The sequence below is a fragment of the Hypoxylon fragiforme genome, assembly GCF_022984875.1.
Source record: "Hypoxylon fragiforme strain CBS 206.31 chromosome Unknown GGS25scaffold_7, whole genome shotgun sequence".
Taxonomy (NCBI): domain Eukaryota; kingdom Fungi; phylum Ascomycota; class Sordariomycetes; order Xylariales; family Hypoxylaceae; genus Hypoxylon; species Hypoxylon fragiforme.
In genome coordinates, this window is record NW_026054762.1 from 329,716 (window position 1) to 398,257 (window position 68,542).

At 37.6% G+C, this 68,542-nt stretch overlaps 13 protein-coding genes across 13 annotated transcripts; 6 read left to right on the forward strand and 7 right to left on the reverse strand.

Moving 5' to 3' along the window:
- Positions 1–330: 330 nt before the first annotated feature.
- Positions 331–5,343, reverse strand: GGS25DRAFT_497822 (linoleate diol synthase). Its single transcript, XM_049261649.1, has 6 exons — positions 4,290–5,343; positions 3,268–4,234; positions 2,683–3,199; positions 2,364–2,592; positions 1,511–2,298; positions 331–1,427 (listed from the first exon to the last, which is right to left on the reverse strand). Exons 1-6 carry the CDS (start codon positions 4,597–4,599, stop codon positions 987–989), a joined length of 3,252 nt encoding a protein of 1,083 aa, XP_049114399.1. The 5' UTR covers positions 4,600–5,343; the 3' UTR covers positions 331–986.
- Positions 5,344–5,911: 568 nt separating this feature from the next.
- GGS25DRAFT_497828 (uncharacterized protein) lies at positions 5,912–9,031 on the forward strand. Its single transcript, XM_049261650.1, has 5 exons — positions 5,912–6,509; positions 6,597–7,123; positions 7,197–7,576; positions 7,655–8,094; positions 8,161–9,031. The coding sequence occupies exons 1-5, from the start codon at positions 6,245–6,247 to the stop codon at positions 8,466–8,468; spliced, it is 1,920 nt and encodes a 639-aa protein (XP_049114400.1). The 5' UTR covers positions 5,912–6,244; the 3' UTR covers positions 8,469–9,031.
- A 476-nt stretch (positions 9,032–9,507) lies between these two features.
- Positions 9,508–12,456, reverse strand: GGS25DRAFT_354208 (uncharacterized protein). The gene is made up of 5 exons (XM_049258074.1): positions 11,843–12,456; positions 11,624–11,787; positions 10,213–11,563; positions 9,910–10,158; positions 9,508–9,835 (listed from the first exon to the last, which is right to left on the reverse strand). Exons 1-5 carry the CDS (start codon positions 12,314–12,316, stop codon positions 9,671–9,673), a joined length of 2,403 nt encoding a protein of 800 aa, XP_049114401.1. The 5' UTR covers positions 12,317–12,456; the 3' UTR covers positions 9,508–9,670.
- A 1,121-nt stretch (positions 12,457–13,577) lies between these two features.
- GGS25DRAFT_354477 (uncharacterized protein) lies at positions 13,578–14,425 on the reverse strand. The gene is made up of 3 exons (XM_049258075.1): positions 14,292–14,425; positions 13,699–14,183; positions 13,578–13,641 (listed from the first exon to the last, which is right to left on the reverse strand). The coding sequence occupies exon 2, from the start codon at positions 14,127–14,129 to the stop codon at positions 13,737–13,739; it is 393 nt and encodes a 130-aa protein (XP_049114402.1). The 5' UTR covers positions 14,130–14,183; positions 14,292–14,425; the 3' UTR covers positions 13,578–13,641; positions 13,699–13,736.
- A 2,778-nt stretch (positions 14,426–17,203) lies between these two features.
- GGS25DRAFT_523410 (BET3 family protein) lies at positions 17,204–17,949 on the reverse strand (the record flags this gene model as incomplete). The annotated part of the gene is made up of 4 exons (XM_049264415.1): positions 17,204–17,515; positions 17,580–17,802; positions 17,856–17,864; positions 17,915–17,949. The coding sequence occupies 4 exons, from the start codon at positions 17,947–17,949 to the stop codon at positions 17,204–17,206; spliced, it is 579 nt and encodes a 192-aa protein (XP_049114403.1).
- A 446-nt stretch (positions 17,950–18,395) lies between these two features.
- Positions 18,396–20,459, forward strand: GGS25DRAFT_497881 (WD40 repeat-like protein). The gene is made up of 4 exons (XM_049261651.1): positions 18,396–18,780; positions 18,845–18,971; positions 19,026–19,781; positions 19,847–20,459. Exons 1-4 carry the CDS (start codon positions 18,646–18,648, stop codon positions 19,894–19,896), a joined length of 1,068 nt encoding a protein of 355 aa, XP_049114404.1. The 5' UTR covers positions 18,396–18,645; the 3' UTR covers positions 19,897–20,459.
- Positions 20,460–21,605: 1,146 nt separating this feature from the next.
- Positions 21,606–23,577, forward strand: GGS25DRAFT_354890 (uncharacterized protein). Its single transcript, XM_049258076.1, has 3 exons — positions 21,606–22,666; positions 22,724–23,028; positions 23,089–23,577. The coding sequence occupies exons 1-3, from the start codon at positions 22,018–22,020 to the stop codon at positions 23,416–23,418; spliced, it is 1,284 nt and encodes a 427-aa protein (XP_049114405.1). The 5' UTR covers positions 21,606–22,017; the 3' UTR covers positions 23,419–23,577.
- A 6,889-nt stretch (positions 23,578–30,466) lies between these two features.
- GGS25DRAFT_497903 (uncharacterized protein) lies at positions 30,467–32,311 on the reverse strand. The gene is made up of 2 exons (XM_049261652.1): positions 31,612–32,311; positions 30,467–31,522 (listed from the first exon to the last, which is right to left on the reverse strand). Exons 1-2 carry the CDS (start codon positions 31,931–31,933, stop codon positions 30,525–30,527), a joined length of 1,320 nt encoding a protein of 439 aa, XP_049114406.1. The 5' UTR covers positions 31,934–32,311; the 3' UTR covers positions 30,467–30,524.
- A 171-nt stretch (positions 32,312–32,482) lies between these two features.
- On the forward strand, positions 32,483–32,875 carry GGS25DRAFT_523415 (uncharacterized protein; the record flags this gene model as incomplete). Its single annotated transcript, XM_049264416.1, has 3 exons — positions 32,483–32,596; positions 32,660–32,709; positions 32,791–32,875. 3 exons carry the CDS (start codon positions 32,483–32,485, stop codon positions 32,873–32,875), a joined length of 249 nt encoding a protein of 82 aa, XP_049114407.1.
- A 1,909-nt stretch (positions 32,876–34,784) lies between these two features.
- On the forward strand, positions 34,785–36,631 carry GGS25DRAFT_355095 (3-alpha--hydroxysteroid dehydrogenase). The gene is made up of 3 exons (XM_049258078.1): positions 34,785–35,688; positions 35,829–36,108; positions 36,235–36,631. Exons 1-3 carry the CDS (start codon positions 35,400–35,402, stop codon positions 36,434–36,436), a joined length of 771 nt encoding a protein of 256 aa, XP_049114408.1. The 5' UTR covers positions 34,785–35,399; the 3' UTR covers positions 36,437–36,631.
- A 37-nt stretch (positions 36,632–36,668) lies between these two features.
- On the reverse strand, positions 36,669–39,357 carry GGS25DRAFT_497912 (major facilitator superfamily domain-containing protein). Its single transcript, XM_049261653.1, has 6 exons — positions 38,655–39,357; positions 38,120–38,577; positions 37,795–38,063; positions 37,316–37,727; positions 37,049–37,260; positions 36,669–36,990 (listed from the first exon to the last, which is right to left on the reverse strand). Exons 1-6 carry the CDS (start codon positions 38,825–38,827, stop codon positions 36,880–36,882), a joined length of 1,635 nt encoding a protein of 544 aa, XP_049114409.1. The 5' UTR covers positions 38,828–39,357; the 3' UTR covers positions 36,669–36,879.
- Positions 39,358–39,377: 20 nt separating this feature from the next.
- GGS25DRAFT_497916 (MFS general substrate transporter) lies at positions 39,378–41,928 on the forward strand. Its single transcript, XM_049261654.1, has 4 exons — positions 39,378–40,275; positions 40,346–40,558; positions 40,630–40,697; positions 40,810–41,928. The coding sequence occupies exons 1-4, from the start codon at positions 39,985–39,987 to the stop codon at positions 41,828–41,830; spliced, it is 1,593 nt and encodes a 530-aa protein (XP_049114410.1). The 5' UTR covers positions 39,378–39,984; the 3' UTR covers positions 41,831–41,928.
- Positions 41,929–44,912, reverse strand: GGS25DRAFT_497930 (alpha/beta-hydrolase). The gene is made up of 6 exons (XM_049261655.1): positions 44,269–44,912; positions 43,988–44,111; positions 43,798–43,929; positions 43,641–43,738; positions 43,225–43,585; positions 41,929–43,157 (listed from the first exon to the last, which is right to left on the reverse strand). The coding sequence occupies exons 1-6, from the start codon at positions 44,294–44,296 to the stop codon at positions 42,086–42,088; spliced, it is 1,815 nt and encodes a 604-aa protein (XP_049114411.1). The 5' UTR covers positions 44,297–44,912; the 3' UTR covers positions 41,929–42,085.
- Between the last annotated feature and the right edge of the window lie 23,630 nt (positions 44,913–68,542).

The window sequence follows — 68,542 nt, forward strand, 5'->3', positions numbered from 1 at the left end:
CCTTTAAGTCTTGAGGTGTGGCTGTATGTGTGGCTCCATACGTGGCTTGAGGATCTTGGCAAATCTTCCTCTTTTGCAAAGCCTAAAATTCCTCCCCTAGAGACCCACAAGCTTACGTGAGCAACCATTTGAAGTCTTGGCAAACCTTCCTCTTTTGCAAAGTCCAAAATTCCTCCCCTAGAGACCCACAAGCTTACGTGAACAACATCCCCACCTTCCTAAAGTGGAAAAAGTTTCCCATTTGAGCCTAGCGCGTCTGCTTAGTAATCCAAATCCCCTTGAGAAAAAAACCGTACAGTAACCCTCGAAAACTCGGGCATGGTCATGGTTAGGGCTTCATGTCAAATTGTCTCAGACTCTAAGCTGAGCTGAAGGCTAAATAATAAATAACTCAAGCTAATAACTACTACTAGAAGAGAGAGAAAAACAAGAGAAAACCAGAATTATAAAGAGCTAATGTAGTTTACTACTAACTAGTCAAAAGAGCAGCTTTTGTCTTGTTCCAACATTGGGCAATTTCGATGAATGCATGCTATAATCACGAAGCTCTCATGCTCTCCCCTTATCACTTAGCAATTGATTCACATAAAGGCCACAACAATTTGGATAAAACGAAACCACTTATTATAATGTGATCGGGACTTTTATTGAAGTCTGAACTCAACGGGGGTATGAGAGTTGGAAAATTAGGAAAATACTCACTCATAGCTTCACTTGTCAAAGGGATTACCTGGGTTACCTGGGTTATACCTCTCTCCAGCTACTACTAGCACGGCACTTCCTCCCACACTAGTCATCATAGCAGATCTTCATCGTGCAAGGGAACGGGAAGTATGCTCCCCTGTCCTCCCTCATATACTCGTAGAATCCTCCCGGAGTTTTAACCTTCTTGAGCTCCCCCTGAGGACCCGCGGCCTTTCGCACGTTCTTCAACTTGAAAACGGAGCGGAACATCTCAGTCAACCCAGCCTGGCATGCGTCACGACCTAGGCACGCATAAGGTCCCAGCCCAAAATGTTCGTAGGATTCCAGGGGACGACGTGGGTTGACCTTCTCAGGGTCCGGGAAGCGTGCAACGTCTTTAGCTGCGCCAGTCTTTTACACAGATCGATTAGTTGTTTGGAGCATAACATGCAATATGTCTGGTACATGTAAATGCATAGAAGGTAAGAAGCACTTACATAGTTGACAAAAACACGTTCCCCGGTTCGAACAGGCACCTCGTGACCATCATCTTCCGTGACCGTATCGTCGGCCACCGCCTGGCGGAAAGAGCAAAATGACCCAGCCAATCTAACACCCTCCAAACCATACCCAAGCATCAACGCATCAGTTTCTTCCGACGACGGAAGGTTCGCGATGCGGTGCAGGTCCGGGACATGCTTGGATCCCTCCGGCGACAGGAAGAAATCTACGGCGATAGCGAACTACGCAGCGAGTCAGTCAGTACCATCTATCCAAGCTAACCACTCCAACAAGACGAAAAAAAAAACAGTTATATTCCACATACCACTTCTGCCAGATTCGGCACAGATGCACCCGCCGTAGGCAGGATCTGGTTCCACGCAATATCATGATTACTCAGGCCCGCCTTCGACAACCCCTTAATCAAGCCATTACCATACGCCGCCACGGGATCATTCTTGTGCGCTCTCGAGCCAAACAACCCACCAATCCCAAAGCCCGTCACGCACTTCACATGCGCCTCGGCCAGCCTCCCGAGCTGCGAACCCACTGCCCTCGCCGCCTGCCTTAGCGGGAACGACTTCGCGGGCTCGGCATCGACGCAGGTGGACGCGAAGATGGTCGCGAGCACCATGTATAGCTCCTGCTCGCTGTAAACCCCTTTGCCGCTCTCCGTCGTGCGCAGTGGGAGATTGAACAGCCGCGAGACGAAGTGCACGGGCGCGAGGTTCCCGACGTCGCGGATGATGTCGACGAAGTTCTGGCCCGCGAGCCGGTAGCTCTTCTCCGCGATCAGGCGGTCCGTGTGCTGGGCGTAGAAGGCCTTGACGTGGGGGTACCACCCTTCGTTGTAGAGCTGGTCCTTGATCCGCTCGGTCTGGCTGTCGCGGGAGGAGGAGTCGCCCCGGATTGAAAAGCGGGTTTCGCCAGTGCCGAGAAGGGAGGAAAAGCCTTCGGACCACATGGGCTTGTAGTGTTCCTGGTTCTCGAGTACGCGCTCAGCTCCTCCATGTGTAGCGATGTTGACACACGGGGGGTTGAAGGAAGGACGCTCGTAGTTGAAATGGTGTGCGCGGCCAAGATTGGTCAAGATCATCTTGGTCTCGCTCGGGACTATGTGGACACGTTTAGCTCTCTCAACATACTTCAAAGGCTAGCTAGCGCTGAGCAACACGTACCAACCATGGGATAGTGGGCATAGACTGAGTCTCCCTTGAAATGGTTGGGGAAGGCTCGCATGAACAGCTTGTAAAAGACGCATCCCTGGTTCATGTTCAGATCATAGGCCACTTCGTTATAACCCCAAGATGTGAGGCCACGCGGGTGATAATCGGTGGTGTAGAAACGGTCACCCCGAGTTAAGCAGACGGCGTCGGACAAGATCACACGAGAAATGGTGTAGGTAGGCTATCATAAGTTCATGGTCAGCAATTTCCACTCCTATTTCCTCAAGCTTAGGTAATTAATACTGGGTAGGTAGTAAAGGGGGTGGCTTACCGCGATTCCAACACCAGGTATCATTGGCTCCTTAGCCTCCTCGGCAACAAGACCCGGGTAAAGCTCGACGAAATCAGGGTGCTCGTAGAGGTTTCGAAGCGAACCAGCAATCTCCGGGTCAGAGTTGATGTCCTCAAACTTCTCATACGGTTTCAGCCCGAAGTGCTTGCGGAACTCGTTCAAGCCCGCAACATTCCACTTTCTTCCCTGGATGATACCCAGGATCTCTACGGGCTTCATGCACTCCGGCACATTGCGGCCTCCGAAAGCTCCGGCGCAGTCTTCTATCGCGTCGCTGATGCAGTTGACCAGGTCATCGTCGTTGAACTTGCCATCTGCGTTGCGCTTGAATCCGCCGAAGACTCTTTCGGCAGGATCTTCCGGGATGCGACGTTCGAACTTGCCAAAGCCCATTATCATGTCTTGCATACTCAATTCCAATGGATTCTTACCGAATATCTCGTGGTAAAAGTCTTGGACCCACTGGTCGTCCTTGGCCGAGATACACGAGTGCCATCTAGAAAGAATTAGACAAATATACCAAGATACCTACAATGTGTGGTATGCTTGTTAAGCTCTACTTACCTGTAGCAGAGGTTGAATTCAGCAGAAACCATACTGCCCGTACCACGCTCAGATCCCGCGTTGGTGCCCACGTCACGGCCCATCTCCGCTCGAGGGTCTAAGGTCCACGTGGTGTTGCTCCGGTTGAGATTGACAATGTTTCGCACGTAGTCCACCAGAGTGATATTGATGTATAACCCAGATGTGACCAGTCGAGCTGTCTGGAAAAGATCGTTATCATACTTCTTCCACGCGGCAGCCGCCTTCTCTTCGCTCAGGCCCGGGGGCGGTGGTGTGAACCTACCCCCTTCATTGATAGCGGCAAGGTTCGTGGCGATGTGGTTGTGGAAGCGATTGAACATGATCAGGATCACGCTGACTCCCGGTGGTGAGCCAAGAAGCCTCTTGTCGGCGTAGGTGTCCGGCTTCATCAGCCCATCCTTGAAAGTGCGAATGGAGTCTTGCATATCTTGGTTGCTACCGTAGAGAGGCGAGAGATCCAAGAACGAAGACGTCCTGGTCTTGGTCATGTCAGTTTGATCTGTCCAGAAGAGGTCGTGGATGATGATGGTTGCCCAATACCAAAGCACAGATGAGACGTTGTTCGGATGCTTGCGGTATTGAGTTCTCTTCATGACTGATTCGAATATCAGTTCCGGGTCAGGCATGGCTCCCAAAGGTATGACCCCCGGACGACATGTTCGGGCATATGTCGAGCCCGCTGCTCCCAATTGAGGGTTCATCGGGTTATTCCACGACCCATCTGCCATCCGGTACTGATGCTTCTCGCCAAGGTAGAGTAAGGGTGGGTGGTCCAATGTATCCCAAAGCTCGTTCAAGAACGTGTTAGTCAGTTCCTCCCGGAGTCGTGACTTGTCAGGTAGTTCGGCGACAAGCTGAATCACGCGTTCCATGATCATCGTCTTGTCATCTGCTACCTGTTCGCCCTTTAACTTGCTCCGGGCAAGATCTAGCACTGTCTTCACATCTTTGCTGTGTCAGTAAACGTCGTAACCCAATGGAGACTTGTATAATAAACATACCTTTCATATGAAGGTATTTGAAGTCCTTTTTCAACCCCGTTCTTTGAAGTGCTGTGCTGAAAGTGCCCTCGCTAGTCTGAGTGGCGATGGGCAGTCTCGCAACGTGAAGCAGTTGGCTAAACTGCGAGAACACCGCGGCAACGCCATCACGATCTGCTTTAGGGGCATTTTCTGGCTTCTCCTTAGGAGGAGTCCTATCGTAAGACGCCGAGGGTTTTCCCATTGTGGTAGTCATACTGTTGGAGTCGTTGAGATGGAGTCTATCTCCATTCCTTTCGTAGTGTCCGTTGTTTTGTTTCGTGCTCGCCATCTTGATTGACTTGCGTGGGGAAAGCCGGGAGTTTACTGACTGTCCGTCACCAGACCAAGATGGAGAGATTGGTGGGTGTGGCAAAGCTCAGTGTCACAATTTAAATCTGGTCAAACCTCTTGGATTCACTTGGTCGGTCAGGGGGAGTCCTACCAGCAGCTTTCCGTGAACCTATGACGGGATACGACGGGATACAGAATGTGTACCCACTCGATATCTACCTACATATACGGCTACGTAGATGGCTACGTAGGGAGTCTCAGAACCGACACAAGCCTTACAGGAGATTTCCATCTCCAATCTAGTCAATAGATTGTCATTCGAGGCTTGCTAGATATGCATAGGGAGAGCGGGGAAATCGAAGATAGGAATAGGTAACCTTGGAAGTATATAGTATACAGCTGGAAGATATACGGTACTACAGTAAGTAAATGTGAGCAGGTATGTAGGTTGGTATGTGGGTATGTATAGAATAGTCACATACAACCATTACTAGTTTCACCGCTTGCCACGCCGTTGACTCTCTATTATCAATATCAAAATCAAAAGCAAAATCAAAATCAAAATATCCCAACGTCGTCGCCGTTGAGCCCACCGAAAGTAGCCAGGGGATTGAACAATTCATTGTCTTAGATCTGATAAATCAGTTATAACCCTTACCACAAGTTACCAGAGTCCAGCCACCCAGCTATTTTAGAATTCTCAACTCATTCATTCATCTATCTATTTATTCGACTATCATTTTCTTCATTTCAAAAGCAAATGAATAAAAAAATAAAATAAAAATGAAAGAATATAAGCATGTAACTCAATCATTTGCATTAATTAAGCTGAACATCCTAGAACAGTAACGGATCGACGCTTTTTTTGATTTGTGCTATGAGAATCGTTTGACTTGGTTCTACTTATCACCAATAAATATTGCCTCTATTGAAGCCTCATACGTTCGCAGGCATGAACAGCCAACAGCCAACGGCCAACGACCCCTCTTGGTTCTCAGCTACCTTACTAGTTATGTAGGTATTTACGTACCTATCCTAGTAGTTGCCCGTCCGTCCTCCAAGCCTCCCGGGCTGTCTCATTGACGATACCCGATGTCTGCATATCTAGGTCTTACACCTACAGCGCCGCTCAAGCCTCATGTATGTATCTCAAACCGTAGGGATGCATCGGGTATGACTTGCTTTGATTGGCTTAAGGTCCTACGCTGCATTTTCTTTCTCATTTGTTATTGGTCGTGCATCGTGAATGTCACTGATGACCACAAGGGAGCAAATAGTCTTACCTGTATCCCTATCGTGGTCGCCAATGTGTAAAAAAGTGATGATGTATTTCTTTTGCTTCGATAAATTAGTCGAATAAGATCACCATTCTTCTCGCGCAGGCGCATGATATGGTAAGACACACATGTAACTTCCCGACCTTCCAATAAGTGATCACTTAGACCCTGTCGCCATCTTGGGGTGAACTCCCTGCCTCGATTTTCTACAAATCTCCTTCGTGCCTAGGTTGTGCAAAGCCACTATCACAAGACTTATGTGACTACCCTGACTACCTCTAGCTCGACGTATCTGCCTATTAGCTGTAGTGTACTGTTGTGCTTGTGTTCTGTAGTACAGCCGTCCATACCCTCTACTCTCCGCCAATGGACCATTATCATTTATCCCCCGAGGCCAACTCTGGGCGAGATCGCGAGCACTCTGGAAGACATGCGGCAAGACCACTGAGTATCTCCTCTTTGGAATATGCTCCTATATCGTCTACTATGAATCCAATAAAGGAGAATCGTAATACCCCACATAAGCTTGTGCTGTGTTTTGATGGCACTGGGAATAAGTTCCGTGGAGACGACAGCGATAGCAACATCTTGAAGATTTTCAGATGTCTAGATCGGGAGGCGGGCGATCAGTGTATGTTTTTAGGAGTCCCGTTGGTTTGAGTCCCATTGGAGTATACGTCCCTACTACTTGCAAAGCTCTTATTAACTATCAACTTAGACCATTACTACCAGCCAGGAATAGGGACATATGTTGTGTCTAACTCACTATCACATACCAGCCTCGGAGCTAGAATCCGATCTTGGTATCTGAAAGCCAAGGACTCTGCCATTGGGTCTAGCTTCGATCACCATGTAGTTGGTGGCTATCGGTTTCTTATGCGCTTCTATAGCCCAGGCGATGAGATCTATTTCTTCGGTTTCTCTAGGGGCGCCTACGTAGCACGTTTCTTAGCTGAAATGCTTGACTATGTCGGCCTGCTTTCTCACGGAAACGAAGAGCTGATCACATTTGCCTGGAAGGCATTTTCACACTGGCAGAGTCGTCAATCAGACCAGAGCGAAGAGAACCAAGCTAAGAGGAAGGAGATGTATCGTTTCATGAAAGGATTTCGCGATACTTTCAGTCGCCCAGTTAAACGTATCAGGTTTCTGGGACTTTTTGACACGGTGAATTCGGTGCCACGATTTGAGGCGGCTTGGATGCAAAGATCGAAATTCCCATACACTGCAAGTAGCAGCGCAAAGGCATGTAATAACACAGAATACTGTAGGCCACCAATGTAAGAGCCAACTCAGCTTACCCAAAATCGTATATCAGGTCATCCGTCATTGCGTATCTATAGACGAGCGTCGCGCAAAATTCAGGCAAGATCTTATCTACCAAGGAGTCAACAAATCTAAACCAGACCATCATCCACACAAGCATGTTCGCGAGAAGATTCACGAGAAGTACCGAGCAAGACGAGGAACGAATTCGGGATCGGTATCGGCAGACAACAAACAAGTGAGAGGCCGTCGCGAGACTCTAGCACCTCTCGATGAGAGCGCTTTCCGTCCCCATTCCCGATCAAAGTCTCGCACGACCAGAGGCTCCTTTGATCAAGGAAGCCAAGCTGGAGGCAACAACCCAGACAATAATCAAACCTTTGACGATGCTGATGAATCAGATGATGATGAACAGGACATAGATGAAATCTGGTTAGTGAAGGAACTCTACCTAACCTGGGTAGATTATGTCGACTCCCTATATAGTAAGACTGCTAACTCATCAGTTAGGTTCGCGGGCGGTCATGCTGACATAGGAGGTGGATGGGAGATTCCTACGGAGAGCAAATCCGCAAGCCATGTGCCTCTTGTATACATGATTCGAGAAGCCCAAAAAGCCGGTCTTAACTTTGATCCCGAGAAGCTGATTGAGATGGGAGTGATGGAGGCCCTCGAGGAACCTCTCATGGACGGTGACAATGCTGATCACCACGATAGCGGGGTCCCTGACATTCGCATTGACAAGTCAAGCCCGACGAATGAAGCCAGGCCAGAAGTTATGAATTGGGGCCATATCAACTACACGGGTGAACAGGAGAAGAAGAAAGAAGAAACAGAAAGTCCTAGTTCTTTTCATCAAATGCTCCATAAAGCACATCTAGCCCATATTCATGATTCATTAGAATTCTCATCTGGCTTGGGAGTAGGTCAAGTTCTGAGCTGGAAAATAAGTACGTTATATATATCTATATCTCACCATCATTACCAATTTTACTCACTAATTTCACCCGTCGCAGTGGAGTACATGCCCTTCAGGCGAATGGATCTACAACCCGACGGGTCGTGGAAACCAATTCGCTGGCCGCTTCCCTGCGGTGAAGTACGCGATATTCCTCACGCTGCCAGGGTTCACGGCTCAGTAATTAGGCGACTGAAGGAAGATCAAGCGTATCGGCCCGGCAATCTAATTATCGGTGGTGGAGGGCGCGGTATGCGTCGGGCTCCCGAGGAATACGGCATTGGAGAATGGAAATGCGTTCAAAATCACGGTGATCCTATAGGGGAAGTTTGGGTTAAGAACGTTGTAGAAACCAATGGCTCCTAGAAGGAAGGACATGATGCATGTTGCGCAATATCTACTAGGTAGGTATGTAGTATTGATAATTCAGTGTGCTGTGTCTTCCTCTTTGATATATATAGCCTAACCTTAGGTCCTTCTAGTTACTACCTGGGAAGGTAGGTAGGTTGGTTATGTATGGCATCAAAATCACATCATCCTCACAGACAAATAAAAAAAGCCATACATCATATCACTACTACCACTACCATGATAGAAATGTTTGAAAAGAGATGAATGGACAGATAGATACGCGCGTGACATCAATCTGCTCTATTGAATACACAAGACAATTCGAGACTCGAGATAGAAGTGAGTATCCGCACTACACCGATTGATTCCCAAAATACAACCTTCGCCACCCAGCACACCCTTTTTTGGTTTAAAAATAGACATTCTCTTCTGTCTCGGAATTCACATGTGAAGTGGGTTGGGAATTGCAAATACGAAGAAAACAACTCCACCAACTCGATCACGCAGTACCATCTCCCCGTCTTGTTCCTCCCCAAACAGTCGAGATCTCTAGAAACACGAGTCGAGGAAACAGGCAGGAAATCATAGAAAACGCCCCAGAGTGTTAAGATGGTTATCCACCAAAAAGGGGAAAAAAAACGACTGAGATGTACGTATTAAAAGGCACTTTTGCCTTAATCTTGCTCGTCATCCAGAACGGAGGCTATTAGCTTCTCCGTTGCAGATCCGTAACCTGAGATTGGTAAGAATCGGGTGATCGATCATGTTGATCCACCGATACCTGGGCAGAGCCAACCCACGCGCAAAAACAATATAGAAGAAATAAGCCGAGTAACGGAAACATAATGCGTGTCCTTCAAGAATACAATAGAGCCAACCTTTACAAGGCATACGGCAGTCCCAATCAGTGTTGGGAACGAACTAGGTAACAAGACCAAGCCAGGGGGGATATGTGAAGCGGAGGTGATATGATGAAATAGCTAGAAAACAAACATGTGGTATGTGGTCAGCTCTAAGAATAATCCGAAAACCACTTTTTGTTTTCTTTTTAGTGGTCGTGTTTCGTGTCTCTGCCGAGTGTGATAGCCATCACGGACCATAACCGTAGTCCAGATGCGAGTTTAAACAACCGACAAACGCCATGACATGCCCAAGGTAACCCAACGCGCAGATGCTAAAAGAGTATTGTGTTAGGGAGGCCGAACAGGCGAGGAAAACTACTCTGCCCCAATTTCTCCAGCTCCCTCCATTCCAAATGCCGCAGCGTTGAAGTCAAAGGAGCCAGGGTCTGCGTCATTATCGTGGAGGAACGAATCAAAATCGAAGTCATTTAGTACATCGCTTGTCTGCATCGGGTCCGCAAAGCCCATGGAAGTAAAGTCCTATCCCTATGTTAGTACGGGGCACCTTTTTTTTTTTTTTAATGACAGGAAAGAAGAAGAAAAAGCCTACTCACCATTGGACCGCCATTGTTAATATCGAATGAACCCATTTCTGGATGGGCTTGTGGAGCAGCAACCGGTGCCTGGGTAGGCTGTGGGGCTGACACGGGGGCATTAGCTGCGGGTTGTACGCCGCCCACATTCTGACCATTCTTAAAATTGGCTGTATTGACGGGAGTGACAGGCGCAGGCTCCGCTTCTTGAGTATTCTCCGCGGCGGGAGTTGCGCCTGTATTCTGAGTTGCCTTCTTTTGAGCCGCACCCTAGACAACCTGATTAGCTAATTATCATCACAGCGCTGTATTTTGAACACGTACCTTAGTCTTCGTATTTTTGGTTTCTTTCTTTTTAGGGGCAGCCTTGTTGGACTGCTGGGGCGTGGGAGGGGCTGCGGTGTTTTGCTGTGGCGACGTTGGCTGGGCACGACCAGCGGCTGCGTTGTTGGCCGGCGCCGGAGCTGATGGAGGTGGCATAGACCTTTGTTGTGGTGTGCCCTGTACTTGGCCTTGAGGACCCTGGGGCCCTTGAGGCGCCATCCCGTTCCCATTTGGCCCCTGCCATTGCATTGGAGGACCACCCTGGACGCCCTGTTGCTGTCTCATCAACTGAGGGTTCACCTGGCCATTAAAGGGTGGGTTCGGGTGAGAACTTGGAGGACGCATTCCATTCATCTGGGCGGCGACCATGTTGTTGTCCATTCCGTTGATGCCTTTGAAAAAGTGCGGCTGCATGCTAGGATCCATGTTATTTGGCATGCCGAAATTCATAGGGTTCGGTGAGCCCCTAGATTGAGCCCCTTCTGGCAATGGCGACGGCATATTGGCTGGGTTCATTTGGGGCGTACCGCGCTTGATCTGTTCAGCAGGGTTGGGAGAAGTCCCTGCCCGCGGTCCCTGAGGTGACTCTTGGAAGGGCTGGCCATTCGGGCCTGGCCCTCCTGGACCACCGGGGCCGCCGCCATCTCCACGAGGCATGCCACCACCACCCATGCTGTCCTGTTCCTGCCTGGCCATCATCAGCCGCTTTTTGTTCTGTTGTTCGAGCAGCATCAACTGCATCTGGTAGTCCTGCAAAGCGTGGTTGCTACCGCCTGCCCCTTGTGCGCCGCCTGGTCCGGTCCTCATCCCTCCAGGACCCATCGCTCCGGAACCGGTCATGTCCGGATTGTAATAAGCGCCCAACGTGGGGCCATCAGGACCTTGTTGCATCATCGGTGAAGCCTGGCCTTGCGGACCGGCAGGATTAGGCATTTGCTTGTTCGGCATTTGCTGGCCGTGATGTTGCTGTAGATTCTGGGAATAGGTCTGGATCGATTTGGCCTGGGTTTGCGGAGGCTGGGTTTGGAAATTTTGGAACTGCTGAGGGGACAGATTAGCTGGGTCGATGCCGTTTGTTGAAAGCATATGCTGAGCCATGGCAGCACTTCTGGGTCCGTTGCCTACTTGTTGTCCTGGCATTCCCTGCTGCGGCCGTTGTCCATTGGGCATCATGCCTCCTTGTTGAGGATTAAAGGGACCCGAGCCATCTAGACGTTGTCTTTTGCTAGGCGAGGGCGCGTTCTCGCCAGCACCGGGAGAACCTGGTCGATTCTGATTACCATCCATATTCGAGCCGTCACGCTGCATCTGGTTTTGCTTTGCCTGCTGCAGCATATGCATAGCTTGTGGACTGTTACACAAACAAGGTCAGTAATAGATAAGGGTTTTTTTTAATCCCCGGTGAACATACTTATTCTGGTTATTGGCCATGGCGGTTCTGGCCAAAGTATTGGGCTGTTTGGCGTTGACAGGAAGTCCATTTCCCATTGACATCATCCGGTTTTGAGTAAATACGTCTTGTCGCATCCCCCGTAATATGGCTTGTTGTTCATTCTGTCTCTGTCGGTTTTGTTGCTAAACTTGTTAGGCATGTTGATATGTAGTAGTAGTGGGAGTACGGGGTACCTACTTGAGTATGATTGACATATTGACTTACTTGTGGGCTAATGCCAGGCTTATTGCGCTGAGCCATTAACATGTCCCAGAATAGGCAGAACCATTCATAAAGGAAACAATTGTCAGCACCCGTTGGAACATTGGGCGGGAACAGATCAGGTGGTCTTTTCGAATCAATGTCATCTTTACTGTCGGTGTCCATTGCATCATCGCCGACACCATTACCCATAATATTGCCGTTCTCGTCGCGACGGCGTCCTGGGCTGTCTTTGATAACGTTCAAGGTTTGCTCGCTGTTAAGCATCGCGCGCGCACAATCGTACATGCCTTCTCGCAAGAAGTAGTCATAGATATATGTGTTGAGAACTGTCCGATTGTTTCCTTGGCTCTGGACTTGTTGTGCGGCGAGCGTGTTATTCATCATGGGCGTTGGACCGCCGACAGGGCCGCCGGCCATGGGCATGTTAGCCATATTCACGTTATTCATGTTGAGAGGTTGTGGAGTGACAAGTATCTGTCAAGAGTCGGGTCGTTTAATCACGTCGAGGTTCTGCTGCTTCGACGAATGCGCATGCGTGTCGTTGCGACTAGGAAAATTTCGTCACTGTCGGATTCGAGTATGGCCGTTGCAGATCGTGATGTGCTGACCAACGCTCCAGAGCGCGCTCTTGCTAATCAGTCACAGGCGAAAAACCACTCGTCTAACAGTAACTAAAAGCCTCCGGGTTTTTAGGTGATGGAAGCGTGTACGTATATTGGCCAAGTCGATGCCGTATGGTATAAGATTAAGACTTTTAATGAAGAATCCTTTTCTGGGACTCGCCTGTTTTGGGGGAACAGGAATATTGATGAGGCTAGAATTTGAAGTTCTCCAGCCGTGCAGAAAAGGAGCGGAAATGGATGCGACCCAGGTACACGAGTACCGAAGATCCCCTAGCGTGTACAGTGACAAGGGGGAAAATTAAGGACTGGAAATGAGATGGAAAATGAAGTACTGGGTTCGAGGGTTCGCGGATAACGTGTTAGTTCAGCAAGCGAAACCGACGACGGAATAGAAGGGAAAGATGAAGTTAATGTGTGCGGATTTTGCTGCGGCGGTGGTGATGGCGAAGATGGAGTAATCAGTTCTGTCAGTCGATTTTGGTCGAGTGGTATGGGCGTGGGCGTGGTCTGGTCGTGGCGGTGGTAGGTGCTCACTGATAATAGTCGTGGTTATTGGGGGCTGGTGCTGTCGTAGCGAATCAGAGACAGACAGCGCCCTTGGAAGAGACGCTTCTTTGAAAATTTCCTCCCTCGTCGTCACTTGAGAAAAGAAATAGCCTTCTTCCAAATAAACTAATAATGGTCTTTTAGCCAGGCCTCCTTATCGTTGTTGACAAGGCGCTGGAATAAGACAGGTGTGGTCGGGAAGAATAGAATTAGATTTGTAAGGATGAGAAGCGTTTCGGTGATTGAGAGATTGAATGAACAGATGGATTTGAAGAGTAAAGTAGCTTATGTGGGTAGGCCGGTACTAAACGGAGAAAGCAAAATAGATCGCACTGTGTGTCTAGCGATGGGAGATTTGGGGGGATAATGGATGGGTATGGGGGCCGGAGGCTTGAGGCTTGGAAGGCTTGAAGCTTGCTGGCCCACGCCCAGCACTAGATACTAGGTTGATAACCTAATGTATCTCGATGCGATATTTCTTAATTGTATCGCGCTTTTCTTATCGTATCGCGCCGGCGTTGTCGCGTGTCGTCTTTCAAAAGACAGGACAGGACAAGACTATATCGCTCCTCTTATGTAGATGCAGCGCTTGTCTCCTTTCTCCTACAGCTAAGAAGCCAATGGTTAGGCGAATTCGAAATCGCGCACGGTGGATGCGACCTTGCAGACATTCAAAAGACTAACTAGGTATGTAGGAACTATCCAGAGATGCATATAGAGGTACACACATACAAGGAAATGAAATGAGAATAGCTACCCAGGTAGATATTATGTAGATGGGAGTAGAAAATGAGGAGCAGAGCAGAAAGGAGGAATAGAAGGGAGGAATAAGGAATAGCTGCTGCTGCTGCTGCTGCTGCTGCTGCAAGTATGTATGGTAGGATTATGTTAAGGAAGGAAGAAGGTAAAGAATACAATTCTAACCTTACGGATCTAGCTCGAGACTTGCAAGAATAATGGCGGGTTGACGAGTGGCAGGTACCAGTATGTGGTTTGTGGTAAGTGGATGATAGGATGGATGGTAGGTCCAGGTAGGATGGTATGTAATAGTGTAGATGGCGGATGGAGATTCGATTGTTCAAGTTGTACATAGGTTAACTAGTGCTAACCAGGTACCTACACCTACCTAAAGGCTAAGGTAGGACCTGGTAGGTAAGTAACTGACGTGAGGGATCCCGTGCCTTGGGCTCTTGGGTGTGGATTTGGGTTTGGGTTTGGGGAGAAAGATAGCGCTGGAGGTCTTAGTAACTAACCGGCTGGCAGGCTGGGCTTCCTTGTTAAATACAGTGCGATTATAACGTAGCACCTTCAAATACATCCAGTGGTGAGCGGTACAAGTACATATGGAGAATTAGGAACGGCACTGAGGTGTTATGGAAAGAGAGTAGAGAAGGAAGCTTGCAGAACGGAGGGACTGGGGGGTTAAGGCAAGGCGCGGTGGAAAAACTCTATGATCAGAGGTTCCGATTTAGGCGCATATCTCAGAACGCCCCCAAAGTATATATCCGTACCTTTTCTATGCCGAAAATACGCGGACATCGTGCTAACCTCGACCAAATACTTAAGTATCCACCGGCGTATATTGAAGCACGCTTCTCCATAGTTCAGGCTTGGCACCTCTCATGTCATTTCAAAACTTTAATACTACATACACTATTTCCATGTTCCTGCTTAAAACCGTATCATTTGCACGTTGTATCCAGATGTACACGCGAGCTCTCAACAAGTAGAAAAACTTATAACTTCATATCAGAATCTTGCTCATATTGCTATTTTCCGCCTCTTTCTATTTTTTTTCTATTTTTTTTTTCTATTTCTTTTCTTCGTGTCGAGCGTCTGATCCTAGGAGACAAGTATGTATGGGTACGGAACATCTTCAATGTTAACATTGAAGCAAGGGTGGTTTTCTATTTTGTACCTACATAGTACAGTTAGTACTACATCAATTAGTAGATAAGAAGTACTTGCACAGTATATGCAAATCATCCTTGCCATTACTTCATTGACAATTCTGCTACTGATATCGCGGACCCTTTGGTTAAGATCGACATCCACATCTACTCCGTGATAATTCATTATCAATGTTCCTATATCTTACTAATAATTTGAACCTACTAAAAAGTAGTTTTAGTTATTGTAAGTTGAATGCAAATGCGGTGCATGTAGTCCAACTACATATTCGTACATATGTAAGGTTAGGTATATACGAGAACACTGAATGTTGACTACAACTTACAAGCCTGATGTCCTTCGTCAACTAGTAAATATGTTGCCTTTGCTTGGTGTCTACTAATACCTAGTAGCTATTTAATGTTGATGATGCTTATCTCCACATATACACTACATATTGTATCTAAACTTTGAGTAGGGAAATGCATATGGAGGTTCAGCTGCTAGGTAATACATAATTTGAAGTAAGGAAGCATCTGTCACAAACATCATTAGGGCGACAAGCTAAGGCTGAAGACGAACCAACCTTGATATGCCACATTTGAGACTCGGATCGATAGCCAACACTTGTCAGCTCTGACTTATGCGCCGTTCATCAAACTGATGTTGTTGTTGGCCGGCCAGCATCTCGCCACGTCTGCCTTGCGATGGTAGACCTTGAACCATCTAGTTAACCTTGAGTTAGTAGGTGGTACTAGATGGGTCACCTATGCGGCTTACGAAGGGGTTTTACTATGATTTGGGCCATTCTTCCCCTTGGGATGTCAACCAAGACTTCAACGATTCCAGGCGACGGGCATATTCCTTTCCCGATACCTAACAGGTGACCTACTAGATACCTAACAGACGTAGCTATATATGGATATTTGATTTCCAGACTCGAGACTCAAGTGCCGAGGAACACGGATTTTTGCTCAGATGAAGTGGAGCTTGCCCGAATCAAACACTGTTGAGATGTCCATGGATGGTGAAGGGTACCGGCATGCCGCATCTCCATTATGCCTCGCATCGGCACGGCGCGATACTATAATAAATTGGCGTATTTGTAAATGCAGGTACAGTTGCACACTACTATGTATATCATTGTATGTGAGCCGGTAGTAAATGCACAAAAAAGCCTCCGGTAACGCCCCTCAGCGTTCAATGTTGCTAATATTGTATTGATGTTAATAGGTATTAGGTACAGATACTTGCGACGTTGTGTCCCGTTGCGATAGAGAGAATCTGACAAGTCAAAAGATAGAAGATGCTGCGGAGATTTGTCATGATGCCAAGTCCAAGTACCGTAGACAGGTTGCAAGGGTCGTCAAGCTAACAAGGCCATTGATGTAAGCCCGTTTGCCATCTTGTGATGCAGACAGGGCAGATAGGTAGGCACTGTACATATTAGTAGTTGGCTACCTAGGGTATGTAGGTAGCGGAAGATCATTTTAATGACAGAAATGCACGATGGATGGGGGATGGGGGACGGGATGGGGGAGAATATACTACACTACATGTATTGTACGGTTTTGTACCTACATAGAGCGGACTGGGCGGGGCTCAAATAACTACATCATGCTAAAGTTCGGTAAAGCCCACACTAAATTTGAACCTAACACCTACATAGTACACATGGATGTGCATAACACACCTAACACACACCTCAACACACCTAATACACAACTAACACACACCCCACGGCGCCTCCCGCTTTCGAGTCCTCCCCTTCTGCCCGCCAACCCGCCAGCCCGCCAGCCCGCCAGCCCGCTTTCCCCTCTACGATTTTCCCATTCCAGAGTCTCGGGAGTCAAGTGGATCACCTATAAACATACCAGTGACATCTATCTACCTACCCTAGGTAGATAGTTAGGTAAGGATACACCCACTTTTCCAACAACAAAGATGATACTACGATGATAGTATTTCAATATATGCATGCATAGTAGTACATAGGTCAACGGTACCATATAGATACCAAGTATACAATACACAATACCTATATGTATCTCGTCTAACCTACTAAGTGTGTAGTGACCTATGGTATGGTATGCTATCGTACTCGTTAAAAATTGTTGGCTTGTTGTTATATTTCTGCACTAAGAACATCGTATCTCCCGCCAAATTACAGATCTCGCTAGGTAACTCTAACCAGCGTTTGTCAACGTTGTAGCGTTGAGGCTGCTGCGGAGGCCGCCCAAATTAGTAAATCCCAACCAGGGATGTGGTTGACCGATTAATCATCCTCGGGCGGTAGTTCGTCGTCGATATATCTGATTAAGGATATCCTCATCTCCGTAGTGTCGTTCCCTCGCAACACATCGCTAATAAAGTGTGCCTCAACCTGCATCTGCACCATCTCAAGTGCGCCTCTCAAGACGCCACAGAATATGTTTGAATACCACAACTCATCCTGCGCTCTGCCATCATCGGGAAGCTCGACAAAGTCGGCCAAAGGATTTTCCTCAAATACAAGTGAGAATTGTTTGCTGTCACTCGTCCAATTTGTCACGGTTGGTGTGATGTTCAGGAAAATCTTAAAGCCGACCTATTCGTGAAAAGGGGTTGTTAGTTGTAGAGAGGTAACTGAAATGACTTGATTGGAGGCTTACCTTGGAAATCATGTCGGCCGTCTCTCGGAAATTAGAACATCGTCTCATAGTGTTGGACTTGGCAAGATAGTCTTCGATCAAGCGAAGGCCAATATTATAACCCATCCTATCCAGCTGCTTGTTGACTTCGACATAGTCACCTTCAAAGTCCTTGCATAACTGCGCAACTATTGTTCCATATGTCAAAGTGACAAGTTCAGCATTAACTTTGTCTATACGGCCCCTTTTGGTATATTGTCAGCACAATGTTACGGGACTTATGACTTGCCGACTTACTTCCAGATTCTATACATATTAGCAATGATGAAGGTAGAATAATCCAGAGCCTAACTCACTCTTCGCCCACCCGGGCAGCTTTACTTGCTGACATGCTCGATTTACGAGCTCAGTATGAGCTCAGTATAAGCACGATCAGGTCATTGACTCTTTTTATGGGATATGTTTTTGAGTGTCTAGGCCGAGAGGATGGTTGGAGCAGTTTTAAGTATGTACACATACAGTAACTAGCAAGTACGTACTAAAATAACATGTAATTACTGGAGACAATCAGTTAGACATCCAGTATCGTCATTTCAAGTTAAGTGAAAGAGCCTGGCAGTATTTTGGGCGGTGAACTACGTAGCTAACTGAGAAAGAAAGAACATTGAAGTCGGCAAAACGGGTGACAAAAAGTCCGACCTTTTGACGGAAAATTGCTTTCCCGTTTGAAGTATGTACGTAGTTAATTAGTACATAACTAGTTAACGTTACATACATAAACATACATAATTACATAAACATTCCCAAAAGCCCCCACATCTACATCTCCGGTTTTATTTTGAAGCTTGTTCCAAACTGACAGAAGTTGAAGCTTCAGTTTCTAAATTGTTTAGACCCAAATTTAGTCGAACCAGTCAAAACTGTCGCAACTATATCCGCCAACATTGAACTCCTCCAAGGTCACCTACATACTTAGTAGTAGTACCTTAGGTATATAATTCATTCTACGTACAGCTGATATACATCGATCCTTAAAGAAGGTGCCATACCATTACCGCCAAATCTAATCATAATAACAAGCATCAAGATGTCTGCCGAGAAACGACCTGCGTCCGATGATCCAGGCGCTGGCCAGTTGGTAGTGAAGAGGCAAAAGCCGGGAAGTAGCACTGCTCTTTCTCGTCGAGATGGAGCTTCTGGAAGCGACGCATTAGTGCACTCCGTATGACACCCATTCGTAGAGTTGATAAGAGGTAGTGCAGACCGTGTTAACGTTGTCATTCTAGGCAGTCAGAACGAGCAATCTTGAGGCACCCCTAATGGAACTATCAGGACACTCTGGGGAGATATTCTCGGCAAAGTTTAACCCAACAGGAGATTTAATTGCATCTGGCTCAATGGATCGAAATATCTGTAAGCTTGCCTGGTATTATTAATACTCTTGACCTTAACTGATTTCAGAGACAGTACTTTGGAAATCTTCCGGCACATGTGACAATTACGGCGTTTTAACGGGCCATCGAGGTGCGGTGTTGGACTTACAATGGTCTCGCGACTCAGAGATTTTATACACAGCCTCGGCCGACATGCATCTTGCAAGTTGGGATTTAACATCCGGAACCAGAATACGACGATACATCGGGCACGAAGAGATCATAAATACTATGGATGTAAGCAGGCGCGGCGAGGAGCTCTTAATCAGCGGGAGTGACGATGGCACGATAGGGATATGGGACCCCCGAACAAAGAATGCTGCGGATTACATTGAGACGGAGTTCCCGATTACAGCGGTCGCAGTCTCGGAGGCGGGTAATGAGATTTACTCGGGAGGAATTGACAACGATATCAAAGTCTGGGATATGCGCAAAAAAGCTGTGGTTTATTCGATGCTCGGTCACAATGATACCATAACTAGCTTGCGTGTCTCGCCAGATTCGCAGTCGCTGCTCTCGTACTCCCACGATTCGACAGCAAAGACCTGGGACATCAGGCCCTTTGCGCCTACTGAGCGACACATCCGCACGTTTGATGGTGCTCAAATGGGCATTGAGAAAAATCTCGTTCGAGCTAGTTGGGATAAAGCTGGCAAGAAGATCGCTGTTGGGGCCGGTGATGGGACGGTGATCATATGGTCTAACGATAACGGCAAGCTTCTCTATAAGCTACCAGGCCACAAGGGGACCGTCAACTGTGCTGAGTTCACTCCTGGCGAGGAGCCCGTTAGTAAGTTCATTGTCTCGATCCGAAATCTATAAAAAGTGTGAGCATGTTGGTTAATGGTTGGTTAGTCCTATCGGCATCTTCTGATCGCCGAATGCTGCTTGGAGAGCTGAGATGAGAAGCCCAATCACTCGACAAGAATGATAGTGAAATAATAAGCCGCTTCTTCCATTGGCGGCACGGTTATATGATAAGCCCTCGACAACGAGTACTTGGGCTTATTTATTATCCTACCTTGCTGATATCCCAATGGCTAGGCCTTTCGCTTTGGTTCACATCCATTCGCCTGGCCTAGCATTTCAGGTTTGTCCCATAATAGCCTACAATAAAGTAGGTAGACTAGGTAGGGTCAGCATCGAACAAACTCCTAAAAAAAAAGTCGATATGGTCGTCCCTCAGACTGAAGAATGGAGGCAAGTTGTCAGTGGGCCAAGTAAGGCTGCATATTATTTGAACATGGTTGAGCCTCATTATAAGGCCTACCAAACAGCACCAGTACAAAGGGCCCTTAGCAGGTCTAGATACCTTGATACATACCCTGATACATACCCTGATACATACCTTGATACCTCATACTTACTTAGGTAGTGACCTAAAATAGTAATGGCTGCCTCTTTCAAAATCAAGAAATTGAAAATGCCAACTGTTTTTTGTTTTGCTCATCCAATGATTTTTATGTTCTATGTTCAATGTTGCTTCAAGTTGTGGCGCGGCTGTGTTGGTACCTACGTACCGGAATCCGAAACCATGGTCAGGGGTGGACCCCTTGTAGTTCCCTGTAGTTCCCTGCATCCGAGTTTCACACGAAGCAGGCACGAAGCAAGCCTTTCAGCGCGTATTGGGTTAGCTTAGTGAACGGGCCTCGTGATGGTAGGTTCAGTGTATCGTGATGGTGAGTGGTTTGATTGGCCAGATGATTTATTAGAAACATCAAAATGATATTTAAACTGAAAAAGGTGTGGTAATTAACGTGGTTACGAGGTACGTACCTACTAGGCTTGGTAAGCTTGCTAGGTTCAATGTTTAGGTGTTTTGCATGCCTGGCGTGTTCCTTTATTTAAACCTCTTGGGCAATGTACGACGTAGCACTTTCATGCCTTTTACAGCTTTTCCCACTATTCAATCTTATGTGCATGTAGACAATGTTGTCATAGCCGATCCAGACGGTTACATTCTGTACCTAGACAGCCTAGATTTGTGTAGATGAGACCGTCAAAGCTCCTGGGGTATGTTCTTTAGTTGACCTCAAAATCCACTCTTTCCAGTTCCCGTTCCAGTTCCCAGTTCCAATTCCCAGTTCCAAGTCCCAGTCACTGTCTGTCAGCTTGTCAAGGCGCCGTGACTGTTCGGGGCTCCTCTCTTTGCGCATGTCTTCTCCGTCTCTCTGAGACTCCATCTTGTCTACTAACCTACTACTTACTTACCTACCTATGGTTAGTTGTAATCCTAGTACCTATACATTTCTCTCTAACTTTGTCTGTGTCTGTATCATCTGTATCATCTGTATCATCTGTATCTCTATCTCTATCTCCGTCCCTGTGTCCTAGCATTCTTCCCTTTCGCTCTTTTGTGGTTGTCTCTCTTGTTTTGGAGTTTCCCTTTTTTTTTTCTCAATAATCCAATTGGCAGTTATTGCTGTCAATGGATTTGTGTTAATTGTCGTGTTTCTATTCTACCGTCCTTCGTTTTACACCCTTTTTAAAGAAAAAAAGAAAAAGGAATACTGGGCTCTGGGAGTTCCAATTTCTTTCCCTTCCGAGTAAATCGAACGTGTAATTTTGATAGTTCTCTTCGATCTCCATCCCTTCGATTACCTCCTCCTTTAAATTTGGCTGGTCCTACTCAAATTGTATCATTTACGACCTAAGACATACATTATATCGAAACTGCAGGCACCCGAGTGCTCCTTGATTCCGGAGAAAATCGATTCGTCAGGGTCTGTTCTGTCCGAAACCCGTTGCACATAACTTGAAGAACGCCCTCCCAGTGTCTACTACCAATAAGCTGTCATAACGCCGCTGCTATCACGTACTGTCACGTACTGTCGGTTTATAGAAGCTAGGCCGACCTGATCTGACCATCCGTATCTGCTATAGATCATACATCCAGATCGCGCCTCCTGACGCGCTTGGGATTGTGTGAATAGGCTAGATTGGCGAGCGAAAGTATGTATAGGGCCGGTTCCCGGTAACATTAGGTTCGACGCTTGAGAAGCCGCGCATCTTCCAGTCCTAAAGCCATGGACTTCATTCGGACGAACGTCCTAGGGAGGGACCAGTTACAAGAGGGGCAGGTGCGGGATTTAGAGCAGCAAAGACCGCAAGAGATGGGCGAGCAGCGAAGTCACCACACGAGAGGTCTTTCACTCAGCCGTCCGCCTTTACCTTTACCTAGACTATTCATCGACCGGTCACATCTAGGTAGGCAGCAAATTCATAGAGCCGACGACGACAGCCCGAAAACCCCGCATTCCAATGCTACACATCTCCCGACCCAGCCGCAGTCCTCGGGCCGAAATTCCTCACGTTCAACCCTACCAGGACCAACAAATCTATCATCTGGGACCGTCTCCGAGCCATCGCTATCTCAGGCACATGATATTCCTGTCATACCTGAACCATCGCCTGCTTATCCGAGCGATGGCTTTGGAAACAGTCGCGCTGGGCATTCACGGTTTCGTGGGGCCGATCCGGCGGAGACAGAATTAGCCGACGCCGTAGATCGGAGAAGACGTCGTCAGGATCGGGGACGGGTGCGACGGCATATAGACAGAGATAACCCCAGGAAATTTTTCTTTTGCTTCCCCTGGATCCAGTCGCGACGCCTACGTTCTCAGATCGTGCGTTGCTTTGTAGCAGGCATTTTGTTGATGCTTATGCTTGCTGTTTGTAAGTGCTTCAAACTCGTATCTTGCGCGCCCATGGACACTAATAAGTGTGATATAGACCTCGCACTCTCTATCACAAAGAACATCAACAGCAACGAGTTCACGGTGCTCTTGATCCTTGTCATATTATCCGCTACTATCTTCTTCTGCCACGGATTGATTAAGATCTGCATGATCATTATCAGGCCCCCCCAAGATGATGATGTTGAACGCGCGCCATTCCCGAGGCAGGAGCCTGGCGGTTATGCCGTACCACGGCGACCGATCCACGTTATTCTAGCACGCGATGAGGAGGTCGTGGGAAATGCAGAACCCTCAAGTAAACTGGAGCCCCCGGCTTACGGGTTATGGCGTGAAAGTGTGGTATGTAGTCGATTTAAATATCCTCCATCTTGATCTAGATGATACTAATAATATATTCAGCGTGTGGACCCGGACCGCCTCTACTGGCAACGCAACGATCAGGCATCCACAGTTGGGAGTGACGACGAGGAGTCACGTCCCGGGTCAGGCCACGCGCGGCCACCGTCGTATGCATCAGAAGATGGCATATCATACGTCGTTGAGGCGCGCCCTAGATCGGTCGTTCCGCCGGCCGATATACCTCTTACGCCCCACACGCCTTACACGCCTCTCACTCCTCATACTCCTCATACACCTCATACACCCCACATGCTTCACCCACCTCACACCCCTCTCACGCCCCACTCTGCTGCGTTTCTCTCAGTAGAGCGATCCCCAAGTGCTCGGTGATAGAGAAGTTAGAAATTAGGTCTGCTCTGCTCTATTGCAAACTCGACCGGGATTGTAGAGGTTAAGGTAATGAGGAGACACATGGTAGGGCAACCAAAGAGATGTGTAAGATGCCGAACGTAATATTGGAACACTCTGGAAATATAAGGAGGAGCCTGAGAAGCAAAGGCGAATTTGACCCGTTCGTTTCGTTCAGATTGGCCAGTTGCCTACAACTGGTATGTCTACTGACCATACCTACCTACCTACCTACCTACATAGGCGCATGTTGCTTGCTTCTAGCGCCAGAACTGGGAGGACTGGTTATATAAGAGATACTTACATGGTGTCACTCCTCATCACGGGATGGGAAAGAGTTGTTTGGAAGAGCAGTTTTAAACGAAATATCGTGCGTAGGACCCCAGTATTCAATATGTCGGGTGTCGATATGGTTACTTGAATGGGTGACAGTCGATGACAGTCGAAGTCAGTCATCTGTATTAACATTTTGTATTCGACCAGTGTTTTCTGCAGTTCTATTTAAACAAAAGCTACGATGTATAGATGTGAAAGAGTAGAAGCATATATCAACGTGTTCATGTATAAGTGCTCTCCAGTCAGATGTGGGCTGAATACTGAGGCCTGATTTTGTGGCGTACCTACTTGATGTGGTTTATACCGAAGCTTAAGTTGGTAGGTCTCAGGGTCAATGGTATTGCTGGTGGATCGTTACTATATACATAGGTAGGCCGTAATATATGTGTATATTAGATACCCTAATCAAGTATGTCCCAAGTTGGCCTACTACCTATGTTCTAGGTAAGGTACAGCTTAAAGGATTTCAGCCGTCCTTAGAAAAATGTAGGTTGATAATTTACGTACACACTCGTATGTATAACGATCTAATTGGTGCTAGGAAGACGCTTGGCGGGAGAAAGAAGACCGAGAATCTTCCTGCTTGCCCCAAAAATAATATGCCCCAGAACTAATCAAGATCGCGATCACAGTCGCAATCCATTGGGCTGGCGATGTTGGAAAGCAGAGATCAACGAGACGGGAATCACAACTGCAATGAGATAATGCGCCATTAAGTCCCCAACCTTGCGACGGGGTGTTGATTGGCTAAACCTGGACCTAGAACTTGAGGGGGGGGAGGGGATCATGTAGGCTGAGGGGAGAGGCGGCGGTAGCTGCACATCGGCTTGCTCCAACGTCGACAAGAGATCTCTTGGATGGTGGGAAACACAAGATATTGGCTTATGTGGCTTGTTGGAATCACGGCCATGTGGTATAATGCGGTATACTGTAGTATACTATCATGCAGGTTCCCAGTCCCAACTGTCCGTTCTTCGGTTAGGGATGTCTCGCTCATTGTTGGATCAGACACTCATTCAATGGTTGGTAATAGCCAGTCAGGTCAGCGTGCCTAAAGCTACCTTGGGGCAGGGTTCGTCCGCCTAATACCACGTAAACGGTTAATGAAGCTAGACTGTTCCAGACTTATCACCATGGTTTCTTTTTCATCCTATCCCGTTTTTGCCCAGACCCTGTGCGCGCATCTATCGGGCCTCAAGTCCTAGGATGTGGGGTCGGGAATACTATGTATGGAAGGGTCATTGGACTTATGTATGGATGCACCTAAGTAAGGAGGGAGCTCTATCAGGCAATGTCCAGTAGTTCGTATAAGAGCGCATAAGAGAGGATCATTAAAGTACCCATTTCCCTCTTGAATACTGATCAGCTTTTGGAAACAGCACTTGCCCAGCTCCTCGTTAGTTTCTAGCCCTGTATGAGATAGACAGTCCGAGATTTGATCAGATTATCTCTCAAAGCTCAAGACGTTTCTTTATGAGAAAGGGCATTACTAATATAAATATCTAATGTACTAATTAGTATCCACCATCAAAGACGAGGGGGGGGGGGAAGGTAATAGATCAACACGTGAAAGGGGAAAAAGAAATGGAAACTACCTAGGTAGTCGGAAAGCTCGCTAAAGGTCTCTTTAAAAGTCTGCAGGAATAAAATGCTAACTAACCTACCTAGTGAGACCTTGGATCAACTTTCTGGGCCCATGCCCTCCTTAACCCAGCTGAGATATCAAATTTTTGCTGGAGTCATGCAGGGCAGCAAACCGTAAGACATTAGAATGAAAAAAAAGGGGGGGTGAAGGGGACTTGGTATTGTTGTTATTGGTTGAAATACTCGGCGAGCTGATGCTAATACGGGACCTACTTGCATCAAGGCATTTTATACCCCTCAGCCCTTTTTTTATTTTCTATAATATTTCTTTCTTTCTTTGCTTAATGCTAGGTTAGTATAATTAAGTGCGTATTGTGAGGTTGAATAGTAATAAATTATGCACTATGTGTAACTAGGTATGTAGGTAGGGATAATTCCGATATCCTTGGTGAGATTTGAGATATTTGAGATATGTAAATAGTAGGTATTATGGTGATACTACTAAGTTAGTAGTATAAGTAGTTACATACTATCTAGGTATGTAGTAATGTGGCATGGCATATGGCGGTGATACATATTAGTAACATGCTACTAAGCATTCAGAACATTGAAACATTCAATGTTATTGATCTATCAAGTTAATGCATTCCAAACGGCAAGAGAAGGAAACAACGTAAAAGGTAACAAGGACACGACGTCTAATAAAACAAAACATGGAAGTTGGAAGTCTTTACCAACAATTAACCCTACTTATAACATAGTTAATACCTAGTACCTACTGTAGGTTAGAGTACTTTTACCTACCCTAGGGCCTAGGTAGTAGTAGGTAGTAGGTAGTAGGTAGTAGGTACTAACCTTAGGTCAGTAGGTAGGGTACCTAGTAGGGAAGTAGGGAAGTCTACTAGGGACTAACCTACGCTACCCTGGGTAGTAATAGAAACAAATAAATGAAAAAAAGGGAAACGAAACGAAACAAAAAATCAAAAAATCAAAAAACAAAAAAAAATAGTAGTAGCCACCTGGACTTCTTGCCTGAATTTTGACGATCCATCCGCTAATAGGTAAGTAAACCCTACTGAGGTATGCAGGGAAGGTTCTATGAAGTATCTGCTACTGGAACACGGCGCATAATCCATATGGACAACAGCCTAGTCCTTAATAGTCTCTAAAGTAATTGGTACTTGTTTTTCGTACATACCCTTCACCCGCGCCGGGGATCCACTCAACTGTCCCCTCCCCTCCGGTCCTTTCTCATTCCCATGTCCCTCCCTCTCCTCTCTTTTCTCTTAACCCTTTCCCTTTCTTTTTCTGTGGTTCTGAATATTGCTTCCGCATCGAATCGAATCGCATCGCATCGCGTATTATAACATAAGCCCCCCACGGAGGTCGCGTAGTGTTTGGAGAAGACGTCGTCGCTCGGAAGAGAAGGTTGCTGTTGGTTGACGGATAGCAGCAGAAAGGAAGAAGGAAAAATAAAAAAGAGAGAAGCGGTTGCGCGGAAATAAACAGAAGATAAATTATAGACTTTTTAGAAAGTGTGAGTTTTCATCCCCCTTTTCCTTCTTTCTTTATGTTAGCCTCTCTTTTGCTCTTGCGTATATATATCATCGCAAAAGTATTCTCTTGCATTTTTCCAGAGTGGCCCTGCACACGAAAATGGTGTGTGGCGTGTGGTACAGCAACAGATCAGAACCAGAACCAGAACCAGAGCCAGAGCCAGAAGAAGGACCAAGGATTGTTCCATGCTGTGCGACAGCAATCCTCGGACAACTTTCGACGACAAACAGGAACGACAAACCCATTATAATCTTTGCGATCTTATTTACGCCGTCATTTTATGACTGGGCCTTTACAATGGATATTCCGTCGCTCCCTATCATATCTGCCCCTCACTTGCGACACGCGATTTTGCGACTATTCTTTGATGCGCCGACATAACAACAATTCAACGGGACTTTGTCTATCCATTTCACACGAGGTACATGACAACTCTCGGAATCAGAGATTGCCATGATTGGCGACAACGGGAATCCTGGATTATGGGTGCATGATTCGATGGGATTAGATTTGCGCATAAGCACAATCCCACTCAGCTATGATTATACGACATTTCGATGCTTCGATGCTTCGATACTTCGACGTTGGCCGTTCCATGTATCCTTATTCGACTCCAACGTCGCACCCACAAATCCCAAGTGGCTTTCCGTTAAATTTGAAAAATATTTATAATATTGCGCCTATATGCGACATGCGCAAAGTTCATGAAGAAAGAAGACTCGGAATCATACGGGCCTAGTCGCATAATAACGAGATGTCGTTGACCAAAATCAACAAGATGGAAATTATACATATATATACACATCTATCAATATCTATCGATCGGGCAAGATGGTTGTCTATCTCGCATCTTGTGTCGGGTCGCACGAACCCAACCGTCTGCAGTCAACCTGGTTAACCTGCAGGTTCTGGAAAACCACTCAACAACTTCGACCGCCCATCCGTCATTCACTTTGCGAAACCGTACCATCCTTCGTGGGGTAATTTATCCGACAGATGACTGCACGTGGCGGTTCCTTATTACCCTTTTCGGTACCGCCCGATTGATACCATCCATCACAATACCTGTTCAGCGTCATCTACGTGTTGTGTGGTGAACGAACAATAAGCGGCAATATTTATGAAACGCTCCTATTCCTTATTACCCCTGGAAAACCTGGCCCAAATGAATATCTAAACATCTGATGAGATGCCTACCACTTGGGTGGAAGATGGATTACAATCGGATGATAATACTAACGATACTAACGTGCCACCACCACATCGCTGCAAACGGGTCATTCATGGATGGATAGTCGGAGATAAAACTTATGTGAAGTGCCTTGCTGATGATAGAACCACACAGATTCACAGACTTTTCGCCATGTCTTCCCTATCTCGTCGAGCATGCTACAAATGTGGCAATGTTGGTCACTACGCCGAGGTTTGCTCCTCTGCTGAGCGTCTTTGCTACAACTGCAAACAGCCGGGTATGCCTCTATCTATACCAATGGGCTCTATTGCGATCTCCCTGGAACTAATAAATTTGTTTAGGACATGAGTCTAACCAATGTCCTCTCCCTCGTACCACTGAGGCAAAGCAGTGCTATCACTGTCAAGGGCTCGGGCACGTTCAGGCTGACTGCCCTACCCTCCGTCTGAGCGGTGCTGGTGGTAACGGCCGTTGCTACAACTGCGGCCAGCCCGGTCACCTGGCTCGAGCCTGCCCTAACCCGGCCGGTGTTGGAATGGGGCGTGGCGGACCGATCGCCCGTGGTGGATACGGCGGTGGTTTCGGCCGAGGCGCATTCGCTGGTGGCCCCCGACCGGCTACCTGCTACAAATGCGGCGGGCCAAACCACTTTGCGCGCGATTGCCAAGCTCAGGCGATGAAGTGCTATGCATGTGGAAAACTCGGTCACATCTCTCGAGACTGTACTGCGCCAAATGGTGGTCCTCTCAACACTGCTGGTAAGACCTGCTATCAGTGCGGTGAAGCCGGCCACATCTCGCGCGACTGCCCTCAGAAGAACACTAATGGTGACGTCCCGCCCGAGGTCGAGATCGCCGCTGTTCCGGCTATCCCTCCGGTAGCGTAAGAGCCGTTTCTCCCGACGTACATGGCATTTGGCATCGTGTCGTCTGACAAGGATCGTCTCACTCTGAGAATACTGCCCCAACGGCACTTCTCGGGCGGCTAATGGTTTTTAATGTCAGACTAGCCATTTTTAATAGGCTGTTTATTCGCCTATGAGTGCCATGTTGTCCATCTAGGCACATAAGCCCTCTGGAATGAGGACTTATAACATCGTTGGATATCTTTTTTTTTTTCATCTTCCTTACGTTGCATCTGAATTATTAAAATCTAAGCATAACAAGCCTTTTTCTCTTGCCTGATTTATTACGCCCCTTATTTCGTTTCTATTGCCAAACCTTTCCAACCCCTTTATCGTCTGCCTGATGTATCGAGGCTGGGATGGTTGGCTGCGACGAGTTTCCACGATTTTAAAGCGAAAACTACATTGCTTCCTTACGAACATCTCCGGTATTGGCTCAAGATACCACTTTACTTTCCGGATCCTTATCGACCACCTTCAATTTCCTTCATATCATTTTCTCTTTTTTTTTTTTCCTGGCATGACGCATAGCGTACATGATACGATACGACTAGACTTCTGAGGGCTATTACGTATGACGTTCTTCGCACGAGAGTATCATATCATGTGTCTTAATGGACTGGGTACACGTACGATCGATCGGATCAATCTCATTCTTCTGATACCCCGTTTTTTGCCCTCCTGTATTATCATCAAAAGTAAGGCTGAGGAGAGTGAGGCAGGAGTGGTACTTTGACGAGAGAGAAAAAGGGTGGGAAAAGTCTGTTTGCAACATTGCAAACCACCATTTTCAGTATGCGATTGAGTAGAGCGGAACCACGAACAAACAACACCGACTCGGAAAGGACTTGACCACAAATGGACCTCATGACGCGCAGGCTAGGGCAACGCAAGGCCTTGGACGCAGGGATGTCTCGATAGGAGTGCAGCGAAGCAAGAAGACAAAGAGGAGTGAGTGAGTGAGTGGGATTGCGGCCGACTTGAAAACAACATGGAAGAGTGAAGATCTGCGATGGAAGGCCTGTCGAGCCGTGAGTGGGAGAAGAATTTTAAATAGAAAAAAACATAGTTCGGAAAATGAAGCAAAAGGTAGATGCGTCGCAGATCTTGTAATGCGGGTGGTGGGTCAAAAGCTGATATCGAAGCACGAAAAAGAAAAAAAAAGAGGAAAGGGGGGTGGTTCTAGCCAGTTATTATTTTTAATGTGGCCGAGTTCATCTCTGTCGTCGCCGTTAGTAGTCAATCAAGTCAATCCAAAATCAGTCGAACCTATCATATACTTGTCGTCTATACTACTAGGTACTTGCCCAGGTAGCCAATACCTGTGTTCTTCTCGCTCGAGTTTCAAGTTAGCATCGATTTTCTCCCTCCAAACGTATCACTACACTGGACGATATACGTGGGGGACAAATCTGCATTGGAGGATGACATAAAGTTCACACATGATCGAATATGCATTGTTATTCAAGATTTATGTTATTTGGTAGCTTGAGTACAGGTAGCGTATATCAATGTTCATATAGGTAACGGCTGCCCAACATCTATGATAGATTCACCCAGCGACTTGCCGAGCTGCACTAAAGTCTTCTCATAGACTTTGCCCACATTTAATTGTAATTCTTCCTCTTCTTCATCATCCTCGTCTGGGTCTTCGCCGAGTTCGCCAATATCTACTTCAGCATCAGGGGCCATTTGTATTACCCGTGGCGCCGAAAAAGGAAATGTGCTGGTCACATTATCTAGAGTCTCGCCATCGGTTCCAGATTCTTCATCATCGTCGTCGTCGTCATCTACCATCCAGTGGAATTTCGCGTCAGGTTGACCTACGCCCGGCCCGGGTCCGTTGATCATCGGATGTGGACTCCTATTCTCCGGCGCCGCGTCACTAAACTCTAGGATCGGTTCGTCATTTTCTTCTTTGACTTTGGTCCGTTTATCTTCGCGCGGTTCGTCTTCCAGATCCGAATCATGGGACTTGCGCTTAGGAGCCGGATGCTCTAGTTCCAATGCGTCGTCCGAGTCGGCCTCGAAATCTCCAACGTCTTCCGTCTTTATCCTGTTACTAGCACCTACGCTACTGCTGGTGGTAGTTGTAGCTATACTTTCTGGAATCGGAGTTTGTATAAGCCCTGTCGAGATAGATATATCGATATTCCTCCTCGTAGGGATAGGCGCCATTCTACCACCACCGTTATCGTCGTCGTCGTCGTCGTCGTCATCCACAAAGTTTTCGACGTCGGGTTCTTCACTCATGACGGTTGCGACAAGCATCCGGGTTTCATCAGCTATACTCTTGCAACGCACCATGTCGGTCCTCGTGAATCCTCTCGTGCCGCTCTGAAACGCCGGTAGTGGAACCCCGGATTTTGCATCGCGACCGAGGATCAGGCTTGCAAAGCAGTGGTCTAGCTTTTTCAAAAGAGCGAATGTGGGGCGCGGTGAGGGTGTAAAGGATGGCAGGTATGTGTTGAAGGCGAGTGCGACGTTAAGGAGATATGGGATTTGAAGGCTGGCTAGGAAGTTGTTAGCTTTGTCTTCCATTATATATATCTATATATCTACTACTATATCTAGTAAGAGATGAAGGTGTGGTATCACATACGAGTACCAGAAAACCAAAGTACGTCCACGACCTCCTCAAGGTCTTTGCATACTTCATCCATACTATCATACCCCGACACCTCGTCGGCGGGATCGGGAATGCCATGCTTCTTGACGTAACGTCGCGAGATGTGTAACAATCGCTCAGAGACATAATTTCTAGCGTAGTCTTCCTTTCTAGATCCGCGCGCTAGAGGCCTCGATCGGGGGTGTGGTAGGCGCGCGGCCGCCCGGCTCGATGCGGTACTCGGAGCGGGCGAGGGGAGCGACGTAGTGCCATTTGGTAGAAAGGGGACGGGGGAAAATGTAGATGTTTCAACCATTTTCAAAGACTGAATCAATAAGATAGATTAGTTTTAAGTACTGGGTTAGGTGCATGAGGAATTAAGTAAATGGTATTAGATCTTTGTGATGGAAACAAGAGAGAAAGAGTTGCGATTAACTGCACAGTTGGTCAGTTGCTTTTAAGTTACAGTACCTAGGTACTTAAAGTATAACTACCTAGTAATCGTACCAGTAACCACAGTGACTTCCCAAGGTTTGTGCCTACCTAGTAGTTAGTAAACACTGCCCAGGTGAACTTCCAGACTTTGAAGAGTTCGTTCAGCCCTGTGACGCCATTGACCTGTCACATGCGCCTAATTAGCCACATTCCGCCACATATACATCACATGGCATGGATAATTATTGTGCATGGCATTAGCTAAGCTCTTATCGATAATTGGCTGCAATTTCATAGGATTATTTTCTAGTCTTTTCAACATCTCAAGACTTCAACTTGCCAGGTTAAAGAACAAATCCGACGACACCGCATCCACCACACACACACACACAAATTCAAAAATACACAATACACACAACATATCGCAGCCATGGCACCAAGAAGACTCGGCGGTCGCTCCAACAAAGGGTTTCTCAGTTCTACCTACGAGACCTTCACATCTTCCGAGAATGCATCCGTTGTGCGAAGTGTAGCCATTTTCGGCGTATGTCTTTTTTCCCTCTTACCATACAGCTTTATATTACTGAATCACTAACGATATATACAGGCAGCCGTTACTTTCCTAGCCAGTCCATGGAGCGAATACCTACTTCCACCGTAAGATATCCTCATATCTCATGCGCTTGCACCAACTCATGTCTTGCGCGACCCGCTAACATGTCGCTCCAGGCTATAAAGTACGCCTTCACTGAAGGATAGATGGAATACCGAACTAGAAGAAGATTTGTACGATACGAGATCGGTTGTACCAGTTATTCCCTAGGCGTAGGGTCGGATCATGGGGTTACGTATAGAGCATTTGCATCTAATCGGTCGGTCCGGCGCTCTCGTTAATCGGGTACGAAGACACTTTTGAGGAAACGCCTCCCCTTTATGCATTAGTATTATGAAATACTTGTCACGATTCCCACGCTACCCTCCTATAATTCAAGCCGGAAATAAATATGTGAAGCGACTTTTCAAACATAGGTGCCTCTATACCTAGTAGTAAGCGCCCCAGGCAGCATAACTCTAAGGACATACTTATCCAATTAATTTCAGCCTGCGCTGTTCGGTCTTCACTCGCTAGACAATCTCCAAGGGTTTATTAATTCTTAGCGTATAGGTATATCAGCATGTAGTATGTCTTTAATGGTGCCCTTTGATTTCTTTAGGAGGGGCAGGGGGGATGAGCACCAGCCCTTGGTCTGTGAAATCACGAGCGCCATACACAATTCGAAGGTCGAGAACTCCAATCTGATATACTCCTAGCCCAACTCATTTTAGACTGCGTAAGAAGCAGCTTCAGGCCGTAGCTTATCATTTGTTCTAGTTCTCATCCTCGACATCATCTAGATCCCAGTGGCTAGGTTAGACAATCGGACTTGACGACGGGTGATGGAGAGATGCTAAAAAAAACATGGCGATTCCTACGAATTCAGGCTCAGAAAAGTGCTTAATTCCTTCGCGGGCTCAGTACCGGGTCCAATACTACAGCGCTGGCACTCTTGGTGGACTGTATGGGGGAAAGGGACGCTAATTAATAATATTTCTGACTAGAGCCTATTCATGGAGAAGGATTCAGATAAAACTAGGGATTGCGTAATCGCAATAGTAGAGGAATCAATACCAGAGGTGAAGAGAGGGGGACTACGACATATGGACTGATGGAGCCATTGTTATTGTTTCTTTCTTTGGGGGTGGGGGGGGTGGATTGCAGTTGAGAAGAGTAGCCCAATCGCTTTTTAGTCTTTGGAAGAGCCGTAAAAGAGGGTTTCGTTGTCTAGTCCTTTAGTTCAGAGTTGGTTAAAAGTCGCATAACCTGGAATTTTAATCCAAAGGATCGAATCCCTCATGCTTCTATGGTTAGAAACGATATCTTGGGTCTAAGTTAGCTGGCAGAATTACTATTTTCGTACAGCCAAGTCTAACTTGGGGAGGCCCTTAGTTTAGAATAAGTCTTTAGAGTACTAACTAGGTAGTCACTTAAGTATGTCTTTACAGTCTCAATGTATGGAGTATAGTTTTCGGTAATGAAGAGAATAATAGTCTTAGCTTCGAATATATATATATATATTGTTGTTATATTCTTTCCAGTTTCAATAGACATATATCTGTAACAATGTTATTAATAATATAGATAAAATCCTTTATCATACACTCCAACCTCAACTCCCCAAAGGACAACTTTGACACTCTATAGGGTTTAGTAACTAGGTAACCTAGGTTAGAGCCCTTGACTTTCCTAACCTAACCATTCTCGTTATCGGTAAACGAGGGGGGAGGTTGTATGGTAACGGAACCTCAACTAGGAATTGATTACCACAGTTGACAAGCCCCAATGCAAGTTCGTTTTCTATATCGGATACAGACCGAAGTCTAGACTGTTATTACTATACATGATTGGTAATGTATGTATTTTCGTCCACAACAGCGCGGATGTACCTATATCATTGGTTATTATGTACGAACCCTTGAGTTCTAGATATTCACCGCCAAACCAATATATTGATTTATAACTACGTATAGGTATGTTTCATTAAAAAAAGCAGAAAACCAACGCCTTCAGCAAGCCCCTATTCAACTAAGCCACAAGCTAGGTAGGCCTAGGTAGTATTGATTTCCAGTTATGCATGCCATCCTAGATCGGTGCCGCATCCGTTGTCGTCTTCCGGAGGCAACGCATGCTACTAGGTTAGTATGTATGCACATACTGCGACATAATTACTAACATTCCTCTTTTCCATCAACCTTAACCAATCTTTCCAAGCCTACCATCGATCAGCACTTTGACCGGCGGTGAAGATGGAGACCAACCTGGCCTTGTCCGCTACCAACAAGCACCCACATGACCATCCACACGGCTCACATTGAACGCTCAGTGGACAAAATCCTAACAACGACGCCATGGCAAGATCGAGCGGTGCAGGTGCTGTCGAATCTATACTAGCTCTTTGATCCCCGCCGGTCGGAGGCGAACAATAGGGGGGTCATGCGGCACACTGTCTAACTTGCCCAGCAGCTGTAGATTCATTGTCTTGGATATTCCAGCCGACCTATATATACACCAAGCAGACAGGGGAGCATTCAATGTATACAGGCATAGTCCCCCGCACCTCGAAGTTCGTAGTTCTTCTCATAGTCACAAGATTGCCTCAATTCATTTCAGGTTCACGTACTGGCAATATATCAATATAGCATACCTATATTTAGTATATCAAAGACTGGCTCTACTTGCTCTCTTCTCCTATCCCGGTTTGTTAGCTCGCCACAGAAATAAAAGGATACCTACATATATCTCACTGGTAATGGCGGATCCGAACCCCTTTAAGGACAAAGTCATCTTGGTGACGGGAGCGGCTCAGGGGTTTGGGGAGGCAATTGCAGAATACGTCGCAGCCCGCGGTGCAAGCCTCTCCCTAGTAGATTTGCAAGGCGACAAGCTTGCCGCTACAGCGCTACGTATCAGCAAGGCGCACCCAGACATTAAGGTCCTGACCGCAGCCCTAGACATCACGGATGAAAAAGCCGTTGAGGAGTGGGTCATGGCGAGCAAGGAGAAACTTGGGAAGATCAGTGGATGTGTGAACAACGCCGGTACGTGCTTTTCCCTGTTTCTCTCCCTATGTCCCTATGTCCCTATGCTCCTATCCAGATTTTACAAAAACAACCCCTATCCTCCACACCATCCATAGCCTCGATCGAACTAACCACCAACTTGCTTGCAAAAAAAACAGGCATTATTGATCCAGATACAACCCCATTGACGGAGATGAGCCTGGAGACATGGAATAAGGTCATCAACGTGAACCTAACAGGTCTCTTTCTTTGCCTCAAGTACCAGCTACGTGCTCTCGAGGATGGAGGCAGCATAGTCAACATGTCAAGCGTCGCCGGCATGTGCGGCATGGCATTTCACCCAGCATACAGCTCTTCCAAGCACGGCCTCGTCGGCCTGTCCAAAACTGCCGCGGCACAACACGCACACCGCGGCGTCAGGGTGAATATAGTGAGCCCGTAAGTACCTACCTACTTCTCCTTAACCCCCCCCCCCCCCCCCCCCCCCCCAACACCCCTAATTCTACTCTTCCCAGAGTGATGAGAGAGATTTCAGCCGGCTAATCTTACAACCCCGGGACACAGAAGTATCGGGGACACGCCAATGTGGCACAATCTACGCGAGCAGATGGGAGGCAATCTCGACGTGAAGGACTTCCCGCAACAGTTATTCCAGCGGTACATAAAGCCAGAAGAGCTCGCGGCCACGGTTGCGTTCCTCTTAGGCGACGAGAGTAAGTTTTTCACGCAGGCGATAATACCGGTAGACGGTGGGTTTACCGGATAGATGATATACGCATAGTAATAAAGTGGCACGTTAAGCTAGTGTGTTTTATGAAAGAGTATACGATGTATAGAGCATATGTTGATAAATTCGTGTGGTTCTATTTGATTAGGTAGCAGAGCTAAGCATTTGAGAAGGTTGTGTCGTCGATACATGGATCTACTTTGTGCGTAGAATACGAAAAGCCATTATTGTGCATTGTCTAATCATAGGGACCTCGAGTAGGTAGTTTAAGTTGTGATACCCTGAACAGGTAGGTCTATTTAATAATATAATTGATCCATATGTGGCTAAGGTACCTTAATTTCTCCTGCCTCCGTTTTAATATGCATATCTAACCCCTTTTTTTCTTCCCCTTTTTTTTTAATTCATATGTCTCCCCTTTTTATGTAATCCAGCATGTATTCTCTCTAATCAAAATCTCCTTGAGTACTGGGGATGTTAGCTTAGGCTTCAACATCGACCTCGGTTTCTGAATCGTCCTCATCGATTCGCTTGCTATTCTCCGGTGGCATGGTTGCCATAAATAAGATGACGAAGCCAAACACTGCGAATGCCTTGAAAGATATCAGTAACCATATATCAGGTAAAGCTGGAAGGCTTCTTATAACGTACTGTGTTGCAGAAAAAGGTCAAACTCGGCCGACCAACTTCGGAGAAAGCAGCAAATATCAGGCCGAAAAGGCCCTGTGTTAACAACGTTGCTGTGCTTTCCACCAATGTAATGGCACTAATCGCGTCCCGTCGTTGACTTGGTGCGCATAATTCAGTCATAACTCCCTTTGCGGCCGGCGCCGAGCCAGAAGCAAACGGCAACAAGAAGCCAGCTATTCAAAGTTAATCTCTGGAGTTTCCCAAAGAGAGAACGCGGGGGGTTCTTACCAAGGTATACCTGCCAACCATCTGTTGAGAACCCGGCAAAGAAGGTTACCAAGGAATCAATGACGAGGCTCCATCTAACAAAGAAGAGGTCGAATCCAGTACCAGAATCCTCTTCATCTAGGTCTGGGGCTTCTATTGGCTCTTGGGGGACTTCTCCACCTTCAGCAGCTTCAAAGTCTTCTGGGTTGGTAGGTATATGACATTCCGATGCTGGCTCTCTACCTTCCGTCGAAGTTGTCGTGCCATTGAACCAAATCCGGCCGGCAGATATGATCTTTGGAAACATGAAAAGCAAAAAGATTCCACGAATGGCCGAGTTTCCAAACATGAGATATCCGTTTTCGGTAGTGCCAAAATTGAATTCGGACGTTGCGTACATTTGTAGAAGAATCGGAGCATATCCAGAAGCAAACTATACAGTTAGAGAGAATAGGGATAAGGAAAGAGAAGCATAGTGTTATGAAAAGTGAAATACTCACCACACCAAGAAAAATACCAAGGGCGAGGAAAATCAAGCTATAATTCCGAATGATCTTACCCGACTCTAGGCGGTATTTATGAGGGACAATAACTTTGATAGGTGCGAAGAAGGCGCTGATTCCTCGGCTATCTTTTTGCTGACTGTCACGCTCGTTTTTCGTGGTGGTTGGCATAAACAGTGCTCCGTATATGGCAGTGACAACATAGAGGAAGAATGCCACCTCGAAGGGGCGCCGGATATTATAGACATCGCCAAGCACGCCTCCCACTATGAGATCGTTAGTTTTTGTTGCACTTCTATTGACATCACACGCGCAAACTCACGAAGGAAGCCAAAGGCAGTCCCCAACATGATCGATCCCTGCAATCGCCCAAAGACAGCGGTACGGTCCTTCGCGGCAACCAGTTCACTGACGGCAGTGTTGAGAACCAGTTGATAACCACGAGGGCCTCCTACAATGCCGATAGCTTGGCAGGCCTGAAAGATGATTTCGCCAGACCGGCCGCCAACGGTCACACCAAGAACCTGTGTCGATACCCTTATACCCAACAGTACAGTCTGTGATACAAAGGCCCATCGTGGACCCCAGATTTTGATAAGGTAGCCACATATGAATAAGTTGAAAACTCCGCTTATGGAAGTAGACATGCCTAAAACGGAGACCTGTGTGGCAGTGCCAGCGTTGATCTCTCGACGATGACAACGGTCACCGGGACCTTCGAAGGGTGCATTGTGGTCATAAAAGATGTCACATTCCATAAGACGGAAGACGTAAATAATGCTGAGGTCTTGATTAGAATGAAATGGTTATAGAGTGGTTAATAATGAAGAAAGGGTCATGAACTAGTGCAGACTCACGGGACTTGGGTGATGCCAAGGGTGAAGCTCATCATAAATCCGGCGAGTAAAAGACGATTAGCGGGCCCGAAGACGGCTCCGGCAACCCCCACGGCTTTCCCGGCCTTCCCGGTCTTGGCGAGATTTGGAGTAATTCCATTTTCGAGTAATGGCGTTCTTTCATCAGCTGTCATGATGGTACGGACCGGACCGCCTATCTAGGTAGGTATTGTACTTTGGTGTTATTCGTAATGTGTGTAGTACACTTCAAGGGTTGTGGCAAATGTCATATACCTAACCTAGTTATCTCTAGTAGTACAAATATGTAGGATGATGCATGTACTATCTACACAGCTTACAGTACTGGGTACTGGGTATGTAGGTATTTCAAGAGAAGAAGTTAATGTTGAGGATGGAGAACATTACATATCTTTGATAACTTGGACATGCACCTTTCAATCTTTCTCACCGTACCTACCATGTAAGATGCCTAGGTCCGCTATTAGGAGAGTTTACTACCTAGGGTACCCTAGATAGGTACTAAACCTAGGTACTAAACCGCCGAATCTTGTCCGATCGTGCAGCAGCTGCGGGCCACTAATTGTTAAGCCCATCGATCCAATTGGCGAGTGTATTATTATGTACCGGGTAGGTATGATGTGATTGAAGTAAGGTAGGCGCATTTCCGATTAGAATATTTCAATGTTGCTTCCCATCCCTATCTTCGCAGTTGCCTTCATCTACCACTTACGTACTTACCTAACCTACATATGTAAGTATACCTAGTATACATATCTATGTAGTACTACCTACTAGGTATGTATGTATTACACAGTACTATGTAATCTACATCATCGATCAATGATATATGTAGAGAATCGAGATAAGCACACGATTATCCAATGTATGTGCTTAAGCCTGAGTCTGTATAACCAGAACTATATCATTCATTAGGTATGTAGCTAATGCATTGCATGCGCATTTCGGTGACCGACCGATAACTTGAATGGACGGTACAATTATGTACCGACTACACATACTACTAGGTACAGTACCTACCTCGGTATGTAGGTTATATGTTTGGGAAGGAAACGGCACGAACCTTGATCTCTTATAAAGTCTTCTAATTCTATTTAGAAGACTCTTATTTAGACATTCTCACGCAATTAAATAACGGTCACCGGCATGCGACATCGGATATCCCCAAAAATTAGATTCACATTTCAAGCAACGTTTCTCGGTCCCCTACCTTTCATATAAATATATTATATGTATGTAATATACATCAAAGGAAAATAAAAGGAGAAGAAAAACATGACATGATACGATATTCTTAGTGGCATGCAAAACGATGGCCCCTTTGGATGTGAAGAAGGAGGAAGGCCAGTCTGAGAAGCCAGTCTCGGGATCTATTATCGAGGATCCCTCGGCTTCTGTCTCTAGTCAAGAGGATGTAGAAGCCGAAGCCGAAGCCGAAGTCGAAGCAGCAGAGCAACATGATGTCCTTCATCCTTATGACTCCAAGGCAAACAGTACACTGGCTAAGGTGGCGAGGGTTCTCAATTGGATGCCACAACGCTGTCGCTATGATCCCGAGAACCCACCAACCTTTACACTGTCGATGAACATAATGCTGGCTCTTGTATGCATGTCACTTGATAATCCCCGTGCCTATGAGCACCGAAAAGGCTGACTAAGAATTTACTCGACAGAGCGGTACGTTCACCGTTGCAAACCTCTATTATCCGCAACCAATTTTGAACGTCCTGGCCCGAGATTTCAACGTGAGCTATGAACGAGCTTCCGATGTTTCTGCGTTATCCCAGGCAGGCTACGCTGTCGGTCTGCTCTTCCTATGCCCCTTGGCCGATATGTTGCCTCGCCGCCCGTTCATCCTTTTTCTAATCTGGATGACGGCAACTGTTGTGTGTGCCAATAAACTTACCTACTCTCTTCTACATTGTGGGGGGGCAACATGTTAACCAGAACTTCGTAGTGGATTGGGCTATGTCTCACGACCAATTTCGATGTATTTATTAGCCTATCATTTCTCTGCGGAGTTGGGTACGTGTTCTCCCATGCCAGTGACCTTTTATCACATACCTAGGTACCCACCTGCGGCCTAGGGCCTAGGTATGTACCCTCTTACCCCTTACTTTGCCTGACAACTAAACAGAACCGTAACGCCACAACTCATGTTACCCCTTGTTGGCGATTTAGCACCTGCTCACCGTCGTGCCAGCTGTCTTTCTGTTGTGGTCTCAGGCTTAGCACTTGGATTACTAATTGCTAGAGTCCTATCTGGCATAGTGGCTAACTTTACCTCCTGGAGAAATATCTACTGGCTTGCGCTTGGCGCGCAATACCTAACGTTGATACTACTCTTCTTCTTTCTCCCAGATTATCCAACAAAGAACAAGGGTCTTAACTACTTCAAAGTACTCTGGGGGATGGCTGTGATGGCGGTCACAGAGCCTCTCCTTTTGCAAGCATGTATCATCGGCTTCCTACTTAGTGCCTGTTTTACTTCATTCTGGACCACTCTCACTTTCCTCCTAGCGTCGCCACCATATGAATATTCATCGCTGGAGATCGGCTGTTTCGCCTTTATCGGTATTGGCGTTATTACTTTATCTCCCATTTCGTCCCGTCTCATTACAGACCGTTTCGTCTTCCTCTTCTCTGTTATTCTTGGCCTGGTTTTCGAGTTCATTGGCATTATTATCTCAACCTTCACAGGAAGCTTCACGGTGGCGGGGCCTATCATTCATGCCATTATGATGGATTTAGGAACCAACTTTGCAAACACTGCCAATCGGAGCAACGTCTATAATCTAGACCCCAAGGCAAGAAACAGAGTCAATACTGTATATATGGTTTTCTCTTTTGCAGGGCAAATCACGGGTACGGCTGTTGGAAATCGGCTATACGCCCGGGGAGGTTGGGTTTGGAGCGGAAGTTCGAACATCGCATTCGTTGGTGTGGCCATTATTGTTGCTGTAATAAGGGGGCCAAGAGAGACAGGCTGGGTAGGTTGGTCGGGGGGGTGGAATATAAAGAATACCGATGTTCGTCAGACAGAGCAAATGGTTGCAGCCGAAGCTAACATCGAAGCTGACATGGAAGGAGCCTTAGCATCACTAGATGACTCAAAAGCATTAAGGCGCCGAGAGACCCGTTCAGGTCCTAATACCTAGGCTAGGGGGCATTTACAGGCAAGGAATCTCGTTCTACACACCTACAGTAAACCAATAATATATGTTCATGTCTAAATACTTCGTAGATATCCCAGTCATCTCCCAGTTACATACGTGCTACTGTTGGTCTTTTATTTATTTATGTTTCTATCCTGTCTTTATATCCAGAACTGATCCCACCAATCCCACCAATCCCAGTTTTTAACAGACTTATACATTTATCCACTCCCACCAGCCTTAGCCACTCAATTTATATCACTCCAAAGTCCACGGCGCAAGATCAGCCCACAACTGGCACCGTTTCCCTCGTCCGCCCTCCCAAGAATATCCCTCGACAAGTTGGAAATCTGCTTCCAAAGCTGTAGAAGAGATATTGTTGCTAGGCATGTAGCTGACAACTTCAAGGGTCACTCCATCTTGAACATAGGTGTTATTGACTGGTATACCACCTGTCATGTTCAGATTGAGCATCCAATTGGAACCTGCCGTTGCTTGCCACTGGGGCCATACACCAGCACCTGCCGCTGTGATATTACCCCCGTTCCCATCCAGAGCGCTTATCTGTGCCTGATCGAGAGTTGGGTCGCCTCTTAGTACAAAATTGCCAAACATGTACTGCAGGGCCGTTCGGAACACCGTGTCCATACCGGTGCCTGCGCCATCTGTCGGCGCAAACAAGGGATACATATTGTACCCGTGCTGTGCTGGCGGGACGGAGAATTGGTAGGTCCAAGCCTTCCCATGCTCCTTATTTGCGTACCCATCCGCGAGCCAGTACGAAGGGCAGATGAACGTTGTTTCCGCATAAAGGTTAGTTGCCGCTTGTTGCCATCCATAGGCCCACTCGGAATTGGTCGTTGAGTATGGCGGATTCTCACCGTTGGAGGCAACTAATATATTGGAGGCATTGGCCGGGATATAATATAGATCGAGTATACTGGTGATGTTCTCTTCACTCAACATCGGGTAGTTTTCTGAAACAAAACCTACGAAATTTTCTTCGGTCGTTAAACCTTGTGGGGTGAAGTCCGGAGCCTCGTTGCGGTTATGCGTCGATAGGATCCGAACACCATTGAGCTTCCCGCCCTTTAGGAGCTGAGTCGTAGGCCTCTCCTTGATAAACTTCCCATCCGTGACGGGGATAAAGGCCCATTGGCCATACAATGCTGATGTGCTCACAAAGTTGCTAGCGTTTTGAAGGACATCCGTATCTGCTGCGATCAAGCACTCGAAAACCGAGTTATTAGCTTTCAACTCATCTGTATGACACCCTACGTTCTCCGCAAAACTATGATAGTACTTCCTTGGCCACTCTCCATCATACTTCCTGAGGTTTCTGTTAACTCTAGCACCGTTATAACAACAATCATAATGAGTAGCCGAGTGTTACCTACCATTGCGTGGGTAAATAAGGACTGGAAACGAAGAGGCCATTAAACAGAGTGGTATTATCCACACCTCCGTTGGCCATTCCTAAAAGCATGACACTGCCACCACCAGCAGATACACCTCCAATAGTCACTTGCTTAGGATCCCCGCCAAAGAGGTGGATGTATTTCTGGACCCATTGCAATGCAAAGTACTGATCGTGAATTCCAGCGTTGAGCACTCCCGACTTGGCCACGTCGGCTGAGGACAGAAACCCGAAGGCACCTAGGCGATACTGGATCGCCACAGTGATGTACTTGTTCCCATTTGTGAGAATCTGTGGCACAAGGTCGAAGCCAGCATTTCCTGAACCATACCCACCGCCGTCTCCTCCCGTCAGAAAAAAATCGTGTAAGGGGCAGGAGGTGACAGGATATCTCACGGATGAAAACCATAACAGGTAGCTTTGTCTTATTGGCAGGTGCGAAAACATTTAGAAATAGACAATCCTCAGACCCCTGAGGGGGGATTATCCGAGGGCTATTTGGAGATGGTCAGAGTTATCTTTCTTCATCCCGAATTCATTAATGTAAACGTACCCCGGTCCAAAAGCTGATTGAGGGCATTGTGATCCAGGTTCGATGGCAGGAAACACTTGGCTTCGATTCTGGGCTGGTAGTCGTGGCAACTGCCACCTCAGCTTGCCAATAGGGGCGGCGGCATATCTAATCCTAAAGCAAGATCAAAAACTAAAAAAATCACTCGTGTTGTCAAATAGCCAGGGCATACCCATTGTAGACATTTAAGTCATAACTGGTATTGTAGTATCCTTGATACCGAGCATAACCAAGGTCAACAACCGGCGCTGGGTGGCTCTGGCCCAAGCAGCATCGGGAAAATGAGATAGTGAGAACTAAAACTGATTTTAGAAGCATGATCAACAGACTAGGCATATCAAAACCTCCATGTATAGCACGAATATCCTAGGCTCTGGGAGCAAACAAAGCAAGAGCGGGAATTTTACCATTCTTATATCGATCGCAGGTACATATGATCAAGGCAAGACTTACCGAAGGAAAGTGTGCACAAAGACTGCATTTACCTTTGTGAGTAGTCTCCAAGACCCGATCCTTCCGATATGAATAAGCACCATCTCTGGAATGCAAGACGAGAAGGCGAAAGTGGAACAGATCATGCAGACCTGGTTTAGGTACCAGGTTGGTATATGTAAAGGGGCAGATACAATAACCTCAGAGAGCTGATCCATGCCTTTTTTATTCCATGCTTAGCTTGCGTGTCCTCGACCAACACGTCCATCGAGGTCATGATTCTGAGGCTCACAGACCACATTACATGCAGCAGCTTACTATTCCCCTCTGAACCCCTATTGGCCAATATATGATTTTCGTGGAAAGCATACCTTAGTAGATGATAATGTAACCAACAGAAATTGTTACCAGGTAGGTCCTTACTCGAATACATTTTATGTTTTCGTATTATTAGATGTTGTGATAGGTATGATCCCATCCACGCATGAGGTAGCTTCTGCTTTCGTCCAAACAGAATGATGAGGCATCTCCTTCATAGTTTGTCTCGTCTGTAAGGGGGTTTGGATAAAAGAAAGGGAGTTGCGAGATAGTTTCTTTATGTACATGTAGCATAATAGCTTTGATAAGGGATTACTCTCGGACTGAAAGGCTTATTAAGGCCTAACAGAAGCTCATCAGCATGGCGTTGAAAAGGTCTTCGGAATCCAAACTTCGTAATAGCATGATGAAGATCTTATACGGTAATGGTAATAGCACATGTTGTGTGACGTCGGGAGATGATGTGACATTACTTTATGCCAGGCATTGTTGATAACACAGGAGTTACAAACTCCTGGTAGTTGGCCAATGGAAGGATTGTCCAAATGAAGATGTTGATATGGATGTTCGTGATATGCGGTTAAACCCGATACTAATATGACTAGCTTGTATCTCAGCGAGCGCAAACTACGGTTGGTAGCCTTTTTATTCAAGCAACTTATTGCTTTAATCGTATGTTTGATAAGCCTTGTTTATATACTTGACAATATAGCAAGCATTGCAGTTATGGCAGTTATGGCAGCGAGGTTTAAAGGCTATCGCCGGTCGGCTACATATATCAAAACCCGCCAAAGAGCCACCACTCTCAAACGCCTCCATTAAAGCCAAATCTGATTCAGATTTTGATCTAAAGGATGCATTAGGAAGCCCTCGCTCTGGAATATTGAACAGAGCTAGTCGGATACCTAATGAATGCCTAAGAGCCGAGTCGCGGGCCGGAGAAGGTGGTAGCCGTTAGTTAGTGTTGCGACAGAGGGTGGTCACGTGGTTCCCCTTTATCAAAACACCATAACTATCACCTACCACATTCTCCAGCTTACGGCTTAACATTTAACAAGCTGTTTAATAAGAATTACTCTAATAAGGAGCAACACTAAATCCGCAGTAGTTACTACTTATGTAACTAATCTCACACACAAATTTGGTGCGTTCTTAAGTACCTCTGCCACACCCAATTCAACACCACATTAAACCCACTCCAGCCCATCCAAATATTTTTGAAAAATCTCCAAAGGCATTCATCTTTGTCGCCTCGACGAGACGGATTGATTGATATATGTTTCAAATCTCAAATAACTGTATTAATTGAGATATTGATTGATCTTTGATTGATCTCTTCAGGCCCTACTGTATGGTGTCCTGAATCAAGGTGGTAACGCAGGTGGCCCATGCGCGGTACCGGTCGCAACTCCAACCTTGAATAACTCCTCCAATACGGCTCCTAGAGAGGTGCAACCAAAATCAAACTGATCCTTGGATTGAGATCTTTAGATTGATACCTTCAATTGAAATTTTGAAGATGGTTTGAATGGGTCGCAATTGATTGAGAGCTTGGTGTGTACTGGAGCCGCCGGAGCTGCGCTACTAGCGCTATACTGCGGACAAAAAGCTAAGTACTCCTACTGCGGATTTAGTGTTGCTTAAAATAAAACTAATATAATATTAATATTTAAAAAAAAGTTTAAATTTAAAAATAAAAAGAAAATTTATCTCCTTATATAATCTAAGTTACATAAATACTTTTTCTAATTATATACGTATTATATAAGTATGTATTATTATTATATAATTATTAAATATTTAACTTTAAAATTTTTTTTTATTTAATTATAACGTTTTAAAAGCTTTTAAAAATGCGACGTTTTATAACTTATTTTAATTAAAGTCTTACTATCCGCACCCTATAAAATTGCTATTAAAGCTTATTCATATTTTAATACATTAAAAGTTTAGCGTTTAAATATTATTAGTCTAAGCTTTTTATTTAATTTTAATTAAAAAATCCAATATAACTTCCATTTTAAAACTTTAATTAAAACATATTTAATATCGTTTAAATTAACTTAATTAAACGGCTTAAATAATATATATTTTAAATTAATACGATTAATGGTTATAAAGTTATTTAAATTTAAAGATTAAAAAGTATTTTAAAAATGGTATAAGTTAAAGTGGTTTATGTATTACGTAGTGTTAATTAACATTATATTAACGGTAAAACGTTTATTTTATTTTTTTCTAAATAATTTTATAATTATTTATTGCGTTAATTTGAAACATATATCGTTTAAAAGCTTTAATTAAGATAATTTTAATGGCTTTAAATATATCTTAATTAGATTTTTAAGTTTAAAGTTATGTTAGATTTATTAATAAAAGTTAAGTGGAAAGTTTAAATTAACAGCCTTTAAACGTTAATTTTTTATGTATTAAGGTGTAAATAAGTTTTAATAATAATTTTATAAAATGCAAATAATAAAACTTTTTAATTAAAATTATATAAAATATATTAAAATATTATTATATTTATTAATAATTATATTATAATAACTAAATTAAATCGTTTTAAAATAAGTTTTTAATAAAAGTTTTATTATATATATTACTTATTTTTATTATCGGGGCTTTAAGTATATTACCATTAAATATTATATATTTTATAAATCCCTTAAAACTTTAAATTTAAAGCTGTTTTAAGCTTTTTAACCCTTTAATTTTAAATAACTTTTCAACCACATATCGCATTAAAATATAACTAAATTTAATTAAAAAAAGATTTAATTTTTAATTAATTAATATAAATATTAAATTAAAGTAATACATAATTACAAAATTATTTAAATAAATAAGATAATAAATTAAAACCATATAATTATTTTTAACGCCACATTAAAAACTTTTAAGCTATATTAAAAACTTTTAAACTATGTTAAAAGCCCTTAAATTATTTAAAGTTAAACCTTATTTAACAATTTTAATTTTAAATAACTCCATAAAATATATAGTTATAAACATATAACTAAATTTAATTAAAAAAAAATTCAATTACTAATTAATTAATACCAGCTATAATTTAAGGCGATACGTAATTAAAAAATTATATCGATATTTGTTTTAAAAATAATTATGTAATATTTTTTAACATAACCTTAAGTAATTTTAAGGCTTTTTAATAACTTTAAAAGCTCTTAATATAACTTTAAAAGTAATTATATGCCTTTTATTTTATCATTTATTTATTTAAATAACTTTATAACCATATATCGCCTTAATTTAAAACTTATATTAATTAATTAATAATTAAATTCCCTTTTAATTAAACCTAATTACACATTTATAACTATATATTTTAAAAAGTTATTTAAATTAAATTAATATAAATAACTAAAGGCATTAAAGGCGTTAAATTAAGCCTAGATTTTAAAATTTAAGGTATGTATTAATACTTAAAAATAATACACTTAAAGCCCTAATAATAAAAATAAATAATACATATAACAAAACTCTTTAATAAAAGTAATTATAATATTTAATATTAAAAACTTTTTTTATTTAAATGCGACGTTTAAAAAGTTTTTAAAAAATATATTAATTAAAAAGCTTTTAAAAAATATAACGTTTATTATAATAATATAAAACGTTACGTTAATAATAATTTAATTTAATTTAACTTTTTAAACGATTTATAACTTATTTTATAAACGTTTTTAAATTTTATATTTAAGTTAATTAAAAGCTTAATAATTAATAAATAAAATAAACGTAATTAAATATTTTTATTTAATTAATTAATTAATTAATTAATTAATTAATTAAATTAATTAATTAAATTAATTATATTTTAACGAAAATTATAAAAATAAAATTAAATAAAGTTAATATATTAATAAAAGTGTATTTAATTTAAAGCTTAAAAAATAAAAAAAAATTATTTTTATTTATTAATGTTTAATAATTTTATATCTTATAAAAAGGGATTATATAATATTTAAAACATTAAAGCTTATAAGGCTTATAAGGCTTAAAAAGCCTTATAAGGTTTTAAGGCTTTATTATAATTATAATATAAAATAATTAATCCATTTGAAGGATATTTTTATGTTAAAACTTTTTTAAAAAATTACTATGGGAAATTACTATAAGAAATTACTATGGGAAATTATTAAAAAATTATTAAATTAATTACGTCATTAAATACCCCTGTAATTCCCAAAAAAACCTGTGTAGGAAAATTAAAATTAATTAAATCGTTATTAGCGTTAATTGTTTAATAGTCGTGCGTTTTTTTTAAAAGTTTTTCATTAATTATATTCTTTTAAAGCAAACGTTTTTTATTGGTTGTATTTTTTTATGTTAATTATCTTAAATTTTGTTAATTATAATTGTGTATTTATAATTATTACCGTATAAGCATATTTTTATTATTATTATCGTATGGGCATATTTCTATTATTATTATTATAATTTATTAAATTTTATCAGTGTATATATAATTAGCTTAAGACGTTAAGAGTTTAATTTTTTTTTTTTTTTTTATATATTAATTGATTGATTGATTTTTTAAGTCCTATTTTTTATTACGGTTAGAAGATTTTTAATTTTTATATTATCTTAGTTTATCCGAGGGGTGAGTAATATGTTTATTTAAATAATTTTTAGATTTTTTAGTTGTTAAAGGGTTAATTAATAATTTTATTTTTATTTATTACTTATATCTTTAATTATGGATTAATTATAATTATCCTTATTTATTGATTATATTTTTAATTATAAACTAACTATAACCTTATCTTTATTTATTAACCATATCTTTATTTGCTTATTTTTATTTATTAATTATATTTTTATTTGTTAATTATATCTAATATTTATTATTATATCGATATTTTTTTTTTATTTTTCTTTAATTTAATCGACCCTTATAAATATATTAATCTATTTTAATATATCCGGCGCCGGTTTAACATCCACTAAGTTATGTTTTAATATTATCTTTTTTTTAATAAAAAGGATAACGTCCACGTTATTTAAATTTAATATATACACATTTAATACATACACACATATGTGTTAATCCTTAATATTAATTTTTAAGCTGACTTGTGCTACTTTAATTAAAGCGATTTTAAATAGTTTTTTTAACGGGATATATATGGTTTTAATGGTTAAGTTACCTAAGGCTTTACCGATGGCTTATGCGTTAAGGCTTTTACGGCTTTACTAATATATAAAGATAAAGATATAAAGGGAATAATGTTTTTAAGATAATTATATTAAATGGTTATATTAAAAGGTTTCGTTAGTTAAGGTAACCGAGAATTAAAGGATCTTATCGGTTAAAAGAACCGAGAATTAAATGTCTTAGTCACGTGTTTTTTAGCTAAGACGTGGATAGTTACTTCCGTGGCTATTTATAGCTATTGCCATATAAGTATTTCCATGGCTGCTATTACCATAACTTGTTAAATTTTATCCTTTAAATAATTACGCCTTCTTTCCGTTATTTATTCCTAACTTTTAATCTTTTTTTGATTTTTTAAGATTAACTTTTTAAGATTAACTTTTTAAGATAATCTTTTAATTAAACAAGCAAAATTTCTTCGGCTAACGTAACGGTTCCTAAAAAAAAAAATATTTAAAAGTGATTTGAAAGTTCGTCTCGGAGTTTACGAAGAGCTACGGGCCGATAAATCACTTTTGGATATTTTTTTTTAAAAAAAGGCCGGAGAAATTTTATTATATTTTTTATTATCTTTATAAAAAGGATAGCTTTATATTTTTTTTATAATATTTTATATTATTAGATTTTTATAGATATATATTTAATTATGGAATAATATTTTAATATTAAATAAAATAAAATTTAATATTATTATAATTAGATTATAATAACGTTTTTTAATATTAAAAATAATAAGAAAAATGTAAAGAAAAATAATTTAAAAATGTTATAAGTTTTTTTTAATAAACTTTTTTTATATTAATAAACGTTTAGCCTTAAATTTAAAAAAGAATAATAATTTATTATATTTATTTATTATGTTTGTTATGTTATACCTTAGTTATAATATATTTTGTTTAAATTATTATTAAAATTTAAAAATTTGGTTAATAAGTTTTAAATATTAATTAAGATTTATGAAATTTTTAAAATAGCTAAGTTAAATAATTATAAATATATTAATAATAATGATAATAAGAAAAAAAACATTTAATTTTATATAAATTGTAAATATTATAAGATAAATAAAAATGGCAAATATAATATTAAAAAATCCCTTAAATTATAAAAATGCAAATATTAAATTTATAAAAAAAAAGGTTATTAATTTATTAAACATTTTAAATATAAACGAAAAAAAGTTAAAAAGGAATAAAAAAATAAATATAACTTATTAATTAAGAATTATGCAATATTTTTAACAAATTATAAAGGATTTAATAATTTTAATTTAGAGTCTTACTATCCGCACCCCATAAAATTGCTATCGGAGCTTATCCGCACCCCAGTACATTTGAAAACATAATGTAAAAGGTCCGAGCTTTAATAGTCCAATCGTCATAAAACCACGTATTTCCTTCTCAGCCTAGGCAGCTGTTATGGTGTATCCTATATTAATTGAATCGCCTCAATTAGAGCTTCTAAACGATATATGCTTCAGATTGATCCGACCGGTGGCTGCAAAGTTATTCAAGTTAAAAGATTGCAGTCTACCTTGAAAATGGTACAAATTGAAGTGGTCCGTGCATCACGTGATGCTCTTCGCCTAGCGCCAGGCTAGCGGCAAAGCGTTTATTTCACTCTTTTCTGAATAACTTCGCAGCCACCGGTCGCATCAGCCTGAAACATATATCGTTTGGAAGCTCTAATTGAGCCGGTTCTAACGGTCCTGGATGCACCTCAATCTGAGTCCTGGATTGGAAGTTGTGGTGGATCTTTTGATGGAAGCTAGCTAGAGAGCTTGGACCAACAGCCCTTAAACGCTAATTTCTTATGTACTGGGGTGCGGATAAGCTCCGATAGCAATTTTATGGGGTGCGGATAGCAAAACTCATTTAATATAATCCTTTATAATTTATAAATAATAATAACATAAACAATTATAAAAAGAAATTATATTTAAATATATATATTATTATAATAAAAGAAATCTTAGCAAATATATTTTATAAATATTATTAAATTTCCATTTTTATTTTTAAGCTTTTACCCATTTAATATAAAAAAGATTAGGCTAATATATCTTTCTTAAACCACTATAATAACCTTGAAAAAATCCTTAATTATATCTGTTTTTATAACTTAAAAAATGTTATATATAATTCCTTAAACATTATTAACTAGCTTTATTATATTCTAAATATTATATATAAATATAATTTTAACACTAATGCAAATAAAAAATAATTTAAATTTTTTTTTTACGATTTAAGATTAAATACTTACCATTTTAAAACCTTTATATGTTACCTTAATTGTAATAATTAAGAAGTTAAAACTTAATATATGTTTTTTATTATATTTATTTATTTAAGTTTTTATAATATAAATTTATATAACATTGTTAAATCCTTAAATCTTTTCCTCCCTAAACTTTACTACATATTTAAATAATAAAAGTTCTTAAGATGGTATAAATATCTTAATTAATTGCAATTTTAATAAAATTTGTTTAAATTAAATTTATCCCTCCCCTTATTACCATTAAACTATTTCCAAAAATATAAAACGATTAAAAAAGCAATATACGTTATAATTAATTAGTTTGTCCTCCTTTAAATTAACGTCCTCGTTATATAAAAACTTGCTTAATATAAGGGGCAATTAAAGAAAATTATTAATTAATAATATATTTAATTTATTAAAAAATTTGTTGCGTTAAAAAAAAAATATTTTTTATAATTAATAATTTATTATCCTTAATATAAATAATCTTAATATATTTTTTTTATTTATTATAAAATAATACACCTCATTTAACTATTATTAAATATTATTAAAAATTAAAAAATTCTCCAAAAAAAACTTATAATTCTTATTAAAAAGAAAATTAAAAAAAAATATAAGGTTTAATCTGTGATAAAATTATTAATAATTTTTGTTAAAATTATCTTAATTATAAGAAATTTATAATAATATATATTTATAATTATTTATAAATAAAAAAAGAATATTTTTATTAAAAAAAACTTATCTATTCTATTATTATTGTTAATTTAAATCTATATAAATAATAAATAATCTTTAATAAACATTTTTTAATAATAATTTATTATTAAATTGTATATAATGTGTTACTTATAATTTAATAAATTTTATATTTTTAATAATATATCTTTTATATCGTAATTATTTAAAAACCCCTTTTATTATTGTTTTTAGTAATTGCTAGATATAAAATTCTTATATATAAACCGTTTAAAATAAATATATTAATTATAGTTTATATTAAAATTATAACAACTTAAAAGTTTAATAAATTTTATCTTTAATTTTATATTTAAGATTATTTAAGCAATTTCTTACTAATCCTTTATTATTATATCTTTTAAATCTTTATATATACCCTTAAACTTATTTTTTTTTAATTTAAAATCTTTTACTTTTACTTTTTTATAATAGTCGTCCATATGATTATACGTAAGTTTACATAATATAAACGCTAGTTTATAAATGTTAAACGTTTTATTATTTATCGTTAAAAAATCTTTATATTAATAATATAAATAATTTAATATTAGCTTAATTTAATAAAAATTTTTAAATTAAATATAATCTTTTTTAATTTTATATTAAAGAAAATAACTTAAAACTTTAAATTACGTAAAAAATTATTAAATTTTCTATCTTTCTAAATTCCTAAAAATAAAATTCCATTTTTTTAGGAATTTAAAATATAATAAATTTTTTATAACTAACGTTTTTTATAAATATTTTATATATGTGGAAGTTAATTTTTCCATGTCCCCTTTAACGTTAATATGTTAAATATAAATATTTAAATAATAATAATTTATGTTTTTTATTACGTAATTATTTTCCTATAACAAAAAGTTTAATAATTAGTAACAAATTTCTTACGTTAAATAATCCTTTTTATTTATAAATTTATTCATTATTTTAGATATAAATAATAATATAAGATTTTTATTTAAAACATGTGGTAAAATAGTTTTTAAAATTTAAACATATATTATTAACGTTATTTCCCCTTTACTATAATATTTTTTAACGTAATTAATAATAATTTAAACGTTTATATATAGGGAAATATTTATATTAATTAGTTAATATAATGTTATCAAAAGATTATATTAATTTATAAACACGTTATTTCGTTTAAACTTAAAATATTATTATTTCTACTTATATTTTTTTGTTAGTTTAAGTTTATTTATTAGCTTTTTTAACTAATAAAATTAATATTTAAGTATTAGTAAAGATAAATTCTTTTCCGCTACTTTTTTTACCTTTTTTTTATTAATTATTAAATAATATTTAATTAAGTAATAATATTTTTAATAATAATTAAAGATGTTATTTAATTAAATTTAATTAATAAAAATGGTTAATATATTAATAAAAAAAGGATTACTTTTGCCGCTTTAATTAATAAAATTAAATTTAAAATTAATAATAATAATATAATAGTTTTATAATTTAATAAACTATTTTTTTTAAATTTTATTATTTATATTTATATCTTTTATAATTATTTTTGTAAATTAATATAATCTGTAGATATAATTATTCTTATATATTTATTATTTAAATTATATTTATTAAGAGTCTTGCTATTCGCACCCCATAAAATTGCTATCGGAGCTTATCCGCATCCTAGTACATTGAAAGCTTAGCGTTTAAGGGCCGTTGGTCCGAGCTCTCCAGCTCGCTTTTGTCAAAGACCCACCACAACTTCCGATCCAGGATTCGGATTGAGGTGCATCCTGTATCGTTCGAATCAGCTCAATTAGACGGTCCAAATGATATATGTTTTAAATTGATGCGATTGGTGGTTGCGAAGTTATTTGAATTCAAAGATTAAATAGCATTTTGAAAATGGTACAGGCTCAAGTGGTCCATGCACCACTCTAGGCTGGCTAGCGCCACACTAGCGGCAGAACGTCTATTTCACTCTTTTCTGAATAACTTTACAATTACCGGTCGCATCAATTTGAAACATATATCATTTAGAAGCTCTAAGTGAGACGGTTCCAATGGAATTAGATGCACTTTAATACGATTTTTAGATTAGAAGTTGTATTGGATCTTTTAATTGAAGCTAAGTGGAGAGCTCGGACCAACAGCGTTGAGACGCTAGTTCCAGATGTACTGGGGTGCGGATAAGCTCCGATAGTAATTTTATGGGGTGCGAATAGCAAAACTCTTTATTAATCCTTTAATTTAAACTTTTATATAAAAATTATTTTATAAAATAAAATAGATTAAAAATGGAAATATTATATGACGATATATAGATTTTCTTGTAAAAACTAGTAGAAAAATGCTATTTTTATTAATTCCTTTGCCGTTTTTTATTTGTTAAAATTTGATATATATTAATATAAACTTTTTTAATATAAGTTTATCGGGTTTAAAATAATGAATATTAATAATATCTTAAGGTAATAAGTAAACGATTTTAATTTTTTATATTATTAATATTAAAACGAATATATCCCTTTTAACCCACTTATATAATAAAAAATTTAATTTAAAATAATTTAAACCTTAAAAATCTCTAAGTCTTATAATATTATTATTAATTAATCTTTAATAAAAGGTATTATATTTGTTTTTTTATATAATAATAACTATTTATCGTTGCTTATTATTTCATCAAAATATTTAAAATTATATAATAAAACTAATAATATTTAATAAAATGCTTATCCTTCCACTTTATTACATATTTGATATATTTAACATATATAATTAAATGTTAATATAACTCGATAAAATCGGCTACGCCATTTAAATATAATATTAAATAAACGAGAAAAAATAAAATGTAATTATAATTAAATTTGTTCAAAAATATATTTTAAATTGAAAATATATTTAACTAGTAAATATTTTTAAAGTTGGAAAATTATAACGATATCGAAACCTCCACCCGCCCGCTCTTAAACTTTATAATACCGCACAATTAATTAAGTTTAAATTAAGTAATAAATATATTTAATATAATTATTTTATTGTAAATATTAAGGTTTTCTTTTATATTTTTGTTTAAATTTTTAAATTAATCGATTTCTTTTAAATATTAAAATTGTTAAAAACGAAAACGTTTTTTAGAAGTTATAATAACATATCTTAATTTAAATAAAAGTTATAATATCTTAGGTAATAATTTATTAAATATTGTAATTATACCTTAACGCATCGTTAACAAACATAAAACCATTAATAAAACTATTAATCCATTTATAAAATATTATTAAAACCTTTAAACTAAAGAATTATAATAATTAAATTTTTTAAAAATAATAAAAGTTTAATATACACCTTATTAACGTCTTTTAAGAAATAAATTATATGGCTTTTATATTTATATTATTAATTGTAAATTTAACTAAAATAAATTAACTTATAACCATATATAACATAATTAAACCACATCATATATTATATATATGTTTATATTTATGTAAACATAAAAAATTAAAAACTTTTTTAATGGTTTTAATTAAAAGAAATAATTAAAAATATCATTAAAATTTAAATTATTTATTATTTTTTAATTAATAATGCTTATATATTCCATCGTTTATTAAAACTATATTAAACTATTTTTTTTATATTAAAAATAATATTATATCTTTTTTATCGTTAATGCCTTATTAAACTTCCTTTTAATTTTAAAATTTTTATTATTAAAAAAATAAATATTATTATTACTTTTATATACTTTAAATAAGCGATATAATTATAGTTATTAAGGCTATTCTTAAATAAACTTTACATTTATAAAATACTTAAACCAATAATTAATTATATTATTATAAGGTTAGTTAATTAAACGACGCTCACTAGTAAGTCGATTAATTGGACGGTGCTCACTAATAAGTCGGCTAATTAAACGGCGCTCACCGGCAAGTCGGTTAATTAAACAACGCTCACTAACAAATCGGCTAACTAGACGGCGCATATTAGCAGGTCGGCTAATTAGGTTGGCAATAACATTAACCCAACGATTAATCGTGCTACCATAAGATTAGCCAATTAAATTAAAAACATATATATGTTTTTTATTATTTACTAAAAAGGTTTTATAAAGACTATCCGTAAGGCTCGCATTACCATGCCTAAGTAGTTTTAAATATATTTAAAATCTTCCTTATAATTTTCCTTATAATTTAACTTCTCATAATTTATTACATAATACTTTTTAAGGGAGTATATTATTATTTAACTTTATAAAAAATAGTAAAAAACGATGGGATTTGCTAAATAAGTTAATATTATATCGTTATTATTTAACAGGTTTATTAATAAATAAAAATTTGTCTTTACATTTATTATTTTATATTATAATAAATAATATAATAAATAATTAACTTACTTATAATAAATTTAAATTATTATTAACGATAGTAATAATTAAAATAGGATTTAAGAAAATATCTTTTTTTTAAAACTTATTATTTAAGCTAAGTTATTATTATTATTACTATTACTTAATTAATTATTAAATGTTAAAAATTAACGATAAGTCTTTATTATAACGATATATAATTTAATAAGTTCTTTTAATTTTAACTTATTATTAACGAATAATAATAATTTTTATTATATTTAATTCGATATAATTATTTAAGTAATATATTTAATTAAATATCTTATAAATAAGGTTTTAATATAATTTATATGAAATTATTAACTGGTTAAAGTTTTTAAAAAAAGATAATACGCCTTTAATTACACTTATAATAAATATGTTTAAATTTTTAACGTTATAAATAAAATAATAAATAAAATAATTAAATAAATAATAACTATTATTAATAATATAATTTAGAAATTAAAAAATATTTTTTTCTAGTTTATAATTTTAATAATTATAATATCCTCTTATAAAATCCATCGTATAAAGGATATAATAAAAGTTTATAAAAGAATTAAAAAAAACAATTTAATATATAAAAAAAAAATTTAAAGATTTTTTAATAATATAAAATTTTTAAATAAAAATAGTTATAAATTTTTTAAATAGTTTTTTAAATAAATAATTATAAATAGCTTAAAGTAATAATTATTAAATTATAATAATTATTAAAATATATTTAATTAAAAATATGATTAATAATATTAATATAATTTATAAAATGTTAAAAGAAATTACAATTAAATTATAATTAATTACATTTAATTAAGAGTTTTGCTATGTGCACTACCTATTTTTGCTATCGGGGCCTTAGGTGCACTACCATTAAGTATTATACATCCCATAAATCCCCTAAAACTTTAAATCCAGAGCCGCCCCAGGCTTTCCAACCCTTCAATCTTGAATAACTTTTCAACCACATGTCGCACCAAAATGCAACCGGATTCAATTAAAAAAAGATTCAATTTCCAATCAATTAATATAAATGTCAAATTAAGGCAATACGTAATCGCAAAATTATTCAAATAAATAAGATGGCAAGCTAGGGCCACATGACTACCCTTAACGCCACACTAGGAACTCTTAGGCCACGCTAAGAGCCCTTAGGCCACGCTAAAAGCCCTTAAGCCACTTAAAACCAAACCTTATTCAACAATTTCAATCTTAAATAGCTCCATAAAACATATAACTACAAACGTGCAACCGGATTTAATTAAAAAAAAATTTAATTACTAATTGATTAATACCAGCCGCAATTTAAGGCGATACGTAGTTAAAGAGTTATATCGGTATTTATCTCAAAAACAATCACGTAACACTTCTTAACGTAACCCCAGACGGCTCTAGGACTCTTTAGCGGCTCTAAGGGCTCCTAGTGTGGCTCTAAGGGTGATCACGTAGCCCTAACTTGCCATCCTATTTATTTAAATAACTTCGCAACCACATATTGCCTTAATTTAACACTTATATCAATTAATTGGAAATTAAATCCTCTTTCAATTAAACCCGGTTACACGTTTATGGCTATATGTTTCAGAAAGTTATTTGGATTAAATTGATATAGGCAGTTAGGGGCATTAAAAACGCTAGATTAAGCCTAAATTTCAAAATTTAAGGCATATACCGATACTTAAAGGTAATGCACCTAAGGCCCTAATAGCAAAAATAAGTAATGCACATAACAAAACTCTTAATTAAAATCGTTAAAAAAATATACGGCTATAATTAATAAAATTTAAGACAATTAACATAAAAGGATATAACCAATAAAAAACATTTACTTTAAAAAAATATAATTAATAAAAAACTTTTAAAAAAAACGCACGGCTATTAAGTAATTAACGTTAAAAATAATCTAATTAATCTTAATTTTTTTACACAAGTTTTTAAGAATTATAAAAGTATTTAATAATGTAATTAATTCAATAATTTCTTATAATAATTTCTTATAATAATTTCTTATAATAATTTTTTAAAAAAGTTTTAATATAAAAATATCCTTTAAATAAATAACATTAATTATAAATAATTTTTATAATAAAATAATTACGATTATATAATTAAAATTAATTTATTTCTTAAATTAAGCTTTTTAAATTAATACCTTTAATTAAAAATTTAAAAATAATTTAAATAAGTTATAATTAAAGGTAAATAAGGTATAAATAAAATAATAATAATAATATATTAATTATAACAAGGTTTAAAATCTATCTTAATTATTATTTATTATTTTATATATATTATCCCTTTATTTATTATATATTTATAGCTTTAAAAGAAATGTATCGTAAATATTTTACTTATATTTAAAACTTTTTAATACTTATTAATAAGGCTATTTATTATATGCCCTTAAACACTTTTTTTATTAAAGTAATTAAATATATAAGTAAATAATTAAGATCTTTAAATTTTAGCTAATCTTTTTAATATAAACTTCTTTAATTTAATCTTATAATATTTATATTAAAACTAATATTTAATAAGAGTTTTGCTATTTACATCTTATAAAATTACTATTAAAGCTTATTCGCACTTTAATATATGAGAAATTAGCGTTTAAAGACCGTTGGTCCAAGCTCTCTACTTAGTTTTCATTAATAGATCTAATATAACTTTAGACTTAAGAATTTAATTAAGGTGTATTTAAGGCTATTAAAACCGTTTTAATTAAAGCTTTTAAACGATATATGTTTTAAATTAACGCGATAAGTAATTATAAAGTTATTTAGAAAAAGGTGAAATAAACGCTTTACCGTTAATGTAACGCTAGCCGGCATTACGCGATGCATGGACCATTTTAATTTATATCATTTTCAAGGTGTTTCTTAATTTTTAAATTTAAATAATTTTGTAACTATCGATCGTATTAATTTAAAATATATATTATTTGGGCCGTTTAATTGAATTAATTCAAACGATATTAAATGCGTTTTAATTAAAGTTTTAGAATGGAAGTTATGTTGGATTTTTTAATTAAAATTAAGTGGAGAGCTTAGATTAATGGTGTTTAAACGTTAAGCTTTTAATGTATTAAGGTGCGGATAAGTTCCGATAGTAATTTTATGGGGTGCGGATAACAAGACTTTTTAATAATTTTATTTTATTTCTTTTAAATTTATTTTTACCTTACTGATAATTTTAATCGTTATAAAAAAATCTTTAAATTTCTTAAAAAACTTATAACTTTTTTTGTTATTTTTCCCGCCTATTTATTTTTTACTTATTAAGATTTTACCTTATTAACTTTATATTAAAGAAAGGTTTTTTAATTTATTATTATTATTATTTATTTATATTATTATTATTATCCATTTTATTATTATTATTTTTTTTATAACGACCTTAAATTATTAAAACTTTTATTAAGTTATAGCCTTTATTATTAAAAATAAGAATTTATTATAAATATATTAATTAAATTTAGATATTATAAATTATATATTTTTTAAAGCTATTAACCTGCTGTTTTATATTAAATAAAAGTTTTAAATATCCTTATTTTCTTAATATCGTATTACCTAAAGCTAAAATATAAACATGTTACTATTCTTTAACAAATAATACGTTAATTAATTTAAAGTTAAATAAATAATTATTTACGTTAATAAATTAATTTTTAATATCGTTTAATCTAACCATTTAAAACTTTTAACATTAATATAATAAAAACCTTTTTAAAAAACCTCCTTACTTTTTAAATCCAAACGTTTTAAATATAAATTTATAAGGCTTATATCTTTAATAACGATAAGAATTTTATAAATTTTATAAACTTTAAAAACTGCATTATAAATTTTAAAAAACGCGTTACTTTTTAATATTAAAATCTTTATATTATAATTAAAAATAATTTCTTGGTTTATTAAGTTATAATTATTTTAATATATTTTTTAATATAATTTAAGAAATAATTAAGTAATTATATTTTCCCTTTTTAACAGCTATAATTTATAAGACCTTTTTAATAACTTATTAAATTTAAATAATGCCTTTGTTAAGATAAATATTAATATTTTTAACTTTTTTAATATAAACCTTAATTTTAAAAAAAAAGACGAAAAATACGTTTACTTTTTAAAAAAATCGAACTATTTGTGGCGGAGCTTATTAAATTTATTACCTTTTTAATTTTTTATTAATAATTTAACTTTATCCTTTCCTTTTTTCATTAAACTTTTTAATAAACTTTTAAGGCCTTTTATATTTAACTTTACGATAACTATTTATAAAATCTTATAAAATATTAAGTTACTACCTTTAAACTTTTTTAAACTATAATTATTATTTCCACCTTTATTATTACATATTTATTTATTATTTTTACCTTATTTACCACTATTGTTACTATTATTGCTATTAATAATATTATTATTAATAACCCTTTTTATATTATCTTAATTATTATTATTAATAACGTTATTAATAATATTATTACCACAATTATTATTAATAACCCCTTTTATATTATTTTAATTATTATTACCAATATTACTAATAATATTAGAGCAACACTAAATCCGCAGTAGGAGTACTTAGCTTTTTGTCCGCAGTATGGCGCTAGTAGCGCAGCTCCGGCGGCTCCAGTACACACCAAGCTGTCAATTAATTGCGACCAATCCAAACCATCTTCAAATTCTCAATTGAAGGTGTCAATCTGAAGCTCTCAATCCAAGGATCAAATTAATACCTGTTGCACCTCTCTAGGAGCCATATTGGAGGAGTTATTCAAGGTTGGAGTTGCGACCGGTACCGCGCATGGACCACCTCCCTTACCACCCTGATTGAGGACACCATACAGTAGGGCCCGATGAGATCAATCAAAGATCAATCAATAACTCGATCAATTGAATTTTCTGAGATCTGAAACATATATCAATCAATTCGTCTCGTCGAGGCGACAAAGATGAATGTCCTTGGGTATTTTTCAAAAATTGTTTGGATGGATTGGAGTGGGGTTGAAAAGATGTTGAATTGGGTGTGGCAGAGGTACTTGTGCGCGCACCCAATTTGTGTGGGAGATCAGGTAGTACTGCGGACGAAATGCATGTACTCCTACTGCGGATTTAGTGTTGCTCTAATATTATTACCGCAATTATTTTTAATAATTTTTTTAATACCACTTTAATCTCCATTATTATTAACAACCTTTTTTATATTATAATTATAATTATAATTAATAACCCTTTTAATAATATTATTTTTACCTATAAAATCTTCCTTATTATTTTATTAATTTTTATATTTATTACCTTTATTATTATTTAAAAAACTACCTTATTTTTTTCCGCTAAAAGCAAATATTATTTATATTAATGTATAGAAATTTTCTAAATCTATAATAAATAAAGATTAATAAAAATATATTATAAAATTAATTATTATAATTAAAATTATTTTTTAAAATAATATTATTTAAAAGATTTTAAAAAGTATTAATATCGCTATAAACGTTATTTTTAAAAAAGATGAGAATTTTTATAATTAAAAACTATATATAAAAATAAGACCAAGTAGAGTTAGTATGTTAATAGGAATGTATTTAATTTAAAGTTTAAGGAGTGAAAGAGAAATTATTTTTATTTATTAACATTTGGTAATTTTATATCTTATAAAGGGGGATTATATAATATTTAAAATATTAGGATTTATAAGGCTTACAAGGTTTAAAGGATTTTATAAGATTTTAAGGCTTTATAATTATTTCCTTTTTTTAAATGCAATCGTTCCAATTATTATTTTATATATCCTTTAATTCCGTCCTACGTTTTTTCTATTCTTTTTTTTTTTATTTTTTCTCAAAAAATTAAATCTTTTTTTATACGTTTCTTATATCATTTTTATTTACCTATTAATTATATTTTAATAGCTATTTAACCTATTTAATTAAATATAACATTTATCCCTAATGTTTTTTTTTTTTAATAACTTCTTCCACTTTCCATTTTTTATCGTCGTTTTTTAATTTTAACATTTATAAGAAATCCAATAACTTGTTTTTTTTTATATGTTAAAATTTTAATAATAAAATAGGGAATATATTATATAATTTTATATATTTGTTAGAAAATATAAATTAATATACAAAAAAGCCTATTAGCTTTAATATTTTTAAGGATTTAATAAATTTAGATATAAGTTTTGGTTTAATTTTTTTAAATTTAATATTTTTAGTAGAAAGTTTTATTAAAGATTTTATATTAAATATAAGTGGTTTATAATGTTTATTATAATATTTAACTTAATATTTAATTATATATTTTTAATAATCCTTTGCTTTTTTGCAGATTACCTTTAACTTAATTATTTAATTATATGTTATTAATATATCTCTTTTTTAAATATTATTATTAACATTAATTTAAATTATTAGATAATAATTTATAAATATTATAAAAAATGATATATTTATTATTACATTATTTATATTATTATATATAAATTATATTTATAATAATAATATTAGCCAATTAATTTATTCATTTTTAATAAAATAACGTAAATAATTTTTAATAACTTGGTTAGCTTTTTTTATTTAATTATTTATTTAGGGATAAAATATAATAGATAATTAACGTTTTATTTAAAAATGAAAATATAATTTTAATTAATAATCACTTATAAAAACAAAATTTTTATTAGTGATAATGTTATTTAATATATCGTATCTGGAAAAGATATGTTTTTTTAATAGTTTGGCTAAATCAGTTGTTATGATATCTATACTTATAAATATGAACTCTATTATTTTCATATATTTGTTTATTACGACAAATATTACGTTAATCTCCTTTCCTTTATACTATATTATTAAAAATTTAATAATAAAGTTTATATTTAATTTTTTTTAAAAGTTTTAAAATAAAAAAAATAATTTAAAATTTTTATAGGGTTTATATTTAAATGTTTTAAAGCTTTAATAAATCTTATAACTTTTGATTTATTTTTAAATTTCGATCTTTATGTTTTTTTAATAATATTTTTTTATAAAAAATTTATATATGCGTTTAATATGGAAATGTTTTACGAATAGATTATTATAATATTACGATATTATTTTTTTTTTGATGTTTTGTTTATTAGGAATTTAAATTTGGTTTTAATATCTGACTAAGCCGTTATTATTAATGTTTTAATGACAGGAAATTTTGTTTATTAGGGTTTATAAAATGGCTTTCTTTTATTAAATATTTAGATCGATATTTTATACACTTTTCAATAACCTTTTAAAGCTATTTAAGTTTTGATCGATATAAGGTTTTTCTTCTATAGCAAATATTTAAGCGATTACTTTTAAAAATATTTATATTTTTATTTTAAATTTTTTGGTATTTAAATTGCTACCCTACGTATCTTTATCGCTTGTGAGATTTTTTAGATTTAAATTACTAAAATCCAATATATTTATATTAATAAATCTTGTATTATCTAAATTAAAATTATATTAATCATTATCTTTAAAATCGTTGGGATTGTTTAAATCCGTTTCGCTAAATAAATACTTTTTATTATGGTAGAACGTTTATATATTATATACATTTGCAAATATCTCATACTTAACTATAAATACTTACATTAATACCATCTTCGATTTAAATATAGGGATTTTTTAGTTAATCTTATTTTGTTTTTGATAATTAGGACGTTAAGATAATGTATCGGCTGGGTTGATTTTACTATTTTAATAAATAATTTTAAAATTATATGAGGCGAGAAGCATGCACCATTATGTTTGTTTATTATTGAATTTTAATTATTATATGAAGTTTTTGAGGTTTCTATAATTAGATAGTATTTCAATAAAATACTTATTACCTTAAAAATAATGTTACTAATATTTAAATAATTCTACGATAACCATTATTTTTTGATTAAACATGTTATATCGTAACTTAACTCTTTTAAATTTTTAGAACCAAAAAGCAATAAAATAATAATTTCCTTTTTCGTTAGGTTAGAATAAGATACCAAATATGATAAAACCTAAAACATCTGTTTTAAATTTTATAAAAAATTTTAGGTTAAAATAATAAAAGAGAAGGTTTTTTATAAAAATATTATATAATTTATAAAATGTTATTTATATATTGCTATTAAGTTTAATTTTTCCTGGCTTTTTATTGTTGACGTTTTTAATTAATAGATTGTTTAAAGGTCTTGTTATTTATAAATAATTTTTAATAAATCGTTTATAAAAATTATAAAATCTTAGAAATTATTAAATTTTATGATACAATATAAACATTAACCATTTTTAAATAGTTGCGACTTTATTAGGATTTATACTTATTTTTTTTGCAGAGATAATATATTTAAAAAATTTAATTTTTATTATATAAAATATGCATTTAATTAATTTAGTATAAAAACCGTTCTTATATAATTTTTATATAATTTTACATAAATGTTTTATATGTTTTACATAATCTTTTAAAAAAATTAAAATATTATTTAGATACATAATATAAAATATATTAATATATTTATATAATGTTTTATAAAGAGTCTTGCTATCCGCACCCCATAAAATTGCTATCGGAGGCTTATTCGCACCCCAGTACATCTGGAACTAGCGTTCAAACGCCGTTGGTCCAAGCTCTCCACCTAGCTTCAATCAAAAGATCCAACACAACTTCCAATCTAAGACTTTGATTGAAGTGCATCCTGTATCATTCGAATCAGCTCAATTAGACGGTCCAAATGATATATGTTTCAAATTGATGCGACCGGTGGTTGCGAAGTTATTTGAATTCAAAGATCAAGAAGCACCTTGAAAATGGTACAGGTTGAAGTGGTCCGTGCATCAGGTAGTGCCGGCTAGCGCTACACTAGCGGCACAGCGTCTATTTCACTCTTTTCTGAATAACTTCGTAACCACCGGTCGCGTCAATTTGAAACATATATCATTTGGATTGTCTAATTGAGACGGTTCTAATGGTACTAGATGCACTTCAATCCGATTCTTCAGTTAGAAGTTATTAGAAGTTGTGTTGGATCTTTTGATTGAAGCTAGCTGGAGAGCTCGGACCAACGGCCCTTAAACGCTAAGCTTTCAATGTACTGGGGTGCGGATAAGCTCCGATAGCAATTTTATGGGGTGCGAATAGCAAAACTCTTTATAAATATAACTTTAAAAGGTTGTTGGGGCATTAGTTAGCTTGAATGGTATCATTAAATATTTATATTAACCATATCATATTTAAAACACCATTTTCCATTCGTTTTTTTTTTTATTTATATTTAATGATAGGTATTTTTGAGATTAATTTTAGAAAAGATTTTAGATTTGTTAATTTTATTAAAAATCTCTAAAATAAAAGATAAAAGATATCGATTTTTTTTGATTATTTTATTTAAACTGCAATAATTAATATAAAATTATAGTTTTTTATTTTTTTTGGGTATAAAAAGGATAGGTATATTTGTTAAGCTTTTAAACTTTTATATTCTTCCACACTTAACATTTTTTTTAATATATTTTCGCAATAATTCCAACTTATTTTTTGTTAAGGGGTAGATTGGGTTATAAAAGAATATTTATTTAAGCAATATCTTAATAAAATAATTTATATTTTTATGAGATGGAACGTTATTAATATACTCATGCTTAAATATATTTAAGAATTTATTTAATTTTAAGAAGATGTTAACTTTTTTGTTAAGATTTAAAATTATATTACCTCTTTTATCGATAAAAACAAAAGATATTTTTATAAGGCTAATAATAGCAAAAATATAAGCTTTATTCTTAAAAAAATATTTTACAAACTTATAAGGGGTAAGAATTTCATATAAAAATATGTTTATTTTAAATTATTAACGATTGTTTTTAAGGTCTAAAATAATTTATTTAGTTTAAAACGTTATTATGAATAATAATATTAAATTACCGTTAATGTAAAAGTCTTAATTAATCGTTATACATAAGCGTTTAAAATTACACGTTATGTTGTGGTTATTTGTTATGGTTATTAAAATCTTATAAACGTTATAAGTTAGATATTATATCTTTTTTATACCGCATAAAATAAACACTATATACTTAACTTATTAAAACTTAACGACTTTAATAAATTTATAATTAATATAATTGGTTTTAGCATAACTATTTATATTTATATATATATTAATCTTTATTTATATATTAATTATAGTTTGTATATGAAAACATAATCTTATTTTTAATTAGGTATTATATTTTATAATTAAGGCTTTTACAAAACAAAGGCTTTTCTTTTATCTTATAACTTATTAAATAACTTATTATTTTTGTCTTTTTCTTTTTTAATTAAAAAAATTTTTTTTTATTTTAGAAATTTTAATTTTTATTTCTTCTTTTTAAAATAATTATTAGCTAAATATTTTTTACTATTACAAATATAATATTTAATGCGTTATCCAGTTTTGCGATTTTATGGATTTTTTTTTTTTCTTGCTTAAATTGTTTTTTTTGTTTTGGTTGTTTCGTTTTTTTGGTTTATAATAATTGTCTCATCATTATTTATTGGCATATGTATTATTGTTTAAATCATCACGCTAACATTTAAGGATTATTATTAAATAAAAATCCCATTTTCCTTAAGCTTAATTAATTATCGCTGTTTTTAAGGTTAACTTTACATTTTTAAATCCGTTAAGATATTATTTAAAGCCTAACTTTAATTTGAAAAAAAATTGAAAAGCTTTAGTTTTATTTATTTTAAGTTTAACTTAACATTCAAATAAATCGAAATAAATATCAAAATTTTTAGAAAATTATTAATAAAATTATTTTACTCGTTTAATTATTTTAATAATTTAAAATTTTTGATTTTTGATATCTTTTAGGAGTGTAAGTATCTAATCCTTAAACTTAATATAGTTATTATATATATTAACTCGCTCTTTTTTAAATTTGCTATCTATGTAACGTTTTTATTATATTTTATAAGGTTTTTTTATATAATTAAGAACATATAAGATACGTTTTTTTAATTTGTTAAGTTTTTTAAGAATTTATTTAAAAATTAAGTTTAAGTTGGCTAACCATTTTTTATGTTTTCAAAAAAACCATTTTATTTGGAATGTAATTATAGAGTTAATCTTAATATCGATTTTACATTTACTATTTTTAAACGTTTAAGATTTTTAGCGATAAGTATTATTTAATTTACAACTTTTTAAAAAGGATAATTCGTTTACTATTTTTATTTTAAAGATTTTTATTTATATATATATTTTTTTAAGTTTTTTTAGTTTTTTAATATAAACCTTAAGTTATTAAAAGATTTTTTTATTGGTTAATTTATTTTTTAATAATTTTTTGTCTGTTAATACCTCTAATATTTATTGCATCTTTTAATTATTATCGTTATTATTATCTTTAT

Coding starts and splice junctions, on each gene's coding strand:
- GGS25DRAFT_497822 (XM_049261649.1), bottom strand. CDS start 4,599: ATGGCGAGCACGAAACAAAACAACGGACACTACGAAAGGAATGGAGAT. Junction 3,200..3,267: donor GAATTCAACCTCTGCTACAG/GTAAGTAGAGCT, acceptor AATTCTTTCTAG/ATGGCACTCGTGTATCTCGG. Junction 1,428..1,510: donor TGCCGAATCTGGCAGAAGTG/GTATGTGGAATA, acceptor CTCGCTGCGTAG/TTCGCTATCGCCGTAGATTT.
- GGS25DRAFT_497828 (XM_049261650.1), top strand. CDS start 6,245: ATGGACCATTATCATTTATCCCCCGAGGCCAACTCTGGGCGAGATCGC. Junction 6,510..6,596: donor TCGGGAGGCGGGCGATCAGT/GTATGTTTTTAG, acceptor CTATCAACTTAG/ACCATTACTACCAGCCAGGA. Junction 7,577..7,654: donor CAGGACATAGATGAAATCTG/GTTAGTGAAGGA, acceptor CTCATCAGTTAG/GTTCGCGGGCGGTCATGCTG.
- GGS25DRAFT_354208 (XM_049258074.1), bottom strand. CDS start 12,316: ATGAATAACGTGAATATGGCTAACATGCCCATGGCCGGCGGCCCTGTC. Junction 11,788..11,842: donor AATATGTCAATCATACTCAA/GTAGGTACCCCG, acceptor TAACAAGTTTAG/CAACAAAACCGACAGAGACA. Junction 10,159..10,212: donor CCAAAAATACGAAGACTAAG/GTACGTGTTCAA, acceptor CAGGTTGTCTAG/GGTGCGGCTCAAAAGAAGGC.
- GGS25DRAFT_354477 (XM_049258075.1), bottom strand. CDS start 14,129: ATGTACAACTTGAACAATCGAATCTCCATCCGCCATCTACACTATTAC.
- GGS25DRAFT_497881 (XM_049261651.1), top strand. CDS start 18,646: ATGTCTGCCGAGAAACGACCTGCGTCCGATGATCCAGGCGCTGGCCAG. Junction 18,781..18,844: donor GCGACGCATTAGTGCACTCC/GTATGACACCCA, acceptor TTGTCATTCTAG/GCAGTCAGAACGAGCAATCT. Junction 19,782..19,846: donor TCCTGGCGAGGAGCCCGTTA/GTAAGTTCATTG, acceptor ATGGTTGGTTAG/TCCTATCGGCATCTTCTGAT.
- GGS25DRAFT_354890 (XM_049258076.1), top strand. CDS start 22,018: ATGGACTTCATTCGGACGAACGTCCTAGGGAGGGACCAGTTACAAGAG. Junction 22,667..22,723: donor GATGCTTATGCTTGCTGTTT/GTAAGTGCTTCA, acceptor AGTGTGATATAG/ACCTCGCACTCTCTATCACA. Junction 23,029..23,088: donor GGTTATGGCGTGAAAGTGTG/GTATGTAGTCGA, acceptor TAATATATTCAG/CGTGTGGACCCGGACCGCCT.
- GGS25DRAFT_497903 (XM_049261652.1), bottom strand. CDS start 31,933: ATGGTTGAAACATCTACATTTTCCCCCGTCCCCTTTCTACCAAATGGC. Junction 31,523..31,611: donor ACTTTGGTTTTCTGGTACTC/GTATGTGATACC, acceptor ACAACTTCCTAG/CCAGCCTTCAAATCCCATAT.
- GGS25DRAFT_355095 (XM_049258078.1), top strand. CDS start 35,400: ATGGCGGATCCGAACCCCTTTAAGGACAAAGTCATCTTGGTGACGGGA. Junction 35,689..35,828: donor TGGATGTGTGAACAACGCCG/GTACGTGCTTTT, acceptor CAAAAAAAACAG/GCATTATTGATCCAGATACA. Junction 36,109..36,234: donor AGGGTGAATATAGTGAGCCC/GTAAGTACCTAC, acceptor CCCGGGACACAG/AAGTATCGGGGACACGCCAA.
- GGS25DRAFT_497912 (XM_049261653.1), bottom strand. CDS start 38,827: ATGACAGCTGATGAAAGAACGCCATTACTCGAAAATGGAATTACTCCA. Junction 38,578..38,654: donor CTTGGCATCACCCAAGTCCC/GTGAGTCTGCAC, acceptor TCAAGACCTCAG/CATTATTTACGTCTTCCGTC. Junction 37,728..37,794: donor TTGGTATTTTTCTTGGTGTG/GTGAGTATTTCA, acceptor CTAACTGTATAG/TTTGCTTCTGGATATGCTCC.
- GGS25DRAFT_497916 (XM_049261654.1), top strand. CDS start 39,985: ATGGCCCCTTTGGATGTGAAGAAGGAGGAAGGCCAGTCTGAGAAGCCA. Junction 40,276..40,345: donor TGAACATAATGCTGGCTCTT/GTATGCATGTCA, acceptor TTTACTCGACAG/AGCGGTACGTTCACCGTTGC. Junction 40,698..40,809: donor TCATTTCTCTGCGGAGTTGG/GTACGTGTTCTC, acceptor ACAACTAAACAG/AACCGTAACGCCACAACTCA.
- GGS25DRAFT_497930 (XM_049261655.1), bottom strand. CDS start 44,296: ATGCAGTCTTTGTGCACACTTTCCTTCG. Junction 43,930..43,987: donor GACTTAAATGTCTACAATGG/GTATGCCCTGGC, acceptor ATCTTGCTTTAG/GATTAGATATGCCGCCGCCC. Junction 43,586..43,640: donor ACCTGTTATGGTTTTCATCC/GTGAGATATCCT, acceptor TGACGGGAGGAG/ACGGCGGTGGGTATGGTTCA.